We start from the raw sequence: 72,089 nt of genomic DNA on the forward strand, positions 1-72,089 counted from the left end.
AAAATTATTTGGTCACAACAGAACTTGCCAGCTATTTATGGTAGTCTTCCCCCCATCCTCCACCTCTGAGGACCCTTTTGTGTGCAACACTTCTCACTGGTTTGCATTCCACCCTGGGTCCCAGTGGACTTCGATCCCTATGCCTGGATTGGCATTGAGTTCTAACTCACTGCTGTGATTCAGTCTAGTTGCTGTCCATCATGAGAGGGACCCAGGGCCATGCTGCCTCTATGAGACTCCTGAGCTATGCAGAACTGAGTGAGGGTTTAACAGGAATTGACCAGTGGTTGGGGATGGACTTCTCCTACCTTGCATTTTCCAATTTCTTCAACTTAACATCTGTGGAGTTATTCTCCATTTTCTACCATCATCCTCCAGAGTTCAAATCAAGGGGAATTTGTCTTTTTCTTTGCTAAATCTTGGAGGAGGCTTTTTAAAGGGATGTTTACGTTGCCATGTTGATGACGTCACTCCCTATTCTTGCATTTTAGGAGACATTTATCTCACTCTTTGGCACAGGTAGATCTTGAGGGAAAGGAGTTCTTTCATCCTAGCCTTCTATTTAATCTGCTTGTCCCTGTTCAAGAGATCTGTAAGAGGTACCATGTTGGAAAGTGTTTGGAATATTTCAAAACTGCCAGTTCAAAAGGCATATATCAGAATGATCTCTCCCATAGGTTGAAAAAATGTGGTAAATCACTACTATTAGAAACAAATGTATTTTAGGAAAGGCTTTCAAAATGTCATCCTCATTTGTACGAGTGATTAATAAATGAATTGTTTGTGACTTCAAATTGTGGAAATCCAGGGTGAAACATAATTTTACAGTGGCCATCATCTCATGCATGCCAATCCTATCTTTTCTGTGGTAAAAGTCTTGTCAGTATCAAACAAGAGGCTTTGCTTGACCAATTTTCTATACATAATACCAGGCACTAAAAAATGTAGAAAGCGTCAAAATAATAAAATTTATTATATTGGATTCAGTTATTAATTTGGGTGATTCAGGAAGTCTTCCCATTACCATTTTTTTAAGTAATGATAATTACTTTTGCTCATCCCTTCCTAAAAAATTCTAGCACCAAACTTCTGATCCCTCCACAGAGTTAGGGAATTGATCCTGTCCTGACCCATCATAAGATTTCATTCCTCTGTTCTCTGGGACTGCTCCAGGAGGAGTATGTTATCTATGACAAGACAAGCAGAATGACTTCCTATTGAGTTCTTAATTTCCAGAAGCAGGACCCTTCCAATGCGGTGTAATGGAAGAGTATAAAGTAGGGCCTGCTAGGAGACATCGTCCCCATAACACTGAATAGGCTTGTCTTTAGCGAGAAGGAATGAACCAAAGGAGAGAAGATTGGATTTCTGTTTGGCTCAGACAGATTAAGCCTTTCAAACATAGCTCTTGCTTTCCTAAGAAAGCAATAATTTAAACTCTTTATTTCAAATATTGAGTGATAGCCTCTTTCTTCATGGATAGCATTTGGAATAACGTAAATGCTATTGCTGTAAAAGTATTAGGGAGCCCAGGCTATCAAAAATGTGTCTTCTGGCTAGTAGCTATTGCTTCACATTTCATTGTATAGATCTATTATTTTGCTTTGAGCATTCCCCTCTCCTTTCTTTTTTCTTTGTATGCTCTATGGTGGGAGTCACATTTCATTCTTTTTCCATGTAAATATCCCCTTATTGTAGCACCATTTGTTGAATTTCTGTTTGGCAGTTTTTTGTTTGTTTGCTTGCTTCTTTGTTTGTTTGGGAAGTATGTGGGCCAGAAATTGAACCTGGGTTTCCCACTTGGTAGGCGAAAATTCTGCCACTGAACTACCCCTTGCACTCCTTCCCTCTACTTTTGACTTGTTTTAATAAAATATGCTTCCAGAAGGATGTAACACCAGAATTCTAAATATCAAGCATAATCAGTAAATCAAATAATTTTCCTTCTCTACCCAAAGTGTATTGAGGTTGAAGTAGAGAAGATTTTATGGGAGAAAGATTATGAACTTTGAAAGAGGATAGTCCTCTAATCCATAAACTATGTAACCTTAAAAACATTCTTTAATATTTCTAAAGCTCAATTTCCATCATCCATAAGAAGAAATAGTAAAAACCACCTCATAAAGTCACAGAGAGAATAAATAACATGTGAGAATGTTAAATCTAACACACCTGAATAAGAATCCCGACTTCTTCACTTATTTATTAGATGTTACAGCCTTGGGAAACTTTCTTTCACTCTATGAGTTTTAGGTTCCTCATCTGTAAAATGCAAATTAATGCCACTTTACAGATTTGTTTTAAGTATGAAATAAGGTAGTATGTATAAAAAGCCTAGAGCTGGACCTGACCCATAGTAAGTGTGGAATAGATGGTCTTCAAACACCCAAGAATATTTTAGTTATCCTCCTCTTATCCTCAGCCACTGAGTGTTGGGAAGGAGCTGTCATTGAGAGAGAGGGAAATGGCTGGTGGTGTGCTGAAGACATCTTACACTGGTCTGCAAAACCAATTGTCAAATTTTCAAGAATTTTGTGAGTCAATTTTTAAACACATTCCTTATTAAAAATTGAATGATATAGATCCTTATTTTAAATGAATTATATCTTAAAAGATAGTAAGTCCCAAAAACTCAATACTTTCTAATTATTTTACTAGTTTTACTATAATCAAGTTCTTGAGGTTATATGTATCATACCAGTATGGTGGAAATACAATGGTGTGCTTCTCTGCATCTACTCCCAATTCCACATTTAATGGCATTATAGTGGCAGTTTAGAATCAACTACTGTGACAGTATTTACACAATGGAAATCAGCAAATACTATAAATCAGGTTGCATCTCTCCCTCCACTGACCCTAGTAAACTAATATTTAAATATGTCCTACATCCCGCTGGAAAGGGTATTCTCACTGGGTACCAATGAGGGAGACTATTCTCTGCTCACAGACTTTCAAGTTTGAACCAAGTCTGCTCATAGTCCTGAAATAACAATCTTATTCACCAGGAAGTTTTCAAACTTGGAAAAAGTGGTATTTTAAAAATAAGATAAAGAAATTACACTCAGATTCTGATATGGTGGGTTTGTGTGGGCTGGCTAATCTGAGCACCATTTCCTATCTGTCAGTGAGAAATGAGAGCATGATAACAAAGAAGTAGCTATCAGATGACACCTCAGTCACCTCTGCTTCATTCTCACAAAAAGAAAGACAAATGAAAAAAAAACTGAACTTCTCAAAATAAGTCATAGACTTTCTAAATAAAGGCTTTCATAATTAAAGCTGAAAATAGTTGTAATTTAAAAATGGGAGGAATAATAGCATGCCATTTCGTCTTTCAGGTACTACATCAAAAAAATCAGCCACTATCTAGTTCCAGTTTGTATCCCTGATGACAGAGAAGATAAAGGAAAAGAAAGGAAGAAAAGAAAAGGGGAGGAGCAAAAAGAAAAGCACTTTCAGAAAGTCAGTGATTGTTCAAAGTGAGGGCATTGAGGGCCCCGTTAAGACACACGTGATATATTTTATGAGGAAAAGAATCATAGATGGTCCTCACGTAAATATATTCTTAGAGTTGGTTACATAATTCAAGGTATCTACCAGAGGAATAATAACATGCATGTAATACAATAAGACCAGCAATTTTCTAGATAATGAACTATTATTCTTATAGCATAAAAATAGACCATATACAAATCTAACACAGACAAAATCGACAATATCTATTAAGTTCCACATATTCAAATAAAAGTCACTTTTGAAGTCGGTCAACCAAGAGGGTGACATAAAATAATCCACAATGCTGTTCCCTCAAAGATTCTTTGAATAACTAGGAAAAAATCTATAGCCATCTTCTATAAAACTCTGGAAAATAGCTAAAGGGTTATAGTAAATGAGTAAGTGCCAAATAAAGAAAACAGTTTTGAAAATAGTAAGAAAAGCTCCTGTTCTCCTTGCTAGTCCCTCCCTGATGCCTTTCACAGTGTGGTGTGGAGTCATACTGCATTTCCTCTGTAGTCCCCCAGCCCAATCCTTGAGAGAGAAGAGTAATTCGTATTACTGGGGTGCCTGTATGCTGGCGCCCAGCTATCTGTTGGCAGTCTGATAGACCCAACCAGGAAACTCATCTCTAGTTTATGCTCCTGGAATTTGCCCTGCAAACAGAAGCAGCTTGCAGACAGCTAAAGCAGTGTAAGAAACAGTTAATTTCAAAGTGGCCTGGGGCAAAGATTATCTGCTTTGTGTCATACTATAATAGAGCTCCTGGGAGATGAGGGAAGGAAGTCTATTTCATGGAAAGTAGAGAGGGATTCCAATTCCCATAAATAAAGGAATTTCTAAGGCTATGAGCCAGTTCAAGGCCAGGACAAGATACAGGCTCAAAAACACAGAGAGAACTCTGTGCTTCACATTTGCCTTGGACTGAACTTCTCAAAATGTGGTCTAAATTCTGAAGAAGGGCACCAGTTCACACAAAGCCAATTTGCAAAGACTATGAAAGGTGTTTTTTGGATGAAATCCCAGATTTAAAAGTTTAAAATGTTAAACTGTACAGTGTGCAATAAAAATTACTAGCTAAACAAAGAAATAGGAAATGAAGGCCCACCCAAGGAACAAAATAAAAATCTAGAAACCATCAACAAAGAAGGCCAGTCTTTGGACATACTGAACAAAGAATTAAAAAAAAAAAAAAAGATCATCAATATGGTTAAGGAGATAAAGGAAAACACAGAGCAGAACTATAGGATATTAGGAGAACAATAAATGAATAATATGAGAATCCCAATAAAGAGATAACAATTATAAAAGGAACCAAACTGAAATATTGGAGTTGAAGACTACAATAACTGAAATGGAAAATTTCCTAGACTGTTTCAACAGTAGATTGGAGCTGTTATAAGAAACACTCCACAAACTGAAAGACAAGAGAAAAGAAATGATTCAGGCTAAGGAGTGGAAGCAAAAAAGAATGAAAATAAATGAACAGAGGCTAGGAAAACTATGGGACACACCATCAAGTACACCAATATCCACATTGCCAGAGTGCTAGAGAAAGAAGAAATAGAGAAGGGAGGCAGGAGGAATATTCAAAGAAATAAGGGCAGGAAACCTCACAAATGTGATGAAAGACAAGAGTAGACACATTCAAGAATCCCAATGAACCCCAAACAGGATAAATTCAAAGAGAATCACTCATAGACATCTAGCAGTTCAACTGTCAAATGCTCAAACAAGGAATGTTCTAAAATCTGCAAGAGAAAAAGCAGTATGCTATGTAAAAGGGAGTTCCAATAAGATTAAGTGCCAATTTCTTATTAGAAACCATAGAGGAAAGAAGCCAGTGGGGAGAAATATTTAATGTGCTGAAAGAAAACAATTGCCAAACAAGAGTTTTGCATCCATGATACCATACTTCAAAAATGAGGGTGAGATGAAAACATTCTCAGAGAAACAAAGGCTGTGGGACTTCACCACCACTAGACTTTAAAGGGAGTTCTGAAAGAAAAAAAGAACACTAGAAAGCAGATGGAAGGAGCATAAAGAAATAAAGGACTCTAATAAAGGTATCCATATGAGTAAATACAAATGCCAGTACTATTGTATACTTTTTTTGTGTTGTTGTGTAACTCAACCTTTTACTTCTTTCATGCTCTTAAATGCAAATGCATAAAAAGTAATGATAAATCTATGGATTTGAACATAAAATGTATAAAGATATTATATATAATATGTACCAAGTACAACAAAAAGATGGAGAATGGAGAGGCGTATGTGTGTGCTATTGAAGTGAAGATTTATCAAATCAAACGTGATTGTTATAGGATGTTAAATTTAAACCTCATGATAACCACAAATAAAATATGTGAAAAAAATTATATGCAGAAAGAAATGAGAAGGGACTCAAAATGTATCACCACAAAAAATCAAATATGAAACTAAATATTGATGGGAAAATTGAGGGACACTTAACAACACTCACATAAACAGCCAACAGGTCAGAGAAGAAATCAAAAGGGAAATTATTAAACAGACTGAGGCAAATGAAAATGAAAGCACAACATACCAAAAGTTATGAGATTCAAAAAGGCTGTGCTGAGGGAAATGTATAGCTCTAAATGCTTTAATTATAAAAGAAGACACATCTCAAATCAGGGACATAATTATTCAACTGGAGGCTCTAGAGAAATAAGACCTAACTAAAGCCAAAGGAAATAAAGATTAAAGTGGAGATAAATGAAATAGAAAAGCTTAAAAATGACAGAATCAATGAAACCAAAAGTTTCTTTGAAAAGATCAATAAAATAAGCAATATTTTAGCTAGACTGACAAAGAAAAAAAAGAGGATGTAAACAACTAAATCAGAAATGAAAATGGGGATATTGCCACCAACTCCATAGACATAAAAAAGATTATACAGGGATACTATAAACAGCTGTATACCAAACACATTGGATATTCCTAGATGAAAATGGACAAATTCCTAGAATCACACAAATTACCAGCACTGACTCAAGAAGAAAGAGATCTCAATGGACCAAAGACTAATAGATTGATATGGTAATAAAAACTCCCTGTGCCAGTTTGAAAGTGTTGTGTACTCCAGAAAAGCCACATTCTTTAATCCTAATTCAGTATTGCTGGGTGGGATCTTTCTGAGTAACTGTTTCCATGGATATGTGACCCACCCAATGGTAGTGGGACCTTTTGATTAAGTGATTTCCATGGAGATGTATCTCCACCCATTCAAGGTGGGGTTGCTTACTGGAGTCCTTTAAGAGGTAGCATTTGTGTGAGTTTTTTCTTTTTTCTTCTTATTTCTTTTTCTAGAGTGATGTAAATGTTCTAAAAAATGATCATGGTGATGAATGCACAGCTATGTGATGATATTGTGAGCCATTGATTATACACCATGTATTGAACATATGCATATGAAGGTTTCTCAATCAATTTTTTCTTTCTTTCTTTCTTTCTTTTTTTTGCATGGGCAAGCACCAGGAATTGAACCTGGAACTCCAGCATGGTGGGTGAGAACTTTACCTCTGAGCCACCGTGGCCCACCCCAAAACATTTTTTTTTAAAAAAGATGCCACTTCACACCAATAAGAATGGCAAAAACTAAAGAGTATGGTAATATCAAGGGTGAGAGTAAATCAACAAGAATTCTCATAGATTGCTTGTGGTTATATAAATTGGAATAATCATCTGGAGACCAATTTGCCTACATATGGAAAAGTTTCAAATTCTCTCACCTTATAACTCAACAATTCATCTTTTGGAGATATGTCATAGTGAAACTCTCATATAGGGTTTTGAAGAGAGCTCTGTAACAGACTCTCTTCTGAAAATTTCAGCAAATTTTTTTCTGAAAAGGTCAGATAGTAATTAAAGCTTCATGGGCTAAGTATTCTCTGTCACAACTATTCAACTCTGTTATATGCCATTTAATCAGTATGTAAAGAAATTGACATGGCTGTGTTCCAATAAAACATCATTTCTAGAGTGGGATAAAAAAGGGAACCATTTTGGAAAAAGCTTCAGACCTGACACAGACAGAGACATTTGAAGTTGCAGAAAGAAGATGCCCCTGGGGAAGCCATTTGAAATGAGAAGCCAGGAGAGAAAGCTTGTACATGGTGCCTTGTGCCTTCCCAGCTGACAGAGAGACCCCGAACATCCTCAGCTATTTCTTTAGTCAAGGAATCTTCCTCGGGATGCATTAGTTTGAACATTTTTATGGCCTTAGAACTGTAAACTTGTACTTAATAAATTCCTTTAAAAAAAAAACCAGCCCATTTCTGGTATATTATATTCCAACAACACTTAACAAACTAAAATGCCTCCCAACAAAGAAAAGGACAATATGGCTTCACTGGTGAATTTTACCAAATGTTCCTAGAAGAACACTGTTCTAGTTTGCTAGCTGCCGGAATGCAACACACCAGAGACGGATTGGCTTTTAATAAAAGGGGATTTATTTTGTTGGTTCTTCAGAGGAAAGGCAGCTAACTTTCCACTGAGGTTCTTTCTTATGTGGAAGGCACAGGATGGTCTCTGCTTGTCTTCTTTCCAGGCCCCTGGGTTCCAATAACTTTCCTCGGGGTGACTTCTTTCTGCATCTCCAAAGGCCTGGGCTGAGCTGCAAGTGCTGAGATGAGGAATGCCGAGCTGCTTAGGCTGTGCTACGTTGCACTCTCTCATTTAAGCACCAGCCAATTAAGTCAAACGTCACTCATTGCAGCAGACACGCCTCCTAGCCAACTGCAGATGTCATTAGCAACAGATGAGGTTCACGTACCGTTGGCTTATGTCCACAGCAACAAGACTAGGTATGCTCACCTGGCCAAGTTGACAACTGAATCTAACTAACGCAAACACCATTCTTGCTCAAAGTCTTCCAAAAATATTGACAATGAGGGAATACCTCCTAAAGTACTCTTATACCCAACATTCACTCTTAAAGCAAAGCCAAATAAAGACAAGTGAAGATAAAATTACAGACCAATACCTTTTATAAATATAGATCCAAAATTCCTAAAAATCTACAAGCAAAATTAGTCTAGTAGTACATTAAAAGAATTATACACCATGCTCAAATGGGATTTATCCCAATTATTCAAGGCTGATTCAACAAAAATAAATTAATTAATGATATACTACATTAACAGACTGATGGGGAAAGAAAATGAACACATGAACCATTGGGAAAGGGAAAGAACACATGAACCACTCAATTGGCAATCGGCTAGAAAAGACATCTAACAAAATACAGCACCCTTTCTTTTTTTTCTTTTTTTTTTTTTTTACTGACTTTACAAAGCTACTTTTATTTTACGAAAAAAGGAAAATATCACTATAGTAGAATTATTTTAAATAAGATGCTTTTCTCAATGAGTTTAAATAGCATTTGTTTCACAGAAAGATTTGCAACATGACTTTTCAAAACTATATGCACAATATAAATGTTAGGTACATATATGTCTAATGATTTTTTACTCTGTAAGACAGGACAAGTACATTTTCAAAGTCCCTCTATACCCACTGTCTCACTTGTTCCTCCCAACAGCACAGGGAAAGAAACTGATCTAGCATCAGCTGACATACAAGCAGAGGTTCCTCAAGTTAAACAACTGATTTAATTAGCAGCAGGATCTGATATGAAATTCTAGTTCTCCTGATTCCTCTTCCACCATAAATAACATATATTCTTAAAATAAAAGCTCCATTAAAAATATTAGAATTAGTGGGATGGGAGAATAAAGGGAATCAGCAAGCACTCAATAAATATCTGCGGGTTGCTAGATTTCCAACAGAGGAAGGCAGCACCCTTTCTTGATAAGAACACTTGTAAAATTAGCAAAAGAAGAAAACTTTCTTGATAAAGGGCCTATATGAAAAACCCATAGCTAACATCATACTCAATGATGAACGATTGAAAGCTTTTCCCTTAAAGCAAGGAACAAGACAGGCTGCTGCAATGATTTGGAGCTGTATGTATCCCAGAAAAACACCTTCTTAAAGTTAGTCTGTTACTGTAGATGTGAACTCATTGTAAGTAGGACCTTTTGATGAGGTCACTTCAGTTAAAGTGTGATTAACCTCAATCAGTTTGTATCTTAATCCTATTTGTATGGAGTCTCATAACAGAATGAAATTCAGACAAAGAGAAAGAAAGCCACAGAAGCAAGATGCTGAAATCAGTGAAACCAGAAAGAGAAGGGAGAGACTAGCAGATACCATCATGTGACAGAGGAGCCACGGATCACTGGCATCAAAGCATTGCCTTGATGATGCCTTGATTTGAACATTTTCCTGGCCTCAAAACCAAGAGCAAATAAATTCCCATTGTTTAACCTGATGCATTTCATGGTATTTGCTTTGAGCAACCTTGGAAACTTGGAAATTAAAAAAGATTTTGGTACCAGGAAAGTGGGGATTTAGCCCCTCATCAGATTCCCAATTTGAAGAGAGGCATTGATGATTCTAGTAGAAAAGTGCCTCATGAATGAGGTGACAAACTGTTTTTCTCTTCACCATTTGGCTTTCTCTGACACAATTAAGTAGATTTAACGTACCCTCATTGCTACTGGCAAGGGCTTCCCATACTAGAAGAGTGACCATCATGAAAACTGACAAAGGAGCCAGACCCACAGCCTGTCAACCCAGCAAGTCCTGTGGCCGTAGGACACATCAGTGGCCACCCTTTCTTCTCAAGGCCCCCATTTGCCAAGCTGTGTTCTTGTGGCTACTGGAGCAAGGGATCCAGAAGGACACCATGGAAGATATTTACAATGGAAAACTTTGGGAAAAACATAAATTAGAAGGATGGCCACAACTTCCCCAGGTACAATCTTCTTCTGTCCAACCCCTCCCCACATTCCCTAGACATGAGCAGTAGAGGAGGAGGGCCCTGCAGGTCTCTCACCTCTCCCTTTGTCCCCACCAAGGTGATGGCTCCTGGGAGGGGTCTCTTTATCCGGGCTTGACTAAACTGAAAATGACCTAGGGGTGGGATCAAAGCCTCTGACCACTCTCTGGGTACCAAAGGCCATATACTGTGGTCCATGTATAATTTGGGGTCAGTGAAAAAAACTCTTTGTGGCGCTTTTGGCTACAGATGACCAGGTCACTATCATTCTGGGAGATGCAGAGGGGAGGGGACAAAAAATAGTGTTGGGAAGTGTAGGGCATTCCATACGGGTACAGGGATGGGAGGTTACTGCTCCCTTTGGGGTGGTGCCTTTGGCCCTTTGGTCACCCCTATGGTCATACTTCCCACCAGGGGATGCATTACAGGGACTAATATCCTGAACCACTGTACATCTCAGCAGTGACTGTGAGGGTATCCTCCCCCATCCCAACAAATCCTGGTTGGTAAGGTAGGGGTGACCCCTCAGTTTAGTTCACAAAACCCAGTCCTGTGTTGCCCAAAATGCTCCAGTACAAAAGAAACATAAGATTGATGGTGACCGTGGCCAAAAAAATCAACCCACTCCATATTTCCCCATGTACATTTTTGCTCACTGTGCCAAAAAATATCTGTAAATTAAGTTGTTATATGGTGCATTGTAGGAACACAGGCTCAGATAAAACAGAAACTTTCAGCAAATGAATGCATTATTATTTATACAACACAAAGGGTTCAAAAGAGCAGGGGAAGAGATCCCATTATGGCTGGTCTCCCCAGGAGGCTAAGTCCTCCAATCAGGATCAGTGGATGGCAGCTTTGCATGCCCCATTTCCCCTAGGAGGCGAGAGAAACTCTTATTTATACAACCCATGGGGAGAACGCCCTGCCACTGAGAGTTCCCGCCCTGATAAGCAGCTAGGGCTGCTTGTTCTCGGTTTCCAGGTTTAAAATATGGTCAGGCATTTCATTAGACATAACATCTCCCTGGGCTGCAGAATGGAAACACGCTGAAACATCTGCACCCAGTAGAAAAGGAAGCAGGGCTGAGCAGGGGTCAGGAGATATCCCCTAGGTGCTTAGGTGTGTCTCTGGCTTGGGGGAAGGATATACAGGAACTTTATTTTCTGCATTATTTTTCTATAATCCTATAACTTCTCTATTAACAAAAATCAAAAAGTTAATGTCACTTTTTTCACCTCCTTAGCTTGAAATACTTGATATAAAATTAGCATAATACAAGGTAGGCCCTTCTTCAGTTAGAGGAAAAAGTAAATGATGCTCGATTGAAAATGGCTAATTCTGTAGGTTATTGAACAAAACAATTTCTGAAATCCTGCAAACATGGTGAAAGTGAACAAATTTCATTCATCATATTGTATTACTGGAGTTGTACATGGTTATTCAAAAGCACAGAGTCTAGCTCATATATATAATAGAACGATCATATTATAACTATAACTATGCAATAGTTATGTAGTATTTTCAGGTTGGTGCCAGCTTTCATGGAACTTTCCAACCTATGAATAAATGAATGGCATAAACACAGAATAAAATGTGATTCTACAACATTCTAAAGTCAATATCAGTTATTAGGTATGTGGATGGACCCAAAACTCCACTATTCTCTTCAAAAAGTGTTTATCATCTACAGATGAAAAAATAATCTCATTCTCATATGGTATGTGAAATTTATTGTTTTACTATGCTGTGTTGATAGCCTGATAACATCTCCAACAATATACCTGTGCAGGCATAGAAAGATTCTAAAAGTCACAATTAAATATGCTTTTAGGTTAAATATTGAAAGATACCACAGAGGTCTGAAGATAAATTTTATTATCGTGAAAATATGTTATACTCCTTCCCCCGTCTGTTTCATTTATGTGGCAATCTCATGCTCAACATTGTTTTTTTCTGTTTTAGTAGAAGAAGTTGTTCATGAACCTCTTATAACCCTGTTAACAGAGATTACCACGACTCCAAAATCTAGATAAGACTGTTCATTTGGTTTCTCAAGGACTTCCGTTATCATGGTCATCTCTGAATGAATCTAGTTTATAGAATATCTCACTATTGTTTTTTCCTAATACTTTTACACAAGCACACACACACGCACACCCATGAGTACACCAAAGCTTATGTACCAGGCTCTACTGAAAGTTTGCAAGAAAATTGCAGAGGTTGATGTTGAGACCACAAATAAAAACAACTTAAAATTGAATCTTAGATACTCATATTATTCAAAATTCTGCAGTAATTCTAGTAAGTTACTTGAGTGTCTCCTCACTTATTTCTCATATCTTTTGTCTTTTCTTCCAAACTCTAACTCCCAAATTCCTGATTGTGTCTATTAAATCACAATTTAGGTCTCTCTCTTAGCATTTTGTTTTCTACTGACCCATATTTTACTCTGGGCACCTTACATCCCCATCTTTAAAAACAGGCAGTTATTTCTTTAAAAGGGCTTTTGGTTTTATAATAATTTTTAACCTTCCCACATAATCATGAGTCAATCACACAAAGTCAATCAATAGTGTAATTGACAAGTTAGGATTTAAGGAATGATTGTGATTACTGAATTATTATATAGATATTCCTTTTTCCTTTCTGGCATATTAGGGTAGATAGAGGAAAATACCTGAAATCTTTGAACTGTAGTCCAGCTGCCTTGTTCTCTGATAGTAATTGTAGAGCCTTTATTTTGTACCATTGTGATTGTAAAAACCTTGTGACTAATCTTCACTTGTACCCATTCATTCAGTTTTTCAACTTTAGAGTCTTGTAATCACTGAAGACAGCCCCTAATGTTTATTAATGAAGGGTCTTGGATCAGCCCAGCACTAACCCACCCCAAGTCCAAAGTTACTTTGATAACTGAAACTGGATCGAACCAAAATGGGCATGCCAGACATGTGCAATAGCTTAGACTTTACCCTATAAGTCACCTATACCTCAGTATAACACTAAAAATCACTCCCATCATTGTATTAAGGCTGCCATTTTCTTACCCATGCTTTGTGACTAAGCATATAATCAATCTGCGCATGTCTAATAATTAGATCACCTCTAATTATATCAACCAGAACCATCATGCTCATTATCCTAAAACCTGCCTATCTTTTGATCTTATAAAACTGGCAGAATTACTGCAGTACAGAGAGATGGATTTGGGGGCCAATAGGACAATCTGATCTGCTGCTCCAGGCCTAGCAGTAAACTTTTTCTCTCTTTGAAACCCCAATGTCTCAGGAATTGGTCACTTGAGTGCATCAGGCAAAGAAATCCACCGCCTTTGTCCAGTAACAATTGCTTAAAATGCGAACTTTACGAACACAGTTCTATAATTTAGGTTCACTTCTGCATATGTATGAATGACTGCTGTCATGTGTAGAAATAGAGTATACACAGCACATTCATTCATATAAAATGTTCATGAATGTCCCAGATGTTTAGTTTCATAGAATATTCTTTGACCATGTCATGACTTCACCCCTATCTCCTATAGCCCTCCTTTCCTTCTTAGGAATATCTGAAATAGAGGGAAAAATTACTAATTAGAGTTATTTTGAGAATTTCATTTTCCAAAACCACAGTAAATGCAGTATACAGAACACGGGCTTCAGAGTTAAAACAGATCTGGAATGAAATTCCTCTCCTTCCATATACTTACCAATGAGGCCGTGGACAAATTGCCTGAGCCTCTTTATACTCTAAAGTTGGTGATAACATGCCCATTTCAAGGGATTCTAATAAAAATGAAAATGCATGCAAAATTCTTAGCACTGTCTCTGACATATAGTGTTTAATAAATATCAGCTGCCATATTAGTCTTATTAAAATATCAATAGTGATATGGGCCAACTATCTTATCTGCAGCTTGATGCTTCAGTCCTTCCCACAAGGGCATGGAAAATTGAGAGGTAACTGTTTATTTTCGACATGTATCCGTTTCTTCCACTGAATCTCAGAAGTATCAAGGAAGTCCTTATGCCCCCGTCTCAGCTGAATCACCCTTGTTCTTTTGGAGGGTGCCTTCAATAATGCCCAATATTGATTTCCCTTTCCCAGTTACTTCAGGAATGGGGGGTGAAGGAGGTGAAGTTCCTTTCAGTTGCTGACACAGGATATGGAATTGCTCAATAATAAGTGATACATAATATGCTTTCCTTTCCCATTATCATTACTGATCCCATTTTTGTCAAAGCCCAGCAATCGTCACCTAACAATGCCACGAAACTGCAAGGTATCTAACTCTCAAACTTCGTTTGTCTTTATCATCTCAGAAACACCCAGCACGGTAGGCTCTCTACCCGCCAAGCAAAAGAAGATGCCCACGGTGTGCACTTTTCTGATGTCTCCCCTTGTGGGGATTCTCTCTCTCCTTGAGGGGAACAGTTTTCTCTTCCTCTCACCATTCCCCTTTACTCGGCTGCAACTGTATGGAGCTGGGAACCTCCACTTGGCCCCTTTCTCCTCACTTCTCTCTCAGTTCCCTGAATAGAATTGCCAGACTCGAGTACTAAAAAGTCTTATTCAAAGAAAAATATAAACCCTTGATTATCTTGTAAACTGTTATAATCTTAACAATTTTTGCATTAAACAAATAGGTTTAGAAAAGCAATAATTGTCTAGAAGGAGGAATTAATCTATTAAAATGAATTCTCTCTCCTCTGAAGCCCCCTTTAGTCCTTTTTACATCTCTGTTCCAGCACTTGTCACATATGACAATAGCATCAATATATGTTTCCTGTTTTTATTTCCTTCTTTTAGAGGATATGATTCTTAATTCAATAATCACATCCTCTAAACAATAAATATCTTAAGAACAATGAGGTTGCTGATAATAGCACCTCCCAATTATTGATTGTCTACCATGGGTGTATTTATTGTCACATTTTAAAATAACTCAGCTAAAAGGCAAAGTAAAAAACAAAAAACAAAACATGAAAATCTCAGCTAAGTATGTGTTATGTGTTAAAATTACCTTTAGTACAGATGAGGAAACTGTAACTCAAATGGGTCAAAATTCACACCTGTGAATTCAACTCTTGTGTGGAAATTCATGTTCTTTCCATTGTCTCCATGTTGCCAATTTTCTACCCCATGGTGCAACGATCTACATCTAGGAAACTGAGTATGGGTGAAAGGGGCACTTTACAGGTACCCCTTGTTAACAAAAATCATCCCAAATTTGGAAAGTAGTCAGAAGCATGGGTTTAGGGCAGCTCATGTTTCTTTTTTTTAAGTGAAGTTATAGGTTGCAGCTTGTCTTTTAACATCATACTAGGGCATTAGCAGACCTGCCCAAGGATACATAATATTGATAAACATTTTTTTCTATTTTTAAATTTGTCTTATTTGTGGTTTTTTTGGTCAAAATTTTTATATCAGTGGTAATTTTATCAACAGCAATTATGTACTAGGTTTGATATATTCTCCAAGATCCTTGTTTAATTTTTAAAATTTGAACAAATATTAATATATATGCATATAAATATACATATACATTATAACATGTAAAAATAATAAGAAAAATATATATATTAAAATTGTACTCAGTGGCTGAGGCCACAAGGAATAATTATGAAAAAGGCATTCAACTGTGAGATTTGTTTTCAAGGGAAAAAAAGAGAGCAAATTTATTCTAAAAATTTGAGCCAGAACACGAAAGAACCCAGTGAAGAAAGAATGCGTACAATGTTGGTGAAGTAAAAATTCTACCAACACAGGGAGACCTTTCCGAATCAATACAGAAAGAAAGAAAACTGATTTGTTATTGAGTAAGCATAACAAAGTGCATGACTTTAGATAATCCTCAAGAGATTACAGTCAGGGTAAAATTTCACACCATTATAGAGCAAAGCAGGTACAACCTGGGAACTGAGATAGGCTTTGGCTTAGTTAATTGTTCTCTGAAAGAACAATATAGTTTATTTTATCTCCTCATGAGACAAAGGGGTATATCATGAGATAAGCTCCTAAACTCATTCTGGAGTTAAATGTTTACATTTTGAGTGTTATGAGACCTAAGCCCTTGGAGAAATCTCTCCATTGTCAAATTTGGGGCTAGGGCATATCTGGCCCCTGCACTATTTAGTTACATTCTAAGGGCCAACAATGCCTTCAAGGAGATGGTTTCAAGAGAGGAAGAGAAAGTGGTTGTCTCCTGCCCCTTTATAAGCAAAGAATTCTCACTTTAAAAATATTTTCCCTTACAAGAAGAAGCTGTAGAAGATTTAAGAAAAGTGGATTTTATTTGTCTAGGTTTATAAGATTTGCAAATAATTAATCTACAAAGCATGAAATGTGTCAAGCTTTTATTTAAACTAGCTCAGTTTTGTTGGGCCTTTTTGTAATTGCTTTAAAGGAGCTTGTAAATCTTTTACTGCCAAATATTATACTGATGGAAAATTAGATTTGGTTTTCTTCTTGTGAAAATGGCATTTGAAGGGTGCATGGGTAGTTCAGTGTTTAGAATGCCAGTTCTTCATGCAGGAGACCTGGGTTTGATTCCCAGATATGCACCAAAAAAAAATTTTTTTTAATGACATTTGATATGGAAGTTGGGGCCTTTTCTTTATAAAGGATAGTAAAGTTATCTATGAAATCTACTGAGATTTCATGATAGAAATTATGATTTTCAATAGTAATGCTTTTGCTTTGTTTTGATTTTATATTCTTCATTTAAACAATAAAAGAAGTTTCTCATTTGCAAAAGAGCTTGGATTATTACAATGAGTTTATATGTATTTTAAAATATTGTATTGTCATTTTTGGTCAATAGGTAATTAATTATAACTGTTCATTGTTATCAGACATCTGTGCTTATATCTGAAACAAGCAATCAAATATCCTTTTTCAATCCTTTTGATTTTGCCCTCCCAAGATCGGATCACAAATAGAGAAAAACGAAATTTTCAAAATATCCTTTGAAATGAAAACTCTGAGATTTTCCAGGGCCTCTTGAAAAATACATTGATTGTTATTTCACCTGTGAAAACAGGATTGATAGAAATAATTAGGTTTGCTTGGTTTAATCAATATTTCTTAATTAACTCAATATTGTAAGAGTTGTATAGGGGAAGTTGCAAATCAAAAACGAAGCCTGGCCTTCCTTCAGTTGATTTTGTAGTGATAAAGTGTTAATATAAGTGCTTCAAATGTTGTACACTTTACAGAAGGGACTGAAGAGCCTTGGAGTTCTGTCGATATCCTCACTTCGTGATCTTGCTCTCGGGTAACACTGCTAAGTCCTAATGTAATAGCTATATATTGAATCCCAACTGAAAATCTTCCATTTTTCCTTATTAGTTGCTGTAATGAATTAACTACAGCCATCCAGTCTTATCACCACGTGGCTTCTGCTTTTCTTTGATGCTTGCCTGAAGGTTCTGCAACATGCTTCAGGTTAGGATTTGTTTCTTCAGCAAAGTAGGGTAGTCTCAGAGACTTTTGAGAAGGATTGTTGTGATACTCCTAACTATTGCTATTTCAAGGGAGTGGGGATGGTAGTTACAGGCTTCTTAACTTAAAGCTGAAGCCATTTATTTAGACTACTTACAGACCATACAATCCGGAAGAAATGATTTTATTAATACAGATGTTGACCCATTGTCCCACAGGACAAGAATTTCTTACAGAAAACTGAATGGAAAAAAAAAAAGGGCACTGCAACCGTGGCTCAGTAGCAGAATTCTCACCTGCCATGCCGGAGACCTGGGTTCAATTCCTGGTGCCTGCGCATGCAAAAAAAAAAAGTAAAAACTGAATCAGTTGATGAGGAAAAGTTAACTGTGACTTTTTAGGATATTTTGATAGATACTGTTTTAATGTCTTATTTTATGATTGGTACCTAAATAAGTACTTCCCTTTTCTTCTTAATGTATCCCTAATTCTTAATTTAGTAGACCATATTTTTACAAAACGAAGTGAAACATTTTTAAAAAATGATATTGGGATTCTCACTGATTCCTCGAAGTTCTGAAACAGATACTTTTATTGGGTTTCATTACTTTTCATGGAAATGTATTTATTAGCAAAAGCTCAGCAAAAATCTTTTCTATTTACCAGGATAAAACTAGACAAACCGACTGTGCAATAAGTACAACACTTGGGTGGAGCACATTAGAGAATGATGTTCATTTAATCAGGTATGGCTGGGCATACCAAAAAGGAGCATGCATTGACCCTGCGCATGGAGTTAATGCCTACAAAGTCTTCCCAGGAAAATCTGCCTGGCGCCTGGCTTATAGGGTTCCACCCTCATCGGTGATAATTGAGGTGACTTCCCGGCAGGTGAAGGATCTTGGCTTAATTTGGGAACTTCGAACAGACAGAAATTCACATAAATGTACAAGTACAGCAAATGAGAGTTTTCTGGGCTTGTTTTTGAAGCCTTGGGACAGAAGAGCAAATCATTAGAAGATTTTAAAAGTCAAATCTGAGATTTCTCACAAAAAATTTCTAGGCAGAAATTAGTTCTCTGCCATCAGTAGCTGCTCATTACCAGATAGCTATAGATTGGCTGCCCAAACTCAGGCAAGCTCACGGCAGTAATTGGTTCCTCTTGCTCCGCATATGTAAATAATCAGGTCAAAATAGGAGAGCAGCCATTTGATGTGGGGTCAAGAAAAGTCCTTGCAGATTATTTATGATCAAAATGGTGGACTCTTAGGGAAAAACATTATCAAAAACCCAGAAATATGATAAAAGTGTTGGGATATATGTCCTTTCATTGCTACTCGTGTCTTCTTTTACAAGCTCACTCCAGGATTATTTAATTTTCTGTGAGCATGTTTTAACTTGTTATTCCTTATTTAAATTGGTCCCAGACACATGTTACATTGTATATTTTTCCCCCAGTAGGAAAAATAACCTCAATGTTTTTGGTTTTATTGCCTTGTAGGACATTAACTGTTTCTTTTGTTGTTGTTGTTAATTTAACCCAGCAATCTTATTCTATCACTTTTCTATTTTTTCCTTCCTCACTCTCTCCCTCTCTCCTCCCTCCCTCTGCACATCCTTCCTTCTTTTCCTTCTCTCTGAGCTTCTTTCTTTTTTCTTTTCTTTCTCTCTTTTTTCTCTTTCCTTCTTTCTTCCTATTGTTCTTTGAATTAGCTTTGCCATATTACTATTTTCCTCATTACTCAAACAGCTTTTTTTAAACACGTATTAATTCTATGTTCATATGAGTCATTTTTTAACTTTCTGTAAATTATACTTTGATACCCTCAATCACACCACATATGTTTATTTTGACTCTGAACACAGTCTTTTCTGTATTTCTTCTCCAACTGAAAATATGGACATTTTTAATGTGTTTATTCAGAGCATTACTCTCCTACTTCTAAAAAGGAGTTGAGGTCATTTACATTTAAAATACATGTAGCACATGTAGTATTGATCACCCATGGAATCCACTGCTGGATTTTAAACTTGACTGAGCATGTCTGGCAAATGAGTTACAGATACCCATTGAAATACCGTTTTCATGATGATTTAAGAAATCTTTGGCACTCAGTAGATTTCAGAGGAGAATACCCATTTGGTGCTATACTTTCAGAATATCGACATTTTTTTATGGTAGCATCTGCAGTGGTATCCTACAGAGTGGGTGGTCTTCAGTAGCTGGTGATACCAGAAGATAGTATCTGCTGGAAGAGGTAGCATTGCTTAAATTGTTGCAGCCAAGTGCAAGCAACCTTTGGAGGAGACAGATGGTCTATTGGCACCAGAGATGATGGTTCAGAAGGGAATTGAGCTAATGTAGCCAAGAACATTGCTTATTAGAACTTGCTAGAAGTAGAAAACTTGAAAAAATGTTGCTTTAATAATATCTCTTGAATATCACATTTCTGAAGGAGCTGATATTCATATATTGACAGGAGCTGACAAAATTGTCTGGAGAATTCCTGAAGGGCCCCTATTTTGAGTTTTATTGCTTTAGAAAGGTGTATACTCTTTACAGTAAGGCAGGAGGTTTGTTATTCTGTTAAAGAAATTAGGGAGCCTGAATGTTTTTCCCTAAACAAAGAGCAAATCTCCTCCCATAGAAGGGGAGGTGAGTCATGGCAGACCTATAGGCTGAGACATAAATTCTTCAGAAAAAAAGCTTCAAATCCACAGAGAAGTGCAAACAAGAGAGGTTGGGAAGCAAAAATCTCGTGAAAGTTAAGTGTCTATGGATAATAATTGTGTTTTTTATTTTCTTTTCACATTTTAGATGATTGGTGATAATAATGAAGTTTATGGACCTGTTCAGTTAAACTAACAAACATTCTGCATTACCTGAAAGACAATTAGATACGCATAGCAATTAGAGAATTGTAATACTAATACCATCCTAGAAACTCAATGGTTAAGGTATTGTTAATGACAATGAGAATGTCTGTTGCTACTGTGGTGAGTGGAGAATGATTAGTAATGAAAGCTACTAAATAGCCTCTACTATTGAGTCTGTTGGTTTCAGTTCTAAGTATCCCTGTTGTTTTCCTCTTTTTCCAATTATGAGACTGTTGGGGACAAAATGGAAAAAAGAGTAAGCAATAAAAGCTTGATGGGAACTTGGTGTTTTTAATGCCTTGGACTGAGAGGAGGCATTGTCAGTTCCATTGTTTTTAAGATATAGATTGCGTTTCTGAGAACAATCTGCCTTCTGAATTGCCTCACATTTGCTAAACAAGTAACGACTGTTGGAGTTCAACAGTGTTGGATTTTAGAGACTATAGGAATTGTAAGCCAATTAATGAGTTAGGGAAAACAGCAGCTCAACTGTGTTACAATTAGCACATTTGTTGTTTAAGAGGGTAGGACTTAGTCATTTAAAAGGGTAGGACTTAGTCACTCTTCATGATGAAGAATGAGAGAATGATTCTGGTTGGACTGAGAGGGCCGAAGGAAAGCCTGGGAAGAAAGTGTCAATTTGCTGCTCACTTCAACAATAACTCAGGGCTTTATAATCACCTGAAATCAATGTTATGAAGAGAGATCAAGGAGAAATTCCTGTAAGATGTTTCAGTGCACTCATCTATAAACATTCTTTTGCACTTGCATAGTATTCAAAGTATTTTTATAAAGGGAAATGCTGTTTTTGTACAACTCATAAATCATGATACCAATGATAAGGGTGGGAGGGGCCCTGAGAGCGCGAGTCCATTCAATCTTCAGAAAGGTGAGCAAAGCACAGAGAAAAGATGAACTCAGGGTCCACGGCAACGCAGTTACAGAACCAAGATGGGGGGCCCAGGTCTCCGGGTTTGTTGATAGTGATCTCTCCTAACTGCAGCACAGCACCAAAGTAAGCTTTGTAAGAATACTGAAATAGTCAGGTGTAACATCTTTTCCTCCTTTCTAGTCAACCATGTCATATTTTAATCTTTCTTTCTGGTTCTGTAACAGTTGTGTATGATAGATTTGATTATACCGGTGTCTACTAGATTCTCTGTGCTGCATGGCGATGAGATTTAGTTCTCTGTTGGTTAGAGAAATGGTCTTTTAATTTACATTCTCTTAATTTTTTTCTTCTGTTCCCTCAAGTCTGATGAAATCTATCTCCAGGTCCACAAAAATTTTAAATTCAGACTTCCATTGCTGTGTTAAATCAGGAATGGCTAGTAACCTTATACTGTTGGCTATATGGGTCCTGACTTAAATTCTTCAGTCATAGTAGTTGTCTGGATATGAATTAAGGATGATTCTGAACAGCATCTATGCAAGAAGGAATGGTACTTTTCGGTTTGTGTCACCCATTATGACAATGAGGAAAGGGATAAGAAAGGTAGTCAGTCAGAAAGTAGATTCTGAAAAGTTTTTAAGGGCCTCAATTGCTGAAAGAGATTGAAAATAGAACTTCAATTCTGAGATGGGAATGTATAATATGTATTTTTTAGATATAAAGTAACTCTGATGTGTATAAAATACAGGATGTAGGAGTTTTGGAGCCACATACCCCAGAAAAACATGACTTAAACTTAATCTGTTCTGATAGTTATGAATCCTTGTAAATAGGGCCTTTTGATGAGGTACTTCAGATAAAGTGCGGCCCAGGATGGGTCTTAATCCTACTACTGATAGTCTTAAAGGGAAGATCGCAGATAGAGAATAAAAGTCACTGGAGCTGCCAGAAGCTGAAAGCCAATGGAAACCAGAAGAGGAGAGGCCAGGAGAGGCCGCCACATGCATTGCCATGTAACTAAAAAGCCAAGGACGACGATTTCCGGCAGCCAACACCAGAACACAATCTTCAGGAAAAAAACACAGCCTTGATGACATCTTGATTTGGACTTCTTCTAGCCTTGAAACCTGGAGCCAATAAATTCCCATTGTTCAAGCCAATCCATTGCAAAGTGTTTGCTTCAGCAACGAGGAAATTAAACCCTGCTTGCAAAGGTTGCCATCAAAGACTGGTCATAATGGAAATGGTCTCATTTGCTAGGTTTTGGAGTTTGGACACTTCCAAAGCAAACAATTGTTTGGGTCAAATGCATGATAAGATTGAAGGTGTTTTGTATTGTTTTGTTTTGTTTCAGAAATATTAACCTGGCAGTATCGTGTAGAAGGGATGGCAAGGACATGAGAGGAGGCATGAGCTTCAAAAGACTGGATAAGAGGCAAGGAAAACCTGAATTAGGGCTTTAGGGACAAACCTGGAAAAGATTGAGTGGATATAATGACATGGTTCAAGTAGAATCGATAGTACTTAGTGTTCAATAAGATGACTGGGTAATGGAAAAGGTATGCCAAAGTGACACATTTCAAAACTGAAATGCTATAGTGTTAAAAACTGAAGCAGGAAGAGTTGCAGGTTACTTCTTCCCAGTCGAGAGTTTACGATCTTAGAATTTTAGAATATTTGGGAGCAAAATGACTTAAGGCGGCACCTATTTCCACCAAATCATATGAGTGCTCCCATTTTTCTGTATTTTTTATCTTGAGTAAATATATTTCTATCAGTTTTATTTTCATTTGCAGAAGCATATAAAATGTTTGACGCTCATATCATTTTTTAATGCAAATGGTTACCCAAATATGAGATGGACCATTTTCTAATATTTAACCTGAAATGTCTAGGTGTTTACCTATGGTACTACAGGTGAGTGACTCATGTCTCACAATTAGCAAACAAATTATGGATTCTGTCAACCACTAACCAAGAACTTAATACATTTACACTACAGTGCATTGTAAATGTTGCTAATGACTCATTAGGATGACTTCATTTGTAATTGGAACCTAAACCACACACACACTTCTAAAAGCAGCCAGTACCCAGTTGTGTCATCTGTGAAAGGGCAGCAAGTGAATTTGGATGAAAAAGAGTCATTTTCCTAGAAGAATGCTAAACATAACATAGATAAATGCTAGTTAAACATAATATAGTATAAAATCTCCTCCAATTTTTATTTTCCTAGCATTGTAAGTTCACGTTATGAACAACGTTCCCTTGGATTGAGTCCTGAAGCTTAGAGCAACACAATATCCAGTGTCTCTATGCTTTGCTCTCAAATTTTTATATGCAAGCATTTTTATCTAGGCCATACATTAGCTCTAATAAAAAGTGAAGTTACATGTAAGTAATAGCCATTTAGCTTCGTTTGGTTTTATTCCTCTCTCTCAGCTTTTAATTTGAAATGTAGGAGCTCAGGGTTATGTTCAAAAATGAAAGACTGAGAATCTAGCTGATAAGGCAAACTCAGTATGTCTAAATCTAACAAGAGTTTTAACATTAATTACATGCTTACGTTCTATACCAGGCTATGATAAGTACTTTACATATATGTCATCTCATGTAATTCTTCTGGTGTTGGCATTTTATTCTCCATATTTCACAAAGAAAGTAAGCTTTAGAGTATAATCTCCCTGTGGTCAGGTAGATGGGACATGCAGATTGAGGACGTGAAATGAAATTTTTCACTAAATTACTAAATGTTTCCAATACCGACACACAGACTTGGGTCTAAACAAAACTATATAAATTGCAAGACCAGTCAAATAGATGAAATAATGAATTTGACTGGGATTAAACTGTGGGGGTAGTGAATGAACCTGGTCAAAAGGCAGCTATAACCCCAAAATCAAATCAAAGGGACTTTTGAGCTTGTAGAAAGAGTCTGTAGAACACAATAATCCCTTATCTTCTACTTAAACAGTTCACAGATTTGAAGGTAAGTCTAACCTCATCATATGTTTCTAATAATTAGGTGTGAAAAAGGAAGCCTCTCATTGCCTTTCTTGGGAACTTTTCTTTATAAGCAGCCTTGTTTTTCATCTTCATAGATGGAATAGCAGTTTCATTGTAGAGAGTACAACAGAAACTTGACAGCAACTCCTAATCAGGATACTAGTAACACTTCTCTGCAAGGGATGAGCTGGCAGCTAATGTCTGCTTGCAAGCAAGATGGCCACGGTCTGGAAAAAAGAAAGCTTATTAAAAGAAAGAAAAATAAGGCAAAGGACAGTAACATAAATTTCTTTATTAAATGTGTTATTCTTTCTTACATTTTTCCATCTGAGGTTATCTTGTGTGACATGTTATGAGTCCTGTTCTTGTATCTTTGACATCACTCTTCTCATCCATGCCTGCATGATGGCTTCTAATGGTAGGCCCACGTGACTCTTTTCCCAAGGCCTTTCTTCGTTGGCATGGGGACCACTCAGCCTGCATTGTACAGATGGAAAATGCAGGAAGTTAACACATTGGAGAGTATCCCATGATCAGTGACTAACAGTTGGCCTGTCAATAGTCCAACTCTCTCATCCCACGATTGGGATAAGTCTGAGTCATGTTCTTCATCATCTCCCAGAGCTCCCCGGAGGGTCTGGCTTCTATTCATCCACAACAGTAGCTTGCTTGATAATGCACCTTGTATTGGTTTCCTTCCCTTTTCGGTCTCACTGCCCCACACCTTGCACCAGCTCACAAATAAATTAAGTACATTCGAATCATTAACTCAGGGTCTACTTCTGGGGGAACCCAACCTGAGACATCTAAATATTATAAAAAATAGTGTCAAAGCTCTCCTCTGAATGTGGCTTGTGAAGTGACCATAGTATCTTTTCTTAGTCAAGACATCTCTATTGAGGTCTTCAGTTTACCAGGCACAGTGTTGGGTGCTGCATTACAAGGGACTGAGATAGGATCTTAGCTCCTAAGGATCTGTGATTGATGAGAGTGGTGAGGAGACAATAGTGATGTGGTGTGTTATGTGCTCTGACAGGAAACCCAGAGGAGGAGCACACCAGCTTCAGGACAGCAGGGAAAGTTTCTAACAGGAAATGAAATTTAAGCTGAATCCTCAGAATGGATATTAAAGAAAGGGAGTTGAGGAAAAGAGGATGTTGTAAGTGTTAGAATCAGCATATGAAAAGACTTGGAACTTGGAAAGGACCATAATGTGCATGAGCAAAAGGAAATCACTTAGTAAATACCATTGAAACCTAGAACCGTGTTTCCCAAACTATGCACCAAGGCACCCTGCAGCGAACTCACAGAGGCACAAAAGGATGTTTAAAATGTACACCCTATGTATACCCTATGTACAGATGTTTAAAGAGGGAGATGCAAAGATCCTCTACATCTGTAAGTTATTACACAAACTACTAGTTCAAAGTAGTTTTCAAGTCCACGCATTTCTTTTGTTGTTATATATTTGCAAGTCTAAATTTTTGGACATTGATATGATAAAAGCAAGTGCCACAATAAAATCAACATGGAACAGGAACTGAGGGTTGCAGTGTCCAACCTGATTCCAAAGTCTGAGAAATTGTGCAGTGCCCAATAGGCACATACATCCCATTAATAAATAATTTTGGTTAAGAATAAAATAAAATTATTATTTTTTGATTTATGTAAAGTACTTTTTGAACTGCTATGTAGTTAGGAAATGCATATTTCCGTTGTTTGGATCTAACTATTTACGAAAGGAAAATGTTAAGCATTTCTTTTGGCCTAAGGAAATTATGGAAGAATTACTGGGAGATTAAGGACTCCATGAACAGAGAAACTTTGGGAACCTCTGACCTACAGAAAGGTGGGGTTGGGGTGGGGTGAGTGGCCAGAAATAAAGTTGGAGAGGTCAGCAGCAGTCAGGTCTAAGGAGTTTCAACTTTTCTAGAAGATGATAGAGACTCTGAAGGGTTTTAAGCAGTAGAGTGACATGATCTAGGGTCACCCTATGTACAGTTAAGAATAAATAGTAGGACAAGGGACAGGGGGAAGGAGGGAAGGGAGGGGAGGGAGAGACAGAGGGCAGGAGGGAGACTGCATTCAGAAACACCTCTTGGTTGTCAAGAGGAACATAATCCACTTTGCTTTCTGCTTATCTACCTCTAATTGGGCTTGCACCAATTATTTAGGTTTTGTAGTCATGTTAAGTCCCCTCAGAGTGACCAATTCTCTTCTTGTTTGAAACTCAGCTTCTTCCCTGCACTGCAGGAGAGCAAGTGGTCTTGAGTTCATTTGCAGATGGAAGAACGGAAGACATCCCATTCCACAGTCTTCCCCACCTGTCTCTATCAGGGTCACATGGCCTGAAGTCAGTGAACTGTTCATTAATGCAGGAGCTGTCAGGACACCCTAATTGTGCTTTAACTTACTTCCATTCAATACAGGGATCCCTGAGTGACCAAGTGATATACCTTATGATCAGATCATCTAGGAGGCTCATGACAAATGCTCATTGTTGGCTCCAGCCCCACCTGCAGTGAAGCCTTGTTCACAAATGGTCCTGAATCTTTCTGGTTTTGAGAGCTACTTCAATTCTAGGAGAGCTTCAAGAAAGGAGAAGTCATATTCTTGAACACTTGCTTAGGCTAAGCATGGCATTTGGTAAATATATTGGGTTTTGAGCAGAAGCAGTTTGCGAAAAGCAGTTATTGTATTTAGTAAAAATAGAAATGAGAGATTGTAATACTCGAAACAATTTTAAGATGGGAAAAAAGTCACTGAGGCTTTTTTTCTATCAAAGGTAACATCAACACTTCCTCCTCTTTGTATTTTAGACCCATGGGCCCAGGTAGTTTTTGAGGATTTCCTGGCCAAGATTTTTTCACATAATTAAACCTGGGATAAGCTCAAATCCAATGTCAGTAGTAACCTAATCTCAATATTTTAAAACTTTAACAACAAAACATGTAAATTGTTGGAGGTTGGTATGACATACAAAGCACTTATTTTTAGTTCAATCCCAAAAGGTTGTTCCTAACATCAATCGACTATTTATAGTTTTTTAACATACTCCATTGACTTCTTAGTTCTGGTCCAGAGGTTCTGTTGGTGAGGGCACTGGCAGGAACACACCTTCCCAGACTCACTGGGGAAAAAATCCTCTTAGCATTAAACACTCCTAGAAAGACAGGAATAAAATTTTAAGAGCTTCAGGAAAGGCAGCCACAATGACTTAAGCTTTTACTTTTCTCCCAAATGCTGCACTCTGAAGCCCTCAAACAAGAAAGAGAATGAAACAACAAAGCCTAAGGGAGAGTCCTCTGGAAGACAGAGAACAGCAGAATTTATTCCTTATGACTAGATCAAGGCAAGCCAAATACATGCATCTTACTTAAGTTGTCAATACCCAGATTCTTACATGAGTAGATGGGCATGAACAGACATACATACACACGCATTTGAAACAAGATAGGAGTCTAACTTGGATGAGAGAAGAGCAGCATTAGCTAAAGCCTTGACCTCAAAAAGAGGGGAGAGGGTTTACGGAAGTATCCAAGTAGAGCCCCTGTTTCTCTGGGCTTGTGTTTCTGCATGGGGTGGGGGTGGAGGAACATCCACTAGACTAATTCCCCTGAGCCCCCCACCCCAAACCTGACTTAGTGTTTCCTAGAGAAAGAGGGATGGTTTATCTGATTTATCATCACACTTTGGAATTATTGAACTTTACTACTGATGAACAAATTGATCTAGTGAGCAAAAAATCAGAGCAAAAAGATACATTTAATCAGATCAAACCTACCAGGCATCTGGTGTTTTCTGGGAAAGAAATGTTTGTCAGTGACATATCCATCCCTATGGCACAATTCAGCAAGCGAACACTCACAAGCCACACACTAGAAGGAATGCTTCCCCTACCTCCTACCGGGAATCATGAAATCTGGGGTGACCAGGGTTGAGAAATTAAATAGAAAACTGGGAATTGCTAGTGTTTATGTGGTTTTCCTATGGAATTCCCATATAAATAGGCAGGTGTTCCAAAGGGGACGGAACTGTGTTTAGTTTGAAAATTATGAGTGATGTTGCTGCCCACAGAGCAGGGGGTGACAACTCAAAAATAATGCAAATTCAATGCAGTTAAGTTGAATGACAGGATAAAGAATCAACAAAAGCATGTGCCATATTATTTTTCTTACTAGGTAAATGTATTTATGTGTATGTATAAATATATGTATGAATATATATATAGAGAGAGAAAGATAGAATATGAATTATGTATATGCATTCATACATATAAGGCATATATGTATATAAGGTATATATGTATACATACCTTATATACACACACATATATACATATAATGTATGTATATGTATATAAATACATACATGTTTTATTTATTTTATATGTATATTATATATTTATATGTACACATATTTATATGCATATATAATATATATTATATCTATAAAAACACATAAGCATATATTATTATACTCTGATGACATAGCACCTTTGAAACATTTTATTATGGAAAATTTCTAACTTATTAAAAAGTAGAGATGATGATTTAATTAATTTCCCATAATCCAAGTTCAATAGTTATGAACTCATGGCTAATCTTCTTTCCCTGATATTCCAACCCATTCCTCTCCCTCTATCCTAATTATTTTGAAATAAATCCAAGACATGATATTATTTCTTCTGTAAATATTCCAGTGTTTAGCGAAAATACAAGTAGTGCCCCCCTATTACTGTAATGACAATCCCATCATCACATTCCCTCCCCCTCATCAAATAAAAATCAATAATAATTAATATCATATAGCCTGTCAAAATTCAAATTTCTTCAATTGTTATACACACATTATTGCTGTTTTTAAGAATTTATTTGTTTGAATTGGGATACAAAAAGTTCCATATATTTGGATTAGCTCACATGTTTCTTAGGACGTCTATAAATTCCTTTAATTTTCATTTTATTTTCTTTGAAGTTTTTGTTTGCTTGTTTTTGGTTGTTGTTGAGAAAAACAGGTTTGCTTGTTTTCCAGCATTCTAGTTTTTTATTATTTTGTATTCTTAGTGGCCTTCAACATGTTCCTTTCCTGTAAATCAGTAATTAGTTGAAAGGATTAATGACATTAAAATGCGATGTTTAGGCAAGAATTCTTCATAAGTAGTGCTGCTCATTCTCCTATAAAAATGCAGAATATCTGTTCATCATTTTTTTAATGTTAGTAGCCATTGATAATCACTTTGCAGGCACATTAATTTAATGTATAGAAAATGGTTGTATTTTTACTCTGTCATTCCTTCTTCATTTATTAACTATAACATTTAATCAAGAAAACCTATTTCTTCATCAAACTATTTGGCTGCCTTGAGATGTAATTTGTATGTGAATAAGTTTAACTATTTCCCTTTGTTTATCAGTTATCAAAATAATGTGTTAGTTTTCTAGTATCCTAAAAAGATGATCCGTGTAGATTTTTGAGTAGTATCATAAACTCTCAGATTTAAATATATTTGCCCTGCTCTATTGCATTAGAGATATCATCGCTGTTGATATCAACATCGTTCCACCTTTGTACAGTGAGGGCCTAATAAAGTTGATTCCTGATACCTCTAGGCATAAATCCAGTAGTCAATGAGCACTTCCTTATTTTTATTTTTCCTTATTTTTTCATATGACAAAATATTCCAGGCATACCTTGTCCATTTCCTATCCCAGAGCTCACATCGTCCCTGTTTCAAAAGAACCTTGTTTGGAAAAGTAGTATTTAAAGACCAAAATCTAGGCCCTTTTTGCTTTACTAGGTCCATCATTCTTTCCAGAACACTTTGTGGAGTGTGGTGGTTTAAAGCTGTACATACTTCAGAAAAACATGTTCTTAGGGGAATCTGTTGTAAGTAGGGCATTTTGATGCGGTTACATCAGTTAAGGTGTAGCCCAGCTCAGTCAGGATGGGTTTTAATCTTATTATTAGAGTGCTTTATATGTGGAGTGAAATTCAGACAAAGAGAAATGTCTCAGCCACAAGAAGAAAGAACCTGAGCATCAGCAGAACCCAGAAGAAAAGGGACCGACCAGCAGATGCTACCATGTGCTTTGCCATATAATAAGCTAAGGGCCAAGGGTCACAGGCAGCCAGCTCCAGAACGCCATGGTATTCAGGAAGAAAGCATCACCTTAATGACAACTTGATCTGGACTTTTTCTCAGCCTCAAACTGTTAGTGCCTAAATTCATATTCTTTAACCTGACCCATTTCATGGTATTGAGTAGCCCAGAAAACCAAAACACAGAAAGAACTAGTAAACATGTATTATTACTAATACTTATAATTAAAATAAAAAATAGCAGGGTTTTTACGTAGCTATCATAAATCGTATTACCTTTTACAAACCAGACCAAATGTCCTGTTTTTCAATGACTCCAGCATAATTTACTCATTTGCTTTACTCCATAGGACACACATAACCATCTCACACCGCCACCAACAATCTAACTACTGGAAAACTAAGTGTTTTTTTCCATGGTTCTTCTTGTCCTTAGGGATGCACTTCCAAATTACTTCATTTCAGAGTCACTCAGAATAGTTCTTTTCTCAGTTCCACCAACTGGATACACAGATTCATTTTGTTACATTTTTCTTCTGATGTTTAGGGTTTGCTCGTTTGAAATTAAATTTTGTTTTAAAATTCTGGAAAATATTTACATGGCTCTGAGTCAAATGTACAAAACAACTGCTATTCAAAGAAGTGTTACTTCTATTTTTGTTTCCATATTATGCTCTCCATATTTGGGTAACTCTTTTATTACTATCTTGCAATTTAAAAAAATACATACACTTCTTCTGGAAGAGTTAAATAATAAAATTATACACACACACTTTTCCCACCTTATTTTTTTCACTTAAAAATATATTCTAGAGGGGGTGCAAGGGTAGTTCAGCGGTAGAATTCTCACCTGCCATGCGGGAGTCCGGGTTTGGTTCCTGGTCTCTACACTTCCAAAAAAACAAACAAGCAAGCAAAAACAAACAAACAAACAAAAACTCAACAAATGGTGCTGCAATAACAGGATACTCACATGGAAAAATAATGAAATGTGACCCCGCCATACAGCATGCAAAATATATAATTCTAGAAATTACAGCATAATAAGATATAGAGATATTCATTGTTCCTGACGACAGGTGCGTTGATTTACATTATGTTAATGTACCATAGATTATTCAGTCTGTCTTCTACTACCGGTAATTTGGATAGTTTACAATCTTTGGTCATTTCAAACATCAATACAATGAAAAGCTTTGTATATACATTGTTTTATAGCTTTTGCCAGAGTACTTTATCGAGTGTGTTCCTAGAAATGAGATTGCTGAGTCAAAGGGTAAATGCATATGTAGTTTTGGAAGACAATTTCAAATTCCTTCCAGAAAGATTTTGTCATTTTGCATTGCACAACAAATTTTTAAAAGTGCTTACTTTCCATGTTTAAAGTTTCATCCATCTGATGGGTTCTCGGTGTAGTATTTATTTTCTTTATCTCTTATGAGTAAAGTTGCCCATATCTTCATGCAACTAACAACCATTTGTGATTCTTTTTTGTGAGCTCTTGTCCATATATCTAGTCCATTTTTCTAAGGTTATCATCTCTAAAAGTTATTTTTATATGAGGGCTATGAGTCCTTTGTCATATATTGCAAATATTTTCTTTATTATTTTTTGCCATCCTTATAGATATCAAACTCTTTACTTCTTAGTTTGAACAGTTTTGATCTATAATCATTCCACAGAGAATACAGACATGCTTTATTAAAGATAGAAGTTAATGTAGAGGACTTTTTAGCTAGCTTAATTTTTTTATTGCTTTATTGCATATTGTTGCTTCCTTGCTTAAAACTGATTTTGAGGAAGCCTGAAAAAAATCTGAGTTTTGTAACTTATTGCACTCTGGATTCAGTAAACAAAGGGATCTTTGTTTGAATTAAAGCTTTTGCATTGGTATTTTGGTGTGTAAGATAAAAAGTATCAGATTACCTGTTACTAAATAATGAATTCACAGACATTTAGAAAACTCATGCAAAAAATGAACTCATTTGACATTTAAATATGCTGTACATATATTTAGCAATTTAATTTTATCAAACAATAAAAACATAAAAGATATTGTCTGAGACATAAATATATGTTTCTTCCAAGTATATTTGTCATATAAAACTGATCTATTCTGTCCAGATACTGCAACTAACTATCTCTATAACCTTCAGCAAACATGCTTCATTTTCTGTCTCTGAAGATGAGGTGAGTAGAATAAAATAGTTTTAAAGTTCATTCCAACTCTAAAATGGATTAATCCGCTTCTATGATAAGAACCTAACATACTCCCTAGAAAGCTTTCTAGCCGATTTTACCTTATTATTAATTCTTTCAATTTGGACAAGAATCAATTTTAGCACCTCTTAGTTGATAGATACAAAAACTGAATTTTACCTTGTTCTGGTTCCCTCCTTCACTTCAGGATGAACGGCCTGAGCACATTTATAATTGAATGGTGTTTCCAGCAGCATGTAATTGAGTTGGGGAGCAGAAGGTTAACTCATTTGAGAGGCCTTGACATGTGTGTGTATATATATATATATATATATTTTATGTATCTGGCAGATGTTCTCCTTCAGTATGGGCTGTGGAGCATTTCCTTCCTTCCTCCAGGTGGCAAGGAAAAGAAGGAAGAGTGGGAAAGCAGATTCTCCAGATTCCTCCTGCATTGACCTTACTGATAACTTCCCAGGCCCAATATGGGGGCAAAACTTCAGTTCATTTTGACCACCCAATATAAAAAGGCCCCACCCTATATGTTCCCTCATGCCCTATTCTTTTTGTTTCCCTTAAGCAATTTCAGGTTAGTTAGTGATTATGATCAATGATTATTAATTAGTGAGAATGATTGGGCCATGTGGCAAAAACCCAAGTTATAACTTATCTCTATCACTTACTGGCTGAATTGCCTCTAGTAAATCCTTTAATAGCCCATACCTCTGTTTCCCATTCACAGAATCATGATCATGAGCGACCTACTTTACGAGATAGCTATGGGATTCCAACTCAAAGCCTCTTGTCAATATGAAAGCACTTCCCAGGCTAGTTATCACTACTGATGACAAGACTGCAAGAAGTTTGGGGCCTGGGAACTAGTCTCAAATATGGGCTACCTCACGGTGAGATACTAACTCAGATTTGCTACCCCTCTTTGTCTCAAGTTTCTTCTCTCATAAAATGAAGGTGTTAAACTGGATGATTTCCAAGGTATTTTCTGACAATGACCTTCTAAGGGCCTACATTATAGTAGGTTTGAGCTCTGAAGGGATTTAAGGAAGTCATAAGTAGATCATACACTAATTCTTTTATCCTGGACAAGAACAATGCCACGATCATGCACTTGGTCCTTGAAATGCTTCTTACTTTGCTCTGGCCATTATAAGCTGATTGTCTTCCTGGGAAACTCTGAGTTAAAGCTCTGTTAGTAAGAATTAAGAGGTATCACAGAACTTTAAAACTACTGTCCAAGATGATGGCAGAATTAAGAAATTAAAAATAAAATAAAGATTAGACTGAAACACTAACTCGGTTTATTGATTTTCTATAAATAGAGCCTTGGAGATCTAGGTCAAAATCTCTACATACATTGAACTGTCTAAATTTTATAAGGCTTAATTTTGATGGGGCACAAACTGCTTGTGGGGTATAGATAGAATCACATGTTCTCTGAGCTCTCATTTCTCCAGAATGAAGTGGAGGAGGCAAGACCCTGCACTAACTGCCTTGCAGTGATGATGATGCAACAAATAAGACATATGCTTTCTAAGCACAAGATGAACATGAGAAATCTTATCAGTACTGTTTGTAATAGTTTAGTGGAAAGGCAGTATTATATAATGATAGTAACATATGACTCTATTGCATAGATACCAAATGCCACATGAAAAGCTCTTGAAGTTTCATTTTGGTTCATTATTTTTTAAAATTGAGCAAGAAGAACTTAGGATGAGGCAGTAGTTCTTGAAATATGAATATATTTTTAAGTGTTGGAGTGAGAACAAAAGTGTTCTCTTTTGCTCTTTTGTCAAAATGTCTAATTCTTTTCTATGGCCCAGAAATGGTGACTACCACAATGAAAATCCAATATGTATGGATTCTAGTTTTGAAAATTCCTAAGCAAGATAAATTACCCAGGAACATATGGAGTGGCAAAAGATACCATTATCCATGTGTCCCATAGCTTGAAATGTAAAAGTCCTGTACAGTAAATTCACGCCTCTAAAGCCAAGGTCTACAGGGATTTGTGTTTAAATTTGACACCTGCCTCATTAGAATGCACTTGACCAAACCATTGAGCCACTAGTGGCTATAGGCATATTCATAATAAAGGAGATTATTTTGGTAAGTATTTTAACCAGAAAGATAAAAATAATTTCAATGCAAAATGACATGCTTAATAGAGAGAAACAGTGGCAAATTTTCTGTTCAGTTGCTAAAAAGTCTTGACTCATGCTAGTTCTTTCTTTGAATTCAAGAAGTGTATTCTTTCCACTGGCATAACTATCATAGTGAGAAACAAGGTTCTTTCGTATCTCCATATGGCTATTCCTAAAGTCACTTTTCAGTAGCAACATGACGACTCATGCATATGCAATGACCTTATAAAAGTCATCTAAAGGGAGCTATAGAAATTTTATTTAAATTGATTTTAAAAAATCAAGAAGTCTATTATAACTCAAAGCAAGCTTGGTTTTCTGCTTGCTGCCGAAATAATTTTGCTTTTATTTTTTAAAATAGTAGCACTGGCTAAAATGAATATATATGTATTCCTTATAGATGTATGTGTGTGTGTATGCAGAAAATACCTTCAGATACCGACTGAGGGAAAATTACCACATTGTGTAATAAACCAGAGCTCCCAAACATTCTGAAAGATGTTTCTGCATTTAGTTTTTAGGGAAAAAGTCATTTTTACAAGGATATTCCTGTCAGAGATTTAGTGACAAAGAAATAACAATCTAATGGGTACTCTTGGCCTCTTCTCTCACCAAGTCTAATGTCTTATTTTTTTAAGCTGAAATTACACTGTTAGAATAACCAGTAGGGTGAATTTTGATGTCTCTTTATCTAATTGCATCATTGAGTGGTTCCTTTCAGCCCTGAATCTGTGATTCTACAATAATAACGAGCCTCCAGAACTACAGCCAATTTCAGTTAGTAGTCAGGAGGTGAAGGAGTTGTGGGGAGGTAAGAAAAGCATTTCTGATAAATCATAAATAAGCTTTTTAAAGCTTAAAACAGATAATTCCCTAAGCACATAGGTTAATTATGAGATTTTATTAGAAAAGCTGATTAAAAGTAATATACTAAACCTGCAATACTTCAGTACTTTAGTAACTCTACATTATGGCCCAGTGATTTCTTTTCTTTTTTTTTTTTTTAATTTATGTCGCATAACAAAAATGGGCATATGTTGTAAATAAGTAAATATCTTAGCCAGAAAATGCAGACTATCTTGGCAATGTGGCCAGTGATCCAGAACAGCTGGTAAATGTGTTCATTTTGTTATCCTAGCAAAGTGTCTAGATTCTTACCTTAAGTTTTAATTTGAGTATCAGTCCTGGAGAGAGAAACAATGAAACAAATGTATGCAAATAGCCCTGGGGTGTTAATGACACGGCATCATACATCACAGATAGATTAAATTATTGCATGAAGCTAGGACTGGTATGATTCAGAAATAAGAGCAGTTGGATATGGGATCCACTCTATGGGACTCCTCAGATTTCCTCTGACCCTGAAACTTGGCTTCTGGCTTCTTGGAAAGTTCTGGCTGTTGGCACCATAGACTTGTGCCCTGAAACCCATAATCATCCCAGACTCCCCTGAGAGTCTGGAAGCCCAGTCCAGTTTGATCAGATTCCAGAAGCTCTGGCCTCTTCTGCCACTTTTGGATTCAGGTGAAGCCCAAAACACTCTATAGGTATGGAGTTTGGCTTTCCCATCAAGGATTCAGATAATAAAACCTCATGAGCTAAACATGGACTACTCAGAAACTGAATATAAGAAAATTCTGGCACATACATGCTTCTCCCTTCCTCTCCTTGTTGGACGGTTGGATGATACAAGTGATTCCCATTTCTATGACACCATTTCACTACCTAGACTGTTTCAAGTCCTTGGAGCAGGAATAATATTTAGTACATTCGACATTCCTCATCATTTAACACAGTGATTTACACCTAGATGATACTCAAGAAAGGTTTGTTTGTTGAATATGAACAGAGGACATACTATTTGTCCTTTTCACATTTAGACTACAGTGACACGACCAGATTAACACTACTGAGTGTGAAGTGATCTTATCTTGCGGGTGACATGTGACTCAATAGAAGACAGTGTGGAGAAACAGTAAGACTAACAAGCTAACCTGATTTCCATAATTTCATGACTCTGACGAGAACTATGCCAGAATTAATCCTGGAGGGGATTAATCTGCATGATTGTGTGAGTCCATTTGAAATGATTTTTAAAAGACTTTTTCTTCCTTTTCCATTTACTTCTTGCCATTTGATAAAGGGAAACACTTATCCCTGCTCCCTACCCCATCATACCCAGAAATCCCTTTCATTTTTCACTGTGTAGGGAATTTCTGCCCCCCCCCCCACACACATATGTGCCTGGTTTCAGAATAATGGTTAACAACACCGACTGTTCCTCCTGGATATCTGTTCTACTTTGCTAGCTGCCAGAATGCAATATACCAGGAACAGAATGGCTTTTTAAAAGGGGAATTTAATAAGTTGCTAGTGTACAGTTCTAAGGCCAAGAAAATGTCCCAATCAAAACAAGTCTATAGAAATGTCCAATCTAAGGTATCCAGAGAAAGATACCTTGGTTCAAGAAGGCCAATGAAATTCAGGGTTTCTCTCTCAACTGGAAAGGCACATGGTGAACATAGAGTTTCTCTCTCATCTGGAAGGGCACATGGCAAGCATGGTGTCAACTGCTAGCTTCCTCTCCTGGCTGTTTCATGAAGCTCCCTGGGAGGCATTTTCCTTCTTCATCTCCAAAGCACTGGCTGGTGGACTCTGCTTTGTGGTCTGCAGCATTCTCTGCTCTCTCTGAATCTCCTGCTTTCTTTAAAATGTTTTCTCTTTTAGAGGATTCCAGTAAACTAATCAAGACCCATCCGAATGGGTGGAGACATATCTCCACCTAATTCAGTTTAACAACCACTCTTGATTGAGTCATATCTCCAGGGAGATGGTCTATTTACAGATTCAAACTTGCAGTACTGAATAGGGATTAGAAGAAACGCTGCCTTTACAAAATGGGATTAGCATTAAAACACGGTTTTTCTAGGCTACATACATCCTACCAAACTAGCACAAAATCCATTTAAGATTTTTCGTCTATTTAGGACTTTGTTCACCTCCTTTCCCTCCCTCAATACTGCTGTTACTATTTTGGGATAACTTCAAAAATATGCATTCCTCAGCATACTGTTCTCTGATTCTGAACATTTTCACACCCACTTCTTTCCTCTACTTAACCCCCATTGATGTCCTCCTATGCATTATTCCAGATCTTGTCATTATCAATAACTGCACCTCCTCTAAAGGCTTGATTTCAACCCCAGCACCTAACAACCAGGGCTTCTTATCTTTCCAACTGACTTATTCTAGTTTCCCAACTTAAACAATTCTCCAAACCCTTTGGGTCCTCAGTAGATTATTTCATTCATTGTTAGTTCTTCCCTGAGGTCATCACCTTCCTCTTACCCAATTTAGATTTCATGAACTTTCATGTGCTCTTTGTTTTTCCATTGTATTTACCTATAAAACCTCAAACCTGCTCAAATTTAGCTCTAAAGTAGTCCCACTTACACCTGTGTAGATAAGCATGCCTAGGAAAAAAAAAGCATCAACTTGATGAGAAATACATGGTTGCAAATCCCAAGTAAGTCTCAACATTGCTAGTCAAACCTACTCTTTTTCCCTATTTGCTCCTAATACTGCCACCCTAAATTTTTCAGAAGATAATTTTATCTCTTCTCAACATTTCCAAACCACTTCATTTCTTCACTCTTTTTAAAGGTAAATCCATTCACGTTGGGAGTAGACATAATACAAATTCAAAGGTAAAATTAAGAATTTCTAGTTGGCAACAGCAGAGCATTGAACCAATTGTGAGGACCTTCTGAGTGTAAGGAGCTGTGTGACTGCAATGGGTGCAAGCCGGGCTCAGCCCTGACCAAGCATCAGGCTGCAGGAAGGAGGTGAGGGGGTCTAGCTCTGTTGCAGGGTTTTGGCAGTGTCAGTGCCACTGGTTCCTATGCTTTCTGTGTATCGGGACATGGTCCAGTTTATATGAGTCCAATTAAGGTGTATTGGTAAAAACATATGAAATCAGTTATATTGTCTCATTTTAACTAAATTAATTATCACAAGTGGAAAATTGGGGATTTAATTGTACTAACAATGCAAGCCTAGGAAGGAGAAAGGGGCAAAAAATGGCAGCGCTGACACCAAAAAATAATTATAAAGGCATGAAATCTCATACATAGCCAATCATTATTTCAAAAATATTAAAAGGCCTATTTTAAATATGGGTTTCTATTTATGATATAAATATTGAATGAGGATTAAAAGACATGGCTTTTCTGGGGTACACCACAGAACAGAGGTAAGATGGTGTGCTGATTTGAAGCGCTTCTGTATTCGAGAAAAGCCGCATTCTTTTAATCCTAATCCAGTCTTGTAGGGCAGAACCATTCTTTAGGGTGTGAAATTTGATAAGATTATTTCTATGGAATCATGGCCTCTCCCATTCAAAGTGAGTCTTAATTAACTTACTGGAGTCCTTTAAAAGGGAAACATTTTGGAGAAAGTTCAGATGCAGATGTTTGTAGAGGTTTGGAGAACCAACACAGAGAGCAGAGAAATGAAACCAAGACACAGACATTTGAAGATCCTAAGTATGCTGGTTTGAAAAGATTATGTACCCTACACTAAGCTAAGTGATAAAATCCAGATTTTGCCCTGGATAAGCTAAGTGAGGGCCCTAGAAAAGTCACGTTTTGATCTTGATCCAATCTTGTGGGAGCAGGCATTTCTTTGAAATCCTATTCAGTACTGTGCATTGGAAACTTGATTAGGTTATCTCCATGGAGATGTGACTCCACCATTCCAGGGAGGTCTTGGTTACTTTACTGAAATCCTTTAAAAGATGAAGCATTTGAAGACAGCTTCAGAAGGACAAGGTAGCCCCGAAGCAGAGAGCCCACACAGCCAGAAACTTTGAAGATGAAGAAGGAATATGCCCCAGGGAAGCTTCATGAAATAAGAAGCCTAGAGAGAAAGCTAGCAGACATCTCCATGTTCACCATGTGCCATTCCAGTTGAGAGAGAAACCTGAACTTCATATGCCTTTCTTGTGTGAAGGTAACCTTTTGTTGGTGCCTTTATTTAGACATTTTTAGAGACTTGCTTTAATTTGTACATTCTCACAGACTTAGAACTATATACTAGCAACTTTTTAAGTTCCCACTTTTAAAAAGCCATTCTGTTTGCATTCCAGCAGCTGGCAAACTAGAACACTAAGATAAGTGATAAAATTCAGATTTTACCCTGGAGAAGCTAAGTGAAGGCCCACAGAAGCTGAAAGCAATGAAATCTGGGAGCAAAGGCCAGCAAACGTTACCATATGCCTTCCCATGTGTATTAGTCAGGGCTCAGTAAAGAAACAGAACCAACAGGAGATATCTGTAAATATGAGATTTATAAAAAGTATCTCATGCAACTGTGGGGATGCAAGGGTCCAAAATCCATCGGGCAGGCCACAAAGCTGGCAACTCTGATGAAGGAGCTTGACAAAATCCACAGGAGAGGGTGGCTGGCTGAATAAACAGTGAAAATTCTCTCCTCTCCATTAAAATTCTTCAAACGATTGGATCAAATCCAAATGATTAGATTACTTCACAAATGAGAGAAGAGGGGACAGTGAACATTACCATGCACCTTCCCATGTGTATTAGTCAGGGCTCTGTAAAGCACATTCCTGTTGATGCTTCATTTCAACATTTTTAGGGTCTTAGTAATGTAAACTTGTAATTGAATAAATCCCCTTTGTGAAAGCCAATCTATTTATGGTATGTTGCATTCTGACAGCTTTAGCAAACCGGAACAGATGACAACAAGCATGCACAGTGGGAAATGATAAAGTAGCACTATATCAAAAAACAAAAGAACTTTGAACAGTGTACGTATATGTGGCTTTATTGACTTTTGAATGTTAATGTGTGCTATCTATGACTGTAAGCAGTAAGCTATCTTGATCACTGAAGACCTGATGCCTAACCGAGCCTGGGATAACTTACATAGGGCAGATGCTCCAATGTATCATTTCCAAAGGATTGCTGGCATGGACAGCAAAGGCCTCCTAGAACCTGTCTAGAAGAGCCGTAGCTTAACTTCAGGAAAGCCCTTGACCAGCCTGAAAGCTTGTGTTTTAGTGGTATAGGCAACACCCCAAAAGCCGCAGAAACCCCATGCAAGAATTATCCCTCGACCCCAGCAAATACTGTGAGGACAACTCTAGCCAGGTCGGTTAATGGGAGAGTTCCTTTGGACAGTGTCACTTGACCGCTCAGATCATCAAGTTTACCAAAAGCAGGTCTTTACAGAAATCAGCCATAGTTCCCTTGTCATCAAACATTGCATAAAAATCCATCTTTCTACATCAGCATTTATGCCAGTTATAAAATAATCGCTGGTCTTGTAACATCAGTGCCCATAAAATAGATTCAATTCAATTGTGCTCTTCAACAGCCAAGGTGTGAGTGATCATCGCAACCCACAGACAGGACATTAATTGAAGGGTGTTCATGACTACTCCAAGCTAGGAATAAGACTTCGTGTTAGTGGGCTTGCTTTTCATACTGTGCAATCCTCCTAAATCCTTGGCAAATTTGGAGCCAATAATAAAATGAAGATCTGCAGTAATGTAAATGGAAACAGATACAATGTATTCCTTTCATAGTGTGCATGTCTGTTTAATTTTCACCCATATATAGTCTCTGCTGATTTATACTTCTAAAGTTGTACTTTCTTATAGAACTAACAATGTATCTTGTAAATGAACTGAGGCTATTTTTCCTTTGGGAAAACTAGTTATTTTTTAATATTGAGAGGTATTACTTTGATAACCGTGTTTATTTTTTTATGTTGTTTTTTTCCCTTCAATTATCCAAATTTTGCTTTTCTTTTGCTTCTCTACCTTTCCTGGCAGGTGGAGTTATTTTCTTACATTTTACACATTTCCTCAGTATTATCAGAGTTAAATATGTTGCTTTGGGGGGAAGGGGGGAAGGGGAGGACAATGAACAAAGACAAACCTCTTGGTGATGCAGATTCTTAGATTAGTTTTTCCTAGTTGGAGGTCACACAGAGCTTCTGCTATGGCCCTGCCCAAAGGAAGTGAAGCTGTTCCCAGTAATAAACACTCCTTGAATTGCCAACCCCCATTCCCCCACCACAGGAGAACTGAAATAGTCACAATTCACTGGAAGGCAATCAGAAAATTTTCATAAGGCACCTGGTAATCCCATCCTTACTCTAAGAGATATGTTTTTCAAATCCAGGGTTGGTTGAATGCAAGAAAAGTAGAACCAGATTCCAGGCATCAGTTAATTTCATCATAAGATGCTTCCTGACTACTGTGCAAACTGATGTGCATCAAGCAAGAAATGAAATAATAAAAAGAACAAAAATTGCATTTCCAAGCAAAAGAATATATTCACATCTGAAGAAATGGTGTGGTTAAGTTGCTTGAATAGTATTTCAAGTCTCAGAATAACACAAGGGATTGGGTACACGGGTGGTTCAGTGGTAGAAGGCTCACCTTTCATGCGGGAGACCTGGGTTCAATTGCCTGACCAGGCACCTAAAAAAAATAATAGTAACATAATGGATTGTGGAGGACTCTAACTTTCCCCAGTGTCTACAGGAGAAAGAAAGCTTCTGCCTATGGTGTAATCAAGATCCCCAATCTATGTTATGGGGGCAATGAGGGGAGGGTAGGAGAGGGAGCTCAGACAGACTGAGAATCAGCATTTTAGAACTACCTCAGAGCCCATTTCTTCAGGACACTAGGGTCCTTGCTCTGGGGAACAGGGCATGAATTTTGAATCAATTTACAGAGTTTTTGTCAGATCTTTCCAATTTATCTGCATCATGAGCTTAGGACGGTTTAGAGAAACACCTTTCTAAGCTTCAATTTCGTCATCTATAAAATGAAGGTCATAAAGCTCACTTCAGAGAAACTCAACAATTATATTTTTCTTTCAATACACGTGACATGGTTAGCATGGGCTTGCCCATCTAGGGTACTTAATAAGAGTTGATTTCTGTATAGATAATCTCACTAGTGAATCTAACCAACTAAACAAAATTGCAGCGTAAATTACTAAGTGTGGTTTAGATTATTGCTGAATTTTAGAGCTAGAAAAGTTCTTAGAGTGCAAGTAATTTGAGCCTTTTGTTTAACAAGTGGAATAAAAGAATTTCTAGGCAGTAGACATTCCTTTCAGGACTTACAAATCCTAAGTGGCAATTCCAATCCCAGATCTCAGGTTTTTGGATTTCAAACTCACTCTTCCCCCACCACCCTTTCCTATGATAACACTCTGGAGAAAACTGAGTCAATATTCTTTGATTGTTGTATGTAGAATTATGTCATTATATGTTACAGACAGAAACACAGGCATTTTAAGCAAAATATCAAATTCTATCTAGTCCTCAGATGCTTAGATGATATAGTCATATGAAAATCCCTATGGATTAGACTGTCTAATATTCTGACACTAGAGTTGCAAATTCCTACTAGGTTAAAGATACAGATTTGTGTATTTAAGGGACTAGTCCTTTTTCAGCAGTTAATTCCTAAGCCTAAATTTCTACCTTTCATCATAGCTGCTTCTGAATATAAATTTGGTGCCTTTGGCCATAAGCCTCACACTGTCAAATAATTACCTATCATTTGTTCTTAGCTCCTTAAGAGACTGGTTGATAAATTCTGGTATGCAGTAATTAACTATGAGCAAACTATTCTTTAATCCCATTTAAACTTTTCCCCTCCTCCATTTCTCTATCCCTCCAGCTTCAAACCCAACAGATTTGCCTTTACAACCCTTACATCAAATAGTTAACCTTTATTTTTCCATGTGTTGATTTTTTAAAAAAATAAAACAACTCAAATGTCTTTTAAACATTGAAAAGCTTCAGTCCAACTTTCTGTGACTTTCCTATAATTATGCATCCTCTGGACTCATTAAATCTTATCTGTGACAAAAGATGCTGCCCAACATTTCCTTTCCAGCTGAGACTTTGGCCCAAGACTGTCCAAAGACCTAACATTTTTGAGTAGAGGCCAAGCTGAAGACACGGCAGCAATCAAAGCCATGCCAAGATGAGAGAGTTGATGAGTCCACAGGTCACCGGGGCTTTCCCCAGCAGGAAGTTGGAGCTACTGTGATGACACAGCCACAGGATTTATAAAGTGGGAAGGCTGGACCAGAGCTGCCTGAAGGACACAGATTATGTCACAAGTACTTAAGGGATTGGGCTCTAAATCTGGCAGCTTCTGCTGAGATACAATTGTGCTTGCAAATTGTTGGCATTCAAGATATTGGTAAACTCAAGCCAATAAATACTTGACAGATTTCCCTCCTATTCATCATTCTTCTTTCACACTGTCATTGTCCCTTCTCATTGGATTTTGCAACATGCTGGGAATGAGTGGGAAGAGACAAAGGACTCATATTTATTGAGCAAGATTCTGATCAAAATTGTGCTTTCCAGACAATGAGAAAAGTGTTTAAATTTAATGAAATCTCATGTTATTTCTGATGGGACTCTTTTTCAGAAGCAGTAAATACAGAAAATGGCCAGAGAGGAAGAGTATTGATTGATAAGACTCAAATCATTGCTGACAAGGTTTTCAGAAGAAGTCTGCTGGGTTGAAGTAAAAATTCAGAAATAAAAAATGAGGTTGGTTTCTGGACCCCAGGGTTGCTAAGAGATTGGCAGGTATATTTGGTCATTATGGACATTTTTTGTCTCTGCTAGTACCCATTTTTTCCTTCCCAGCATCCCCTGATTCTTAAGAACTTCGGAATCTGTAGAGTTCCAGGGAAGTTGCTCTACTTCTGCTCCAGGATGGGGTCATCTGATGGGCTAAACCAATCAGTGCATTCTACTCTCTTGCTCAAAGTCTTTGGAACAGGACTGAGTGGTAACTACTATCTGAAATTTTTTCCTCAGAATGCCGAGTAAAGGATAAGACTTTTCCACTGTGGACACAAATGATAAAAAAAAAAAATGTGACCCAGAAAACTGTTGGTAGGTTCTTTGGGCCAAAATGGAGAAGAACGGTGGGCTGAAAAGGAAGGAAGAAAACTAAATATTTGTCACATATTTTAGCCTGCTAGATTAAGTCTCACTTGGAAAGAGTACCATTTGGGACTTTTCAGGCCCATGAACTGATAAATTCCCTTTCTTGCTTAAGCCAGTTTATATCCAGTTTTCTTTTCTTAAAACCGAAGGCATCCTAATAAAACATTGAATAAGTCTGTATTATAACCTTAAATCCTATCTCACATTCCTGACTCTGACTTCTTTCTTCATTACTATCATAACTCACAAAGATGAGTTGCTGCCAAAATCCAGCCAGCTAGAATCCTTCCCAGAGAATCCTGGCTGGAGATCATCTTGGCTCTATTCAGAATCTGTTGCTATAGAAATAGCAGCTACATCAGCATGTCCACGTGCTGGGGGCTGGGCAGGCTGATGGGACCAACGTCAAGGTGGGAACAACCAGAAGGGAAAATGGAGCAACAAGTTCATGAAGATCTGGAGGAGAATGGGGAAACAGAGAACTTGGAGATAATATGAATTTGGAAGGATATCAACAAGTCCAGGTACTTGCTACAGAGGGAGGCTTAACTGAGATTTTGTAAAGAGGAATCAAGCTTCCAAACAAAGATTATGTTTCATGCTTCAAATAAATTATGACTCAGCTGTCACAACTGCTCACATTGAGTGCTCAGTCCTGACCCTGCTCATGGAGGGCTTAGGAATGAATGGGGAATCTCTAGAGGGCTACTTATGCCTTTTCGGTTTTTATATTCCTGGTATATGAAAGGGAGAAGAAGAACCAACAGAAAGGATATGGAAAGTAATCAGTATAGTCTTCAGGGAGTCTCCCAAAGTAGACTTGCTGGAACTTTGAGCCTAAAGGACATCTTCCCTTCCCTTGGAAGGCTCCCATATTATCTTCTTTTTCTTCTTTACCATCACTGAATGAAGGCAATTCATTGACTCTAATTCTAAAATAATGTTTTCTGTCTCAGTTTATTCTGACTTTCATTCATCAGAAAACATTTTGAACAATTTAGTTCTCCAGGATGACACTTGGTTGTCTTGCTTTCTAAAAATCCTTTGTCAATCTTAGGACATGAGAAGGGATACTAATTACTTTTAGAATTTCTGAACAGAAATGCACATGCACCCACTAAAGGAATGGGAATAAGATATACAGTTGAAAACTAGTTGAGGGGAAAAAAGAGAAAAAATTGTCAATTAAATAAATGACAAGGAAGGAGAAAAAAGGCAAAGAATTGACACAAAATAAGGTGACGTAAATAATCAAATACATCAATAATTATAATTCTGTGAGTGAATTAAACTTATGAATTAAAAATGATTGTGAAATTCACTTCTAACAAATTTAGCTATATATCACTTATAAAATCTATATTTTAAATACAGTGATGAAAAAGACTGATAGTAGGGAAACAAACAAAGATATACCAGACAGTTACAAAGGAATACTAATATCAACCAATATAGACTTTAAGGAAAAAATATTGCCAAGATCAAGAAGCTGATTACATAAGCATAAACAGAATAAGTCACCAAGAATGCCTAATAATTCTGAATCTATGTAACTTGTGTAGCCTAACCACAAAATATATAAAACAAAATTTTAGAGAATTAAAAGGAAAAATGGAGAAATTTTCATAATAATGGAAGGTTTTAGACATATCAGTCAGAAGTGATAGATTTAACAAAGAATTAGTAAGGTCGCATAAGATTTGAGAAATTCCAACTAACAAACTTCATTTTATGGACATAATAAACCTAACAATTGGAGAATATTCAATATTTGTAAACACACATGAAATAGTGAAATTTTCCTTATCTTTCCATAGTTTTTCAATTGTCAATATTCTTCAAAATTGGCTTAAACAGATTCAAGTGAAAGAAGAGAATTCAGGACCTTGCTACCGCCAGTATTTTGATGCATGAAGAGCTGGAGGTGTGGAAATCCTAGTAAGGGACTGGGAAAGAGGGACTACTAGGCAAGGGGCTGGTACTCTGAAGGTTCTTTTGCACATTGTATGTTCCTTTGAGTTAGTAGAAACGGGGCTAGCTCAACTTTCCTGCTCAGCAAAGCCATCCCTCAGTGCGTCTACCATTCCCTGAGCCCTTCACTCACTTTTCACTGGTTTCTTGTTAAAGTCTTAGGATCACTGACCCATAGTTGACACATAATGTAGTGTCTTCTATTAAAAGGTTTCACGAAAAGTTTTTGACCATTGGTTCTCAAAACTGGCTGTATATTAGAATCATCTGGAAAACTTCTAAAAATACAGATTTTCAGGCTTCTTAGATGTGCTCTGAATCAAAATTTCTTGGAATTAGTTTCAGAAGTTTGATTCTTAAAAGCTTTCCAGAGATGCTGATTGCAGTGGTCAGCTGACCATCATTTGCCAAATACTACTTTAGCCAAAGGAGCCAAGTAATGAGTGAAGAAACACTTGTTTTCATCCTAAATCTGTGGCTAGCTTACTGCTATAATAATTTCCTTAACTTCCTGGTGTGTTTCCCAACCTGTGGCATATTTTCTTCATTTGGAAATTAGTATATGATTATACCTGCCACTCAACTTATCAACCTCTCTGAAATGTTTTTGAAGCATGAAATCGGGTAGTTTAGAACTGCCAAATTCAAACCACAAAAATATCTCATTTTTTGCAAGAAAATTTCCTGTTCTAAACTAATTTATTTGGTCTCCTTGCAATTTTAGAATCACGAAAAAAAAACAAGAAACCATTCATGACCGGCTTTAGGTCAAAGCTTAGTTCCAACTTAAATATTCTGAAGCAGAAATGTTATGGCTTGCTGGTAAGTTTGACTTCCAAGGAAGGTAATGACCAAATACATGTCCACTTAAGAAATGCATATACCATATGGAATGTACATAATAGGAAAAAACTTGAATTCCTGGGGTTGGTTTTAATGTGTCTGTTTTGCAGTAAAAAAATTCACAGGTTTAATCATCTGCATAAAGATTTAACAACACAAGATAAAATTAGATGTGCCTTTTACATAAGATGTCACTTGGAATGATTGGTTTCTCAAATCTTAGCCTTGTTTCAGGTTGCAAAATGGTATAATCCCTGAGGGAAATCATAGCATGATCTGTCACCTGTCAATGTATTACCTTGTATCCACTTCGTTCACACTTATGCTCAGGAAAGGGCAAGGGAATGCAACAATGCAATACAGTAAGCTTAAGAAAACCACAACTACTTGGTGCAAAGGAAAGGAACAAATCAGAGGACCATCCCAATATCAAGGCTGAGATGTATCATCTGAGTTCTGACTTTCTGCAGAAGAGAGACTGGGGCATCACAGAGATTGCAACTGTCAGCAGATTAATTGTTTCAAACATGAGAGGATTATAGGACCCTGGCTGAAGTGTTCTAATCACATGTTAGCAGGAAGTAACACATCTCAGAAGGACTTCTTTTTTTGGCATGGGCAGGCTCCAGCAATCGAACCCGGTCTCCGGCATGGCAGGCAAGAATTCTGCCACTAAGCCACCATTGCACCACCCCAAAAGGACTTCTTCTGAAAAGCAGAGACAAGTAGAAAGTTCATCCTCCTAGTGGGGTGCAGTACGTGAGCTCAGCTGCCAGACCCAGGCGGAGCTCTGTACAAAAGCTTACATACTTCCCGTTTATAAAACACAGCCATCAGATGTGAATAAGATCTTAATGATGTTCTCCTTCCACAAACAACTTAAGTCTTGAGAAATAATGTCATTTTTGGCTTTGAAACTGAAATCTGCAGGTTGCAAAGTTGAGGCTGGTAGCCTCTCTTCATTTCTTTATGTTATTATATAACTTAGCAAACTTTTCCAGAAATAGATGATAACATTTTCATGTCAAAAATACAGAGTAAAATTCCTTCATATTTAAAGATATTTCTTCCTTTGAGCAAGAATAACATTGTCACTTGGCTATTCTCCAACAATGAAATTTCTGCTGGTGTCCTTGGTGATAAGAAAGGATATAGTGAGCAAAGGAATTTATTCGAAGGCAATAACATGCCCAAGGAAAACATAAGTTCATGGTCCACTTCTTCTTCTTTCGATAGTATACTAATGTTCCACAGAAAAATTCAAGAATAAGTTAATATTTATGCATTCAGTCCATAGTTTAACAAACTTTATTTCATACCTGCTATATGCCAGATACAATGTTAAGACCCAAGAATGCAAAAATATGGCCAAATTCCTGTGCTCAATAAACTCCATTCTAGAGAGAGTTTAGCATATAATAAATAACATTACTTATTTTAACAATGATCTAATATATGTGTATAAGATTTTAGTGAAAGAATAAAGGAGGAAGCATTTAATCCTGCCCAGGAGATGAGGATGGGAGAAATGAGGATGGATGAGAAAGAAGGAATTAAAATAGGAGACATTACACTGAATGAAATGGAGAGACACAAGCTTCCGAGGTAAATCACTACATCCTTTGTTTTCATTAGGGGAATATTTTGCTGTCTCCTCTGCGGACTTTAAGATAGTAGCGCTAAAACGATAAACTAAATTTTATCTTCAAGCTCACCTTAAGCTAATGATATGTAGTAGCAGATATCAAATATTTGAAAGTCTTTCATTGGAATGCCATCATTAAACATATGCTTATGTTCAAAAGTTATACTGCAGTGTGTATTTTAAAACTTAAGCCCTAGTGGGATGAAATAAAGCTATTCTGGCAAAAGTGATTAACACTGAGGTCAATTAATCTGACAGTAATTTTAAAAGATCAATTCCAAGTTGATGAAGAGGAACGTTTGATGTACACAGCCTGATTTATTTCACTCTGAATTTCTCCATTTGGCAGCTTGACAGGTTCTCTGTCTTCATACCAGTTCTGACCTACAGTTAGAGGTATTTACAGAGTTCTAGCCTGAGGCTCAAGACCGTGTTTTACCTTGGAGTTCATTTGCAAGCTGGATTTCTGAAGTATACCCATGACTCTGAAATCACCTTGAATTTCAATTTTTTTTTTCCTTTTTCAATTTCTGTTTATTTTTGGCCCTTGGGGCAATGTCATCTTTTCAATATGAATAAAAGCAACAAGATCAACACAAAAAAAGAAATCTGAAGCATAGAATATGAAGAAAGCTAAGGATGAGTAGGGGGGAAGGCAGTAGCAAAAGACATGTCACAAAAAGACGGGTGTCTTATCCCCTCTTCCAGGAAATTGACTCCAGCACTTAGGTGGTAACAAACACTTTTCCATGTCAGGGCTGCAATTCTTTTTTCAGGGTAAGAGAAGGTGGGGATGGTAGCGATGAGCTTTCTGGATGCTTAGGGATCAAGGTCAATCTCTTCCCTCTTGGTGGACCAAGTGAAGGAAGGAAGCCAATGTGAGGAAGGAAGGGAAAGAAGGATCCCACTGACAGAGTAGGGAAGACCCTTTCTAAGGGAATTGAGAGCTTAGGACAGAGCTTGGAAGGAAACTGAAAGTGGGGATAATACTGTATGTAATGCCTTTCTTGCAGCTGAGACAGGACCAGAGAAATACCTGAAATCATGATGTAATCATTAAAGAACCAGGACTCCCCTCCTCAAAATTGCTGTAAAATGTGAAATCCCACCCCCTTTCCTTGTTCTAAATGGGATCTGCATGAGACCCAGCATTTTGGAGAAATGCCTTAAGAGCAGAGAGAGGATTAACTGGAGAGATGGGAGGACTGGGTACCAGAAGGAAATACAGGGTTACCCAGCATGGCAGAAATCTAGGTTTCCTAGAGTGGAAAGAGAGAAGAGACATTCAACAAACAGCAAATTATTTATTGATTGCCTTCTATGTGTCAGGCACTGTTCATGAACCACTCCCCTGCAAAAGAGAAATGAAAAACAGAAGCAGGCAGAAAATGCAAATTCTGAGAGAGAGGAAAGGGGCAGATGAAGAAGAAGGCTGCGGAAACCACGAAGCCTGAGGTGATGGGGTTCTGCTTTGCTCCTCTTCTTCAGCCTCTTCACCAAAATCCTCCTCCATCTTGGTAACGTTGGTGCTTGGAGATGAGGTCGCTCACGTTGCTCTCAGCCTTGGTGAACTCCATCTCATCTATACTCTCACCCTGTAACGGTGGAGGAAGGCCTTTGGGTTGAACATGGCAGTAAACTACTCTGAGATGCGCTTGAAAAGTTCCTGGATGGCAGTGTTATTGCCAATGAAGGTGACCGCCATTTTGAGACCATGGATATAGCAGACGGCCATCTTGATATTTTTTGGGATCCATTCCACAAAGTAGCTGCTATTCTTTTCTGCACATTGAGTATCTGCTCATCTACCTCCTTCACAGACATCCGTCCACAGAAGACAGCAGCCACAGTGAGGTACCAGCCATGGTGGGGGTCACAGGCAGCCATGAGGTTCTTGGCATTGAAGACTTGCTGAGTGAGTTTGGGCACAGTGAGGGCTGGGTACTGCTGGTTGCTATGGCTGGTCAGAGGGGTGAAGCAAGGCATGAAAAAGTGGAGATGTGGGAAGGGCATCATGTTGACTGCCAGCTTATGGAGGTCAGCATTGAGCTGACCAGGGAAATGGAGGTTAGTGGTGACACCACTCATGGTGACTGAGACAAGGTAGCTCAGATCTTTGTAGGTTGGTGTGGTCAGCTTGGGGATTGTGGAAGCAGATGTCCTAGAGGGCTTCGTTGTCATTACAGTAGGTCTCATCTGTGTTCCCTACCAACTGGTGGACTGAGAGAGAGGGTGCCATTGTAGGGCTCAAACACAGAGTCGGGCACTTTGGGTGAGTGAACCACACTGAAAGTGTTCATGATGTGGTCAGGATACTCTTCACAGATCTTGCTGATGAGAAAGGTGCCCATTCCAGAGCCTGTGCTCCCACCCAGTGAGCGCATCAGCTGGAAGCCTTGCAGGCAGCCATAGCTCTTGGCATCCTTCTGCACCACGTCCAGGACCGAGCCAACCAGCTTGGCCCCCTCTGTGTAGTGGCCCTTGGCCCAGTTGTTGCCTGCCCCAGACTGACTAAAAACAAAGTTGTCTGGTCTGAAAATCTGGCCAAAAGTACCTGAGTTAACAGAGTCCATAGTCCTGGGTTCTAGATCCACTAAGATAGCACAAGGAACATGTTTGCCACCTGTGGCTTCATTGTAGTACACGGAGATGTGTTCCAGCTGTAGGTCGCTGTCCCCATGGTAGGTACCCACAGGGTCAATGCTGTATTCATTGCTGATGACCTCCCAGAACTTGACACCAATTTGGTTGCCACATTGACAGCCAAGATGTGCATGATTTCCCTCATGGTTAAAATTTATTTTAACTTTTTACTCACCTCAAAGCATGTGCAGGCAAGAGAATGTTATGAAATTTTCCCCTCTGTGGGTCACAAGCTGCCTTGATGGATTGTGGCTCAGAGGCTGGAGCAGTGAGCTGAATCTCAATTCTTATAATATTATTTTCTTGTCTTTGTTTGATTTTTAACTTTGAAATTTGTACCTGCTGCTGCAATCCCTTCAATATCTGAGTTCTGTTCCTGAAAATCCACCCTTGTATGAGCTCTTGCTACTTGAGAAAAGATGTGTCCAACAGTGCTGGTTACAGCTATCACTGAATCTTGGAGTCTTTATCATAAATTCTCTGTTGCATTTTTGAAAATTTCTGTGACCTGGCTTTCACATCCTTGATAAAAACAATGGCTCTGGACAAACACTGTTGCCTGTGATATTTCATATATTGTGGTTCTAAATATTGTATTTTTCCTAGTGAATTGAAATTTCTACCAACAGCAGATCAAAGACTGTTCCCTTATTAATAAGCCTTATACTCTTATTTGGTTTGGTTTTGCTATTTTTAAGAAAATGACCTTGATCCAGTAAGGAGACAAATCATATTTAACGAACAGAATACCAAGATTCCAATATGTTTTGTCTCCTTCTATTGGGCCATTCTCCAACTTCTGCCTAGTAACTAAGCAATTTGAATAGATTAAAAATCAAATAATTGTTTGTTCTGCCATATTTAAACCAATTATCTCCACAATTTACCAAGTTCTCTTTTATTTGAATGCTTGATAAAATGTAAACTCATATAATCTTTCCAAGTTGTGTCCTTTTCTGAAAAATGACATTCATCTGCTGCTGTGAACAAGCATCATGTTCAAAGACATTTGAGCATTCTAAAGGCTCAAGAACACAGTGTTTTCTGGATGAACAATATTATATAAAATGGAGTACAGCATGTAGCACAGTCTAATCCCCTGGCTCTCCCATTACACGGTAAACTTCGTGACGATATGACATTACTCATGGCTTCTAGTGCGATGTTTTTGCACAGGGTAAATATTTGTTACTGACTATTTTCCAAAATCATTCTTTTCATAAGGATTTCCAAAGAGACCTATAATATTTGAATAACAACCAGATTTTTAGCAATTGGATTACATTCATGCTAACTTAGGATAGGTGAACCAATGATTTAACAGAGTAATAGAAGCCCTTATCTCCAATGTAGTAGAGACTTGTTAATGAATTGGAAATATCAGATAGGATAGGAAATCTTAAAATGGTGTATTCTTTTTAAATTTACTTTACTTTTAATTAAAATGTATGTAATAGGGAACCACTAAGATACAATATGTGCTTTATTCCAAATGACAGAGTATTATCAAACTAGAAACTAAGCTCTAATTAATGACTGTCGATTTCCACTTCCAGCCATTTCAGATTTACTGGTATAGAACCATCCCTTCCAATATAAACAACAAATTAGCTGGGCACATTGTATGAGCTAACCGTTTTCAGGCATTGGATAATAGAACAGTTCTGTGATCTTGAAGGAAAGGAAAACAAATGAGGTGGTGCCCCCATATACCCTAACTCTCTGTCTAGGAAATTTTCCAACCATGGTGCTGGGAGGTGAAGATCAAGCAGACTGTGAAGGTCTCAGTGAACTTCAGAGGCAAGTGTTGGACAGTAGGGAAGCTGAACTGATAGGAAATTGAGGGGCAAGGTACTGGAAATGAGGAAGCTGTGCAGAGAGGCAACCCAAAAGTATTTTCCCAACAGGTACTGAACATAATGTTGTTGTACAGAGTGGATACCACAAATTCTGTTTGAGGTTTCCCACACAGCATTGGCTGGTGTGAACAGGGTAAGACTCTGAGGTTTAGCAGATGTGGCTGCATCATGGCTGGGAGCTGAATGGAGGTGCAAGAGGATATGAAGTCCTGGGATTTCCAGTACAGCAAAAAATAAAAGACCTTACTAATTCCCTCAAGCATTCAGTTTGTACCCCAGAACTAAGAAATTAGAAAATACCCTGGAGTAAGGACCAAGCCCTAGGACCTACCCTAAACAAATCAATAAACAAAAGATAAACCAGACAAGATTAAGGCTGAAGGTATTTTAACTGCTTGTCAGAACAAAAATAAGCACTCTTTTAAAATAAAAACAACATAAAATAGATTCTGTACAATGTATCATTTAACTGCTGTAGAGACCCAGAGCCTGGACTCCCCCTCCACAGAGAGAGTAAGATGCTGCATGTAGCTGCCTACATGACATGGACAGAAGTTAAAGGTCAATAGTCTCCTTGGAGAGGAAAAGAATGTATAGATGGTATTGTAAACCACTTATCTTGTAAAGCATTAAAACTTCTCTCCCCTGATATGTTGATAACAAATCTCCAAACCCCAGTGTCATTAGATTTTGCTGAAACTCTGTTCTCATACCCTATGGAATGTCCTCGTCCTAAATCATTATAAACTGCTCCTTGCACTCCCCACCCCCCAGGCCCCACTTTTGCAGAGCACTGACTTCCTGAATGGTTGCCATCAAGATGATCTTCTCCTGTTCATAAATCCTAATAAAACTCATGTCTGATTTCATGCCTAGTGTGTTCTTTGGTCTTAGGGCTGTGCTGACCAAATCCTTCAAAAGCTGGATTGGAACAAATGTCTAGCATACAACCACACACAAAGAAAAGGCATGGAAAGAAATCATTAAATGCAATTCATATCCAAGAATAAAAAAGAAATCAATAGAAACAGACCCCGAGGTCACCCAGATGTTAGAATTAGCAGGCAAGGATTTTCAAATGTTTATTTTAGATGTTTTCAAGGACATAAAAAATATGCATATAATAAGAGAATAGATGCAGAATCTCATCAGAAAATTTAAGCTATGAAAGAGGATCAAGGGAATTCCAGAACTGAAAAATACAATACATGAATTTAAAAATGCAATAAGAATTCACTAGTTGAATTTAACAGCAGATTGGAACTGGCAAAGAAAGAATTAGTAAACTTGAAGGCAAATCAAGAGAAAGTTTGTAATCTTAACAGAGTCTCATGTAGTCTAACCTACTAAATTCAAGGACAGGAAATAAAGGGGCAGGAAAAATGTTTAAAGAAATCATTTAAATATTTAAAGAAACAATCCCCAATTTCCTAAATTTTGGTTAAAAACATATAAATCCAAGAACCTCAGCAATTCCAAGAGTATAAATATAAACAAAACAACACCTTGGAACACCCTAGCCAAACCACTGAAACCCAAAGAAAAAGTAAACATTAAAAGCATCATGATGAAAAGAGATAGATAGATAGATAGATGATAGATAGACAGACAGACAGACAGACAGACAGATAGATAGATAGATAGATAGATGATAGATAGATGGATGGATGGATGGATGGATAGATAGATAGATAGATAGATAGATAGATAGATAGATAGATAGATAGATAGATGGGTGGATAAGAGGGAGAGAGACAATGGAACAACTTCTTTGAAGTGTTTAAGAAACGTTGTCTAACAAGAATTAAATATCCAGCAAACTGTCCTCCAAAACTCAAAAATTTGGGTTCAGTATATAAATTTTCAGAAAACAAAAGCAGAGAGAATTTATTGCCATAAGGCTGTTGCAAAAATGCTAAAGGGAGTTCTCAGGCTGAAGGGAAATAATAACAAATGGAAACTTCAACATATAGGACTAAGAAAGAAAAGGAAAAGGGTAACAGAACAACCACAAAATAACGAATGGAACAAATGGTATCAAAATAGTTAAATGATATATGTAGATTAACCCATATGAATAATTAAAATTACAAGGAAGAGATTTTTAGATGGAATAAAAAGAAAAATCCAAGAATGCACTCTCTAGGAAAACAGAATTCAAATGTAAAAGGAAAAATAGGTCATACCTAAATAAAAAGGTGAAAATATGCTCCATGCTAACATTTGGGATAAAAAAGCATAGGAAAAAGGCCAATTCATCAGGAAGCACAGCAGTCCTAAATGTATGTTTCTAAAAATGGAACTTGAAAAATATGAAAATAATCTTACAGAAATAAAGAGATAAATAGGCAAATCCAAAATTATAGTTAGATATTTTCAAATCAATATCTCAGTAATTAATAGAAGAGCAGACAAAAATATCAGTAAGAATTGAGAAAACTTGAACATCAACTAACCGTCCTATTGATATTTACAGAATACTACACCCAACAACTGGTGAATAAACATTTTTTTAAGCACACAAAGAAAATTTACCGAGCCATACCATACGCTTGGCCTAAAAATAAAACTGCATAAAGTTTGAAAGACTAAAATATCACATTGTATGTTCTCTCACCACAGTGGAATTAAATTAGAAGGTTATAGCAAGAAGATATTTAGAAAATACTCAAGTATTTAGAAATTAAACAGCATGCTTCTAAATAACCCATGGGTCAAATAAAAAAGATCACAAGGGAAAATTTTTAAATATTTTGAAATGAATGATAATTAAAAGTAAATCTCAAATTCATGGGATATGGCTGAACAGTAATTAAAGAGATAGGTTATAGTTTTGAATGCCTGTGCTAGGGAAAAAAGGCACAAAATTAATAATCTTTTGTTTAATTTATAACTTAGAATTTGCTATTTGTCATACTATTGTAAATGGTCTGTTTTAAAAAGTAAGTTTCCAATTGTTTGTTGTTATCACATAGAAATGTCCCTGTAAGGATTGATAATGTAACATATTTAGTAAAGCTTATTTATTCACAGTTTTATTTTGAAATAGGAAATATTTTTACGCCATTGAATCAATTCCGTTAAAATTGAAGGAATCCTAATGCCTAAATCCTAACATATACATGTCACCCAGGAGTGGAGTCTAATTCTCATCTCAGAGCAAGAACTTAATATGACAGAGCTTTTAAAAAATTCTCTGAATCACATAGCAGCCAAAGTGTCCCAGGTAGACACACATTCTTCTCTTTATAAGAAACAGTTAAAGGATTTAAAAGCTAGGGTCTCCTTCCCTGCATTTCACATGTGCAACATAAAAATTGAGTATCAGATTGAACAGATGTTGGATTAACTAATTTTTTCCCTGTCGAAAATTTCTGAGATTACTACTTGTCAGCTGTATTGTTACCTATTCAAGGTAATAATAATCCTATAAATAGGGAGTACCTAAGAAGAATTCTGTTTCAGGACCCCTCTGTTAAGCATGAAGGACACTGCAGAGCAGTCTCCACTTTATAGCAGAGACAAGTGAGATCCATGGAAGGTTTGAGTAATGGATGCAAAGCTCATTGACATGTCTAACATTTTTGATGATACTTAATTCTACTTTTCTGTAAATTGTACTATGCTTTATACTGTATATAAATTTTAAACTAACACCTGAGGACGACAGGGATAGCTCATTATCCATCTTTATCCATCACTACTTGCTATGCTTCTCAGTGTCATTTGAGATCCACCATATGGCAGAGATTGCAGGGAAATGTGACATTGAATTGTCAGTCATACTTAATTTAATTTACTTCTTATATAACTATATCTCATTTCTGATTCCTACAATGAGTTCTGAAGAGATTTTAAAAGAAATACCTCCCACATGTGGACCTCTCATGTTCTAGGAATTACCCCGACTCATCAAGTTTCGACTCTAGCAATAAGCTTTGATTTCATTCTGAAGCTGGATAAGACATTAAACATGTTCCTGTTACTACTGTTTATAGGAGGGAGAAAAGGAGGTAAATGTCTGGCTTACTGAAGGATATGAATATTAACAACCTTGACAAAATGCCAATGAGTTGATTACTTCTGGTCTCTTTAAAATACACCAGCAGTTTTGGTTGGATGATATTATCTCCTCATATGCCACAGAACTGTTGTTTAGGTGGTGGTTTCAGGTATTGCTGAAAAGCAATTTCATATTAACCTAAAGGTAACTGAGTCATGGTGTTCCTGAAATAGGTTAGAGATGATAAATGCTCCATAGATACCTGTTATTTATTATTATTTAAATGAAAACAGGATAAACACATTTACCTGGGAGCAGTTTCATGAGCAAATCAAGAGAGATATGACTGGCTTATATCAATGAAATGTTTACTTTTTTGTCCATGTTTTCTGCTTTGCTTGGCTATTTCACTCATCTCCTAATGTGAATTGTTGAAGTTTTTCTCGAGCCCATTTTATTTCATTTATTTTAGCATTATCTCACTTTTGCAATCAAGGACCAAATTAGGCAGAAAGAATTCTTGTTGCTCTGTATTCCTGAGGCCAAGACTGTATCTATTTGGAAGAATATTGGCCACTTATGTTCTTGAAACCTGAGAAAAAGAGCACACACTTCTCCTATCCTACCATGCATCCTCTTTCAAAATCGGTAGGTCCATGGACACAAAACAACATTTTCTATGATGTGGCCCTTCCTATACTGCAGATCAGCAAAACAAGAGCTATAAACAGCAATGTGATGGTGAGGTTCTGGTGTCAACTTGGCCAAGTGATGATGCCCAGTGGTCTGGTCAGGCAAGCACTGGCCTAACTGTTGCTGTAAGGATACTTCATGGGTGAATGATAACTGGAAGGCTGGTGTATTAAATCATCAGTTAGTTGACTAAATCTGTGGCTGATTAAATCTGTAATCAACTAAGGTGCATCTCCCACCAATGAGATAATCCATTCAACTTAAGACTTTTTAGGGGAGAAGAGAGACCTTTTCACTGCTTCTTCAGTCAGTGAGCCTCTCCTGCGGAGTCCATGCAGACCCTTCATTGGAGCTGCCAACTGCACAGCCTGCCCTACAGATTTTGGACTCTTCCATTCCCACAGTGGTGTGAGACACCATTATAAGTCTCATATTTATGGATATCTCCTCTTGGTTCTGTTTTCTAGAAAGCCTTGACTAATACAGCCACATCAAACTTTAGACAAATGACTAAATGTCAGAATGATTTTCATAGTCATTTGACATACCTGAGATAGTTACCTAGCTCCCCTACTGGCTCAACATTTACAGCAAAAATTCCTAAACTACTTTAAATCTCCAGCAGTGTTGGGATACAGGGTCACTCCTGAGTGCTCCCCTGCTGGGGAAGGAAATGGTGGAGAAAAGAGAGAGGAGAAGAGAAGCAGAATTGTGTTGGAAAAATGGATTCAATAGTTCATCATTTAGTAATGCTCATTCATAGCCTACAGTAACTCTGGAGTCCATTCCAAACCCACCTTGCACAAGAAGTCTCCTCTTACTGTCTCTGCCCCATTCAGGTCACTGCCACTCCTTTCTGGGAATTCAGCTCTCACTGTCTGTCCCAGCTCCTTGGTTCTAGACACACCCTGCTACTTCTATTTGGTAACCAACTCTTTGTGAATGAGAGTCCCAAACACAGAGCCTGATGAGGTGTGGGCACCTCAATGAGAGGGGTGCCCAACACCCTTTACCTCTCTTTGCCTTGGCGCCCCACCTAGAAGTAAACTCCATGATAAGAGGGACCTTATCACACTCGAACGGTCCCACAGATTCTTAGGCCTTACCCCAGACTTGTGAGTCAGAATTTCTAGGAGTGAGACAGGGAATAGGCTTTTAAAAGAACATCTACTGGTGATTTTTAGATATATAAAGTTAAAGAATCACTGCCTCGAAGAATTGCATTTCCTTCCAGGATGGCTTTCAGGCCTGGCCTTCATAATAAGACCTAAGTCAGAACAGGAAAGCAGATGGAAAAATGATTTCTCTCCTTTCCTTCTCAACTCCTGCCTTCTAAAGCTGTCAAGTAAAAGTCCCTATGATTTTTTAAGCAAATCCTTCTGCCCCAAAGAGAAAAATTGTTCCAGGGTATAATCTTACCCAAGGGGGTATTTGAGGAATCTAGGTAACATAGAATTAAAATATAACATCCTACCTGGATTGTCAAATTTCCGGGAGAATAAATTCAAATATAACTTAACATTAAATTGATGGGAATCTTTCTCCGTTATCCAATTTCTCAAAAGAAAATCATTCAAGCAAAGTGCTTGATCCTTGGGAGACAATAAGTATAAAGTTAATGAATGAATATGAACATGAATAAATCCTTTAATCCCTCAGGATCAATATGGCAATCTTGAATTATCACTATCTGTAAATATGTGGGAATATTAATGAATTAAAGAGTGCTAGCTGACAGAATGGGGAATAAACTAGCTTTTATTGTAGTGATTTATTATCCTATATTCTCAATTCTTTGACTTATTTTTGTGACAATAAATTAGTAGTTTACTTATGGTTCATGTCATTCACCTGTAAAAACTTAAAGTTTATGGTAGTAAAAAATGAATTAAAGTGATAGTCAAGGTATATAAAATTTGGAAGGAATGTTTATTTTAATTTCTTATAGAAAATTATCTTTGCGGTTCTACAATTTTAAAAACTTAAGAAAGTCTCTTAAAAGCTATTTTGGTGGGAGTGCAAAGGTGAGTTCACTGGTAGAATTCTCACCTGCCATGCAGGAGACACGGGTTCCATTCCTGGTCCTTGTGCTTCCCAAACAAACAAACAAGCGAAACCAACAAAAACAAGCAAACCAAAATTCAACAAATAGTGCTGCAATAATGGGATACTCACATGGAAAAAAAGAATGAAATGTGACCCCACCAAACAGCACACACACACAAAAGACTATTTTAGAAGGTGTATGCAATATGGCATCCATTATCTTTCCTTTGACTGCTTTCTCTATCCTCTTTCTTGCTTGGTGTGGTCCTGGTCATCTTCATGTGTTTATTTTTTGTGTGGAAATACAGGTCAAAAGAACATGATTTGCTAAGATAAGTCATAAAAAAAGGCTTTTATTCCTATAACTACATGCTTTTTTTTTTAATGGTGGAATATGTATAAATCGTTCCCTTCTTTCTATAGTAGCTACTTCCTTAGTCTTTAGTCATTTGGAGTTAAATAAGTGAATCTGCGTTCCAAACTGATAATGATGCTAAACACAACAATAATGAATTGCTGATGATCAGAATTCAAAACACAACATTCCCTGCCAATCTAAATCTGACGAACTTTTTAAGTTGACAAACTGATTTTGAAGTATATATGAAAATGCAAAAGAAATAGGCCAGCCAAGGTAAACTTGAAGAAGAATGAAATCAGGGAATTTACATTACCAGATTTTTTAAGACTTAATATAATTTACAGTAATTAAAGATGATGTGATATTGGTATAAGGATGGATAAATTGATCAAAGAAACAAAACAGAAAAAAGAGCATATACAATTACCTGATTTTCACAAAAAGGGCTGGTGCAATTCAATAAAAAAAGTCTTTTCAATAAATGGTGGTGGAGCAATTGAATCTCTATATTAAAAAAAAACTTTGACTTCTACTTCACTGCATACACAAAGCTTATTTTAAGATGGCTCATAGACCTGACTTTAAAGGCTGGAAGAGCCGAGCTTCCAGCACCAGGCCACCTAACACTTGAAATCTTCCTAGTCCACTTGAAATGTGCCATAAAGTATAAAATATAGATTTTCAAAGACAGTTTTCAAAGACAGTACAAAAAAAAAGATGTAAACTACATCATAAGTAATGTTCATATTGATTGCATTTCTGAAATTATAATATTTTATATATTTTGGCATAAATAAAATACATTCTTAAAATTAATTTCATCCGTTCATTTCTATTTTTGTTTAATGTGCATAATTAACATATGTTAATAGTAGAATTAGCATATGTTTTAGGCTCAAATTATTTTTCTATTGGTCATTGCTACTCTAGAAGAAAATATAGGAAAATGTCCTCAAGTACTTGGGAAGGGCAGAGATTTCTTAAACAGGACACATACACACACACACACACACACACACACAAAACCACTACTAAACACATAAAAAAAATAATGACAGGACTTCTTCAAAATTAAAAACTTCTGCTCATTAGAAGACAACACTATGAAAGTGAAAGGGCAAGCCACAGACTAGGAGAAAATATTTTAATACACATATCTAAAAAAGGAGAAGTGTATAAATAAAGAACTCCTAAAATCAATAAGTAAAAGGCAAGTAAAAATAATGGGAATACAAGACTTGAACAGGTATTTCACTACAGAAGATATCTGCCTGGTCAATAAACATGTGAAAAAGTACTTTAACCTCACTGGCTATCGGGAAAATGCAAATTAAAACCACACTAAGCCCATGGAAATAAAGTCAATTGATTTTTGGCAAAGATACAAAGACAACTCAATGAAGAAAAGACCATGTTTTCAACAAATGGTGTAACACACTTAGATGCTATAGTAGACAGAGAAATGTGCTCCCCATCCCCCAGGATGTCTATGCTTTAATTCTAAGAACCTGTGTGTGGTGATTTGAAGCTGTTTGTACCCCAGGGAAACATGCTCTTAAACCTAATCCATTTCTGAGGGTGTGAACCCATTTAAAGTAGGACCTATTGATGAGGTTACTTTAGTTAAGGGGTGGTTCAGCCCAATCAGGATGGGTCTTAATTCTGTTACTGGTGTCCTTGATGAGCGCCTTGAGATTCAGACAGAGGGAAAGCAGAGGGAACAGCAAGATGCTGAATATCAATGGAACCCAACCTGGAAGAGAAGGGAGAGGCCAGGTGACAACAGCCATGTGCCCTGCCGTGTGACAAGTTAAGAGCCAGGGATCACCAGAAGCCAGCCCCAGAATTCCAAAGTCTTTGAGGCAGAAAGCATCATCTCGACAACATCTTGATTTGGACTTTTTCCTATGCTCAAAACTGTAAGTGAATAAATTCCCATTAGCTAAGTCAGTCCATTTCACAGTATTTGCTTGAGTAGCCGGGGAAACTAGAACAAAAGGCAACTTTAGGTTTAATTAACACTTAGGTTTCAGGCATTGCTCAATCACATCCATGGCACAGGATAGAAAGGTGGCTAATTTAAGTATTAACCAAACCCCATCCCTCATTAAGAGTTAAACAAACAGCAAAAGATGTTCAACTGTATCTGTTTAATGGGAAAACTAAACAAAGCAAAAAAACTGAGCTGGAATCTCCTTACATTTATTGTTACGTTTTAAAATGCAGTTTAGTTTAATTGGTGCCAACAAAACTGAAACCAATTTTTTTTGAGATTTTAAAGAATGCTATTCAGATATTGTAATATGAGTGAAGGCAACTTGCGGTCTTAATGCTGAAAGTTGCTGATCTGTCTGTAAACAGATTACTAGTTCTCCATGTTCTCTTATATGCAACACTTTTATTATTCCTTGTATTGGGGATTTGGTAGGCATTCTTAGCTCCTGACTAGCCTAGTTGATCCCAAGCCCATAAATTGAATATGACCACCTTCCTAAGTAATAACATGAAAAATCTGAGAATCACATTTGGGCTTCCCTTCCTTTTTCTCACACATCCAATTAGTCATCAATTCTATTGAAGTCAGTTTGGTTTCAGTTTAGCTTCATTCTTGTTTATAAGACTGTGTGTATCTATCTTAAGATCTATTGATATTAGCATTTAACTTCAAGGGCAATATTATTTCCTTGGTTTCTCAACTTTCCCTTCCACCTGTTTGAACTGTCATTCTATTATTTTAAATGAAGTTTCTTAAAGTTGAGGCAAGAACATACCTGGATGGATTTCAGTGGATGAGGACGACAGTGACAAGTCATGAGCTCCAGGAAAGAACCAAGATCTTGATAACATAGGACCTTGTAGGTTGTGGTAAGAATTTTGCTTTTGTTTTGTTTGTTTTTCTCCTAGGAGTGACAGGGAGCTATTAGAGAGTTTAGTTTTGAGTGGAGATGTGAAATGAACCTGGTTCTATTTTGAAGAACCACTTTGCTGTATGGAGAATAAACCATGGTGAATGAGAGAGATGAAATTTTTCTATTCCAAGGGAGAGATGATGGCAGCTTAGTCTATGTTTGTGATGGTCGAGCTTGTAAGATGATGTCAGATTCAGGATATTTGGGGGTAGGGGGTTGGGGTAGGTAAAGCCAATGAGAATTAATGAAGGACAATCATAATTTTTTAATCTGAGCTACTAAGAAAATGTCTCGCTATTTCCTGAAATAGGGGCTACTGAAAGAGGAAGAGCCCAAGAGTTCTGTTTTGGACATTTAACTCTGATATGCCTAACAGATATCTAAGTAGAAATGTCCAATGAGCAGTTATTTAGGAGCCTTAAGTTTAAGGGAGAGATTGGTGCTGAGGCATACATTTGAAAGTTATTAACACACAGCTGTTGATGGGATTGGATGAGATCATCTAGGGAATGAGTGTAGATAGATATGAAGGAAGGACCAAGCTCTGAGAATACCAACATTTGGAACTGAGGAAACAGAGAAGTCAGCAAAAAAAAGAAAAAGACCAAAAAGAAGCAGACAATATCAGGTTAAGCCAAGAGAGTGTGGTGTGCTGAGATCAAGATAAGTGATTAATTAGTTCAAATGTTGCTGAACATTCAATTAAGATGAATATGGAGAACTGACCATTTATTTAGCAACATAGAAGCCATTGGTGGCCTTGCAACTGGATTGCATGTGATCATTTCTTAAATGCTCATTACCACATTAATCTGTCTGAATTTGAGATTCAGGAGTCACCATCTCAAATTACTCCTACAGCTCAGTCAGATTAATCCTGCGGAAAGGAAGTCCAGGCCATGCACTGGATTGGCAATTAAGGGACCTAAATTCTAGGACAACGTCTTCCCACTAATCAGATAGGTGGCATAGGCAAGCCCTTCTACTTCTCAAAACCTCAAAATTTCCTCACAAGTAAAATGAAGGGTCTGGAAAGATATAATTTAAACTTGTCTGTGCTAAAGTAAAAAAAAGCCAAAGAAGTGTTTATATTTTATATGTAAAGAGAAGCTTACAAAATATAAATCTTCCCTTGATTGTGTACCGTTAAGGGACATTTTTGAGGAGGGGCCTCCTACGCCCCTACCCCTTCCCTACTCATCGAGTTTAAGATGCACAAAGATTCTCCTTCTCTCCTTTGGCACGTACCCACACATCCACATCACTCATCACCCCAACATCTCTCCAAAGAACTCTGAAAATTGAAAGCATGGCTGAAGTAAAAAATCCCAGTGAATATTGGAAACTGGGAAATATCTCTGGTGCTGTAAGTACACACGTGAAGACTTTGCATGAATACCTTTCTGTGCCTGTATTTAATTTTCCTAAGAAGTAAATATGAAATTACTACTTAATTCTTTTTGTGTTGCCAAGCAAAGGGGGAATTAACAGAATCCAGAAACTTGTTTATAAGTTACATCAAATCAGCATAATATTTTGGGGGGTGAGGGCTTCAAGAAGACCTAATTTGATCCTTAACTATAATTTCTATTAAAACAAATGAAAAAAATAAATGATTTGACTGGGCTTCTTTGGTGGCCTGATAGTTCTTCATTCCAACCCTAGATGAGCTGTTGGCATGTATCTAGAAGGAAAAACAATATGGCGGTAACTCATCTGATTGACTGCCTTCCCTGTGTGTGGTTCCTGTGAACTCATTGATCCCAATAACTTTCTGAAGTCTTATTCCCATTTAATAGATGAGGACCAGGGAAGAAGCTCAGATGTAACTTTCAGAGGTGTATTAACAGCAGTTTCACTTCAAACCCCATGCTTTCCTCCCACTTTCCTTCTTGCCCTCTCAACATCACAGACTGTAAAAATGTGAGGACACCAATGTGATTGAAAGTGGGGTCCATACTTAAGGAGGATAAATAAGCAGTGATATTAAAGTTTTTAAAGTTAAAATGAAAGTTGTTAAAGTTAAAAATTACATTTTAAAACATTTAAATTTAAAATTCACTTTGTGCAGCATTTTTCTCTATTTGGTGGTCAGGAAGCTAAATGAAGGGCCATAATTTAAAAAGAAACAGTAGCTTAATCAATTAATAGTGCTAAAGAGGAGAGCTATGGCTGGTGGACAATATTATGCTTGTTCAAAAGTTATGAAATGTTGGCATATAATGGCTTTCTTCTATGTTGAAAATGGTTCCTTTTGATCTCACTTTGAACCATCTGCTCCACAAGTTACTTACTCAAGGTTGTCTCTTTCAGGAAAGCAGTACCTGTTCTCTGTGAAGTTGATACCACATCTCACTGAGAATGCTGCAACACTTTTCATTCATTTATCCATCCAATCATCCATTCACTAGGCATTTACTGAGTGTCTCCCGTGTGCCACAATGCTCTATTTCCTTGCTTGTCTATTATAATAAGTATCTTTGTTCTTTTTTCCCCTCCGTATCCTCAAATAAGAAATTATTTTATTAACTTTTCTAAATATTTTTGCCAACGTAATTTAATAATCATGCAAGTGAAGGTGAGGCATGAATCCATTTATTTTAAAAAGAACAAGTTTTAACATAAAGAAGGTTAAGGTATGGCTTCTGTCCTTTGGATATGTGGTATCTTGTATCCCTACTACTGGCTTCACTGTCCTTGAGTCTTGTCTTGAGGAAGTTGTAAGATCCATGATTTTCTTTTACAAGAATAGTGCAGCTTTGTGTGGAAATTACATCAAAGCATCAGACAAAATATTCCAAATTTTATCAAATGCCTCTTTGCATGTACAATTGTCCACATGAGTAATCTTAAAAGCAATACATGGTGTATGAGTGCTACTAGAATATTTGTTTGTGAGTTTAGATTCATACCTTTCAAGCTGGGAGGAGTGGCATAATGGTTCTATGCTATATTACCAGGGGGTTGTCAGTTTTCCGAGCATTAGGTCACAGGAGTCAAACTCACTGCAGTGGATGTGGTCTTGATTAAATTCACTAACTGAGAGCATGGTCCAGATTGGTGTGTAGTAACTGCTTCAAAAGGTCTGTGAACTAGTGCTTTTTGGCCTTTGAAATTCATAGGGTGCTTCACCCCAGGAGGGTGAAGTGAGCCAAAGAAAGTTAAGTGTTCAACCTTGTAGGTGTTCCCCTGGGGAAGTGGGTGTGGTGATGTGTGCTGCCAACTGCAAACAGGAAAAGTAGGTGGGGATTTTTGGACTTCCGAGATGCCAAATCATTTGGCCACAGAATAAGCAAATGTGGCCCTTGGGCCCTGCACCTTTGCCTGAAAGCCTGTGCTAGGACATTTCCTTTGCTTTCACTGGATGCATCGAAAAACAAAGCCAAGTATGGTCAGAATATTTCTAGAAACGCTGGCAGAGAAGCTTATTTTAGATGAGGCAAACATGGCTATTTGAGGCATGATTCATTTCCCTCTGTGTCATTCTCTTCCTAGGGATTGATGGAGAGAACGAGCAAGAACAGATGTGGCTCTATTCCATGAAGAGGAAATCCCTTTCAGCCTGGAGATGGAAGGTGCATGTATACCTTCATGGAAATTCTCATGACATTTCCCCAAAATTGAGGTTGTTCTTTATTATGCTAACATAGCAGCTCAATTAAAAACAAAAACCCAATTCCCTTTTTTCCTACAATAAGCATAGTTCAATGACTTCATAGCTCAAGTAGTCCTATTGATTGGAATTGCGGTTATAATTCTCCCAGGCTTCTATTGAGGAGTTTTCACTTTACGGCATGACGACCTTCATGGCAAAGACTCCTTTATCATCTCCTTGCTACTATTTGGGGTTATCACATACTTTGGTTTGTAAAACCTGGTTTTGTGTTTTCTAAGTATTTTTGTAATATTTGTGTGATGATATCTGTCATGGTCAGGTTCATGTGTCAACTTGACCAGGTGGTGGTGCCTGGTTGCCTGGTCAGGCAAGCGCTGACCTATCTGTTGGTATGAGGACATTTCATGGACTTAAATCATGACTACATTGGCTACATCCACAGCTGATTGCAATCAGCTAAGGAGAGTATCTTCTGCAATGAGTGACATTTAATCTAATCACTAGAAGTCTTTTAAGGAGGATTCAGAAGAGACAATACTCTTTTTGCTTCAGCCAGCCAGCCTCTCCTGAGAGTTTGTTGAGGAACTGCATCGGAGCTGTCAGCTTGTGACTTGCTCTACAGACCTTGGACTCTACATCTCCACAGTTATGTGAGACACTTTTATAAATTTTATATTTATAGATACCTCCTGCTGATTCTGTTTCTCTAGAAAACCCTAGCTGGTACAATATCCAAGATTGAAACTTTAAGTTTTATTTAGTTTTTGAGTGACTTGACACTCTCTAGCCCTGTCTGTCTGGAATAATTTCTGCTGAACGAGTACACTATAGTTAAAGATTACAGGAAATCTTTCTGCCTCTTCCCACCCACCCCAGGTATTCTAGGAAACTGAATTCTCTTTATTTCACAAAGCTAACTCCTCCTTCCATAAATATCTCTTCTGTAGCCATTGAGAGGCAGCATGGTAAGAGGACAAGTGCAAAAAGTCTTGAGAAAGTTTGCTCAGATTCAATTCCCAGTTCTACTTTTGCTGGGTATGTGACTTTGGGCAAGTCATTTAACTCCTCTGGGCTCTAGTTTATTCATCAGAAAAATCAGTATAATTTTCATGGAACTGTTGTAAAGATTATATAAATTAGTACATATAAAACTCTTGGGGTGGGGCATGGTGGCTCAGCAGGCAGAGTTCCTGCCTCCCATGCCAGAGACCCAGGTTTGATTCCTGGTGCCTGCCCATGCAAAAACAAAACAAAACAAAACAAAAAACCTCTTAGACAGTTTCTGCCATAAAGCAGGCATTCTGTAATTAGTCACTATTATGTTATTATAGTTTGCCAACCTGCATTCATGCTTCAAATCCCTTTAGATTCTAGACAGACTATACATAAGAGATGCATGTACACAAGAGATGTGCAAGTCAAGGAATATCCAGGAATTGTTACATTAATTGGAGAAGATTGAACCCAAAGATGAAACGTGAGCAGAAATCTTGATGCAATGCAGCAAGTTCTACTTTTGAGGTCACATCCACCTATTTTCAGAAAATTAATACTCATTTGTCTCTTCATTCTTCAAACTTTACAAACTTCATTCTTCAAACTTTACTGACATGCAAGCAGTGTGACAATTTAAAAGGTGGTAAATGAGAAATATGACACAAAGTCCTATAACTCATCTAAATCATTTGCTGGCGTGTGGAGAGAAGGGACAAAGAGATAAAGAAATCAGCCTAAGAAATGACTAAAGTGACTGATAACATGTTTGCCTTTGGTAACTTAATCCTACAATTTTTTCTGCTTTGCCTGCAGGAGGAACAAGAATGAAATTCTCAGGTTTTTTTTGGGTCACCATTAGAGTCCTTGAATCAATTCTCCATGATTAAAACTGTGAGAACAAGTAACAATTAGACTTTGCAAAGTTAAGGTTAATGTATCTCTGGAGCACTTCAAGAAGTCATTTTCTAAAACCTAGCTCCAAGATGGTATTTTGGTTTTCAAACTAATTTTAAGAGAAGTACCACTATGCAATGAAATCACAAGGTTCCGTGGCACACACATCTTCACATCAAAGCAAACCATACCACACAATGTAACCATGGACTGGAAAACAGACCATCTTGAAGTCCTTGAAGGCAATGCTGGAAAGATGCATTGTGCCAACTCTCAAAATTGACTTAAATTTTTTGAGTTGGAATTTAAAATGAAACTAGAAGATTTGTAGATATGAATTATTTTTGTTCTGGGTAACCCATCCCACCCCTATTCACAGAAAAAATAATCAAACCTTAATATCCTTCATAAAAGTTTCTGGAACTTCTAAGAGTTCATATTAAACATCACAACAACAAGAAAATGTAAATGAATAAGAAACAGATGTTTAACCCTGCTCTTAAAATATTTATGAGTTTCAAAATTAGGACAGTTGGGAGAGAAAATAACTGGTAAGAGAGAATAAATTGATCATGGCCTTACTACATTATATTATAAACAAAACATTCTTCTCCAGTTGAACATAAAAGATCCATTTTCAATGAGTTCTGAAGTTTGAGTTTGTCCAGGGTCCCTAAGTTTACAACACTGTTAGCTTATTTATTAAAAAAGAATACTTTTTAATGTTTTCTAAGGAAGCATGTATTCCTAGAACAATGATTTTCTTGTTTGTTCAAATTGATTACAATTCAGTATTATTCTCCTTTAATACATCTAATTCATTACACACAATATCTAATCTGTATATGGACATATAGCTACATAGGTCATATGCATGTAATTTTCTGTCACTGGATCCAAAAGATGAGAGGTAAAAGAACATAATATTTAAAATTTCCCCTGCTATGCCAACTGTTTAATTCTGTTTTAATGCTATAAATATTTTATGAAAATTTTTGAGCTCAGAATCTAGTTATTTTTAAGGTCACAGACTTAAAGAGGGAACATTTTTCTTCATTGCTCACAGAGAAGTTAAGTTGGGAACAAGTAGAGTGTTTTTAGTTTTCAGAGTCACTGTACTTGCTCAAATTCACATAAGTGTAGAAAATGGAAACTTTACTATTAAGTTTGTGGTTTCTATGCTTTCATAATGGGTGCAATTAAGTGTTACTTTCTCAAGAACATGTAGACCAACCATAAATATACAAGATGTCCAAAGTGTAGATACCCCTGGTGGTATAGACACAGAGGGTGGCCAAGAGATCTGGGAAGGATCTTAATTCTCATTAGGGTCATCAACTCAGTCTCCCTGAACTTGACCCCACAAAGTCTCTTCATCCTTGGAATTCTGTTTCGGCTTAGAGTCTGAGTAGCTGTTATGGATTGAATTGTGTCCCCACAAAAGATATATTGGAAGTCCTAAACCCTTTGCCTCACAATGTGGCATTTGGAAATAGGGTCGTTGCAGAAGTAATTAAAGCTAAAATGTTATACTTAGGTAGTGTGGGCCCTTAATAGAATATGACTGGTGTTCTTGTTAGAAGAGGAGAAGAGACACCAAGTCATGAAGGAAAGACAGTCACATGAAGACAGAGGCAGAGGTTGGGGTTATGCTGCCACAAGCCAAGGGATGTCAAAGATTACCAGTAACCACCAGAAGCTGGAGAGAAGCAAGGAAATATCCTCTCCTGGGGCTTTCAGAGAGAGCAGTGCCCTGACAACACCTTGATTTTTGGACTTCTAGCCTCCCAAAGTGAGAATAAATTTCTTTTGTTTTAAGCCACCCAGTTACAACAGTCCTAAGAGACTAATATGGCAGCATGCAGATCCTGTAACAGTCTGGAGCACAAGAGATTGTATGAGCAATAATGTCTTGGAAGAGTTGTTAACCACACTTCTAGGGTGTGGCTTCTATTGAGCCACACCCTAGAGAATTACCCTTTCAGTTCTCCCTGTGAGCATGCCCTATGCCTTTTCAACTCTTTATAAGGTCCATCATGTCCAAACGACCTTTTTCTATAATGTAAAAAGAGATATGATTTCATTGCTCAATGGCACTTTTCTTAAAATTAAATTTGAAAACTTAAATAGAACCTTGGGGCCAAGTTTTAGAAAGTGACTTTTTGAAATGGTCCAAAGATGAATTAACTTTAACTTTGCAAGAGTCTCCATCCACTGCAAATGATAAGTATCTCAGTGAGAAATTCATTACTAAATTGTGCTTCCAGTTTTTACAAACCTTTTGTCCTTAAACCCCAGGTTGATGGACTCTTTCTCTTTGTATTAATTCTATCATGAGCTAGCCATACTTCATTAGTTCATTTCCCTGTTATAAAGCTATCCACCATAATCAAAATGTTTACAGTATCAACTCTAAAGCATTCTTTGCTCTGTTTTGCCCATTTGTCTTATTAGCTTTGTTTGATATATGCTGTAATTGTAATAGAAAAATTAAAATATAGGTGTCTTCCTTTTAAAAGTGTTCTGTAAATATAATCTGA

The 72,089-nt window shown here is 37.2% G+C and overlaps 1 pseudogene; it reads right to left on the reverse strand.

Moving 5' to 3' along the window:
* Window positions 1-24,937: 24,937 nt before the first annotated feature.
* On the reverse strand, window positions 24,938-52,317 carry LOC143645779 (tubulin beta chain pseudogene; annotated as a pseudogene).
* Between the last annotated feature and the right edge of the window lie 19,772 nt (window positions 52,318-72,089).

Source organism: Tamandua tetradactyla, chromosome 9 (genome assembly GCF_023851605.1).
Source record: "Tamandua tetradactyla isolate mTamTet1 chromosome 9, mTamTet1.pri, whole genome shotgun sequence".
Taxonomy (NCBI): domain Eukaryota; kingdom Metazoa; phylum Chordata; class Mammalia; order Pilosa; family Myrmecophagidae; genus Tamandua; species Tamandua tetradactyla.